Source organism: Euleptes europaea, chromosome 9, assembly GCF_029931775.1.
Source record: "Euleptes europaea isolate rEulEur1 chromosome 9, rEulEur1.hap1, whole genome shotgun sequence".
Classification (NCBI taxonomy): Eukaryota; Metazoa; Chordata; class Lepidosauria; order Squamata; family Sphaerodactylidae; genus Euleptes; species Euleptes europaea.
Window position 1 is genome coordinate 13,349,224 of NC_079320.1, and position 71,860 is coordinate 13,421,083.

Consider the following 71,860-nt stretch of genomic DNA (forward strand, 5'->3'; position numbering starts at 1 on the left):
CTTGCAATCTCTAACTATCAAATACTTTAAAAAAAAGAGTTCAAAAGGATTGCGAGAGGGCTGTATTTGTATACAGAAGGCCCGAAGTTTAGTCCCCAGTACCTGAAGTTTAAAAAAGATCAAGTAACAGGTGATTGGAAAGATTTCTGCTTGAAATCTTGAAGTTGCTTCCAGTCAGAGTAGGCAATACTGGCCTGGATAGACCTATGGTCTGACTCAGTGTAAGGTAGCTTCATGGGTTCATTATCAAGAGGAACTGTGGCTGTGGTAGAACATCTGCTTGGGATGTACAATGTCCCAGATTCAATCCCTGGAATCTCCAGTGAAAAGGATCTGATAGTAAGTAATATGCAAGTCTGAGACCACATGAACACATGAAGCTGCCTTCTACTGAATCAGACCCTTGGTCCATCAAAGTCAGTATTGTCCACTCAGACCCGCAGCGGCTCTCCAGGGTCTCAGGCAGAGGTCTTTCACATCACCTGATCCCTTTAACTGGAGATGCCGGGGATTGAACCTGGGATCTTCTGCATGCCAAGCAGATGTTCTACCACTGAGCCACAGCCAGTCAGATAAAACTGACCTCAATAGACCAGACAGATCACGATGGGTAACCATGTTAGTCTGTCTGTAGAAGTAGAAAAAAGCAAGAGTCCAGTAGAACTTTAAAGACCAACAAAATAGCTGGTAGGGTATGAGCTTTCCTGAGTCACAGCTCTGAAGTAGTATGCTGTGACTCACGAAAGCTCACACCCTACCAGAAATGTTGTTAGTCTTTAAGGTGCTATTGGACTCTTGCTCTTTTCAATAGTCCAGGGTTTGACTCAGTATTAAGCAGTTATATACGGGTTCATGAGGGTACGAGTCCATTTGCCCACCACCATCGGGACTGCATGACCAAAGGGACTGATTAAAGGCCACAATCCTACGCATGCACATAAGCCTGGTTTTTAAGGCTTGCTTCGGAGGAAGCAGAGATCTCAAGGGGTGCACTTGCTGTGAGGACATCATGGTGGGTTGCCAGCATTGGGTTGGGAAGTTCCTGGAGATTTGGGGATGGAGCCGGGGGAGGGCAGGGTTTGGGGAGGGACCTCAGTAGGATATAATGCCATAAAGTCTACCCTCCAAAGCACCTCTTTGCTCCAGGGTGATTGATATTTTAAATCTGGAGATAGGTTATAATTCCAGGAACTCTCCAGGCCCCACCCAGAGGTTGGCAACCATAACATAAGGTCGCATCCTCATGGCCATTTAGAAGCTCCCTGCCCGCCCCCTGTTCTAGAGTTACCCCATTTCAGGACTAATTTGTAGGATGATGCTTCACAAATAGGGTTGCCAACCTCCAGGTGGTGGCTGGAGATCTCCTGGGATTACACCTGATCTCCAGGTGACTGAGGTCAGTTCCCCTGGAGAAAATGGGTGCTTTGGAAGGTGGACTCTATGGCATTATACCTAGGGTTGCCGGGTCCCTCTTCGCCATTGGCAGGAGGTTTTTGGGGCAGAGCCTGAGGAGGGCGGGGTTTGGAGAGGGGCTTCAGTGCCATAGAATCAACATTGCCAAAGTGGCCTTTTTCTCCAGGTGAACTGATCTCTATCGGCTGGAAATCAGCTAGTACCTGGAGGCTGACAACCCAAATTATACCCCATGGATAGGGTTGCCAGGTCCCTCTTCGCCACCGGCAGGAGGTTTTGGGGTGGAGCCTGAGGACGGTGTGGTTTGGGGAGGGGGAGGGACTTCAATGCCATAGAGTCCAATGGCCAAAGCGGCCATTTTCTCCAGGTGAACTGATCTCTATCGGCGGGAAATCAGTTGTATTAGCAGGAGATCTCCAGCTAGTACCTGGAGGTTGGCAACCCAAATTATACCCCATGGATAGGGTTGCCAGGTCCCTCTTCGCCACCGGCAGGAGATTTTGGGGTGGAGCCTGAGGAGGGTGTGGTTTGGGGAGGGGGAGGGACTTCAATGCCATAGAGTCCAATGGCCAAAGCGGCCATTTTCTCCAGGTGAACTGATCTCTATCGGCGGGAAATCAGTTGTATTAGCAGGAGATCTCCAGCTAGTACCTGGAGGTTGGCAACCCAAATTATACCCCATGGATAGGGTTGCCAGGTCCCTCTTCGCCACCGGCAGGAGGTTTTGGGGTGGAGCCTGAGGAGAGTGGGGTTTGGGAAGGGGGAGGGACTTCAATGCCATAGAGTCCAATGGCCAAAGTGGCCATTTTCTCCAGGTGAACTGATCTCTATCGGCGGGAAATCAGTTGTATTAGCAGGAGATCTCCAGCTAGTACCTGGAGGTTAGTACTAGGCTCAAACCAATTAATTTAAATAATACACAAGCAAACTATGCAAACATATATTGTGAACAATGTGTAACATCTACAGACAAGTGAAAACAGCAGTGATAGTATGTACAAGCAAATCTAAGATGGGAAGTCTTTTTCAAGGTAAGCAAGAGTCTTATCTCTAGGTTGTTTTCTTCAAAAAGCAACACGAGGAAGGCTGAGAAATTGAAGAAGTCCACAGTAACACGGTCCGGATGCACACTAGCGTTTTCACTGCAAAATTGCAGCTTCATCAGTTGGAATCTTCATAGATATTAACTGATTTGTCTTTGTATATGCAATAATAGCAATCGAATACAGAAAGAATAATTCAGTCTTGTTGCACCAAAAAGGCTGCTCAAAATGGCTATGGCAGGAGCTCTATCAGCTGTAATAGCAGGTATCTGGAGATTGGCAACCCTAATTTTTTTTTTAAATATAATTTTTTTTAATTTATATAACAACCCTAATTGAACCCCGTGGAAGACCCCGCCCTTCAGTGTTCCTCCTCTGAAGCTGCCGGCCACAGCTGCGGGCGAAACGTCAGGAAAGCCAATACCAAGACCACGGCCACACAGCCCGGATAACCCCCGCGGAAGTCCCTCCCCGCCCTCCTCCGTCCCCAACCCCGAACCTCCAGGAATTTCCCGACCGGGAGGTGGCAACCCTCCCGTCGGGAGCCTGGGGGCCGCTCCGCTCCCGTCGCCTCCTGAGCTCACAATGCAGCCGTGACCGCACAGCGGGAGGAGCGCGCGCCGCCGGGCGTGGCGGCCCCGCGCGCTCGGGTAGGGCCGGAGGCGGCCGGGGAAAGCCGCTGCTGCCCAGGCGAGGCTGCCGTGGCCACCCGCAGGAGAGGAGGCGGGCCGGGGGTGGAGCCGGGGAGGGCGAGGGGGAGAAGCCAGGCAGGCAGGCAGGAGGCCGAAGGGGACCGTGCACTCCCCCAGCCAGCCAGCCAGCCAGCCAAGTAGCCCCCTCCGCCCCTGGCCAGCCGGGCAAGGCGTCGCTGGCCGCGGCAGCAGCAGCAGCAGCAGCATGGAGGGCCTCCTGTCCGTGGCGGCGGCGGTGCTGAGCCTCTGGTTCGCGCTGGCCTTCCTGACCATCGTGCTGCCCTCCGTGTGCGGCCTGTCCTTGGGCATCTCGGAGCTCTACATCAACCTCTTGGTGAAGACCTTGGAGGTGAGGCCCGGCCGGGCCCCTGGGGGGCTTCCGGAGGGGGGCGGGGGAGGGTCTCCAGGTCCCTCTCCGCCGCCGGAGGAGAGCGGGGTTTGGGGAGGGGGGGGGCTTCAAGGCCGTAGAGTCCAATTGGCCAAAGCGGCCTTTTTCTCCAGGCGAACTGCTCTCCATCGCCTGGAGGGCAGTGGCGATAGCGGGAGGTCTCCGGCCAATACGTGAAGGTTGGCAACCCCTTTTGCAGGCCTCTGCAGCTAAATTTGGGCGCCATTACATAATAGGCCATCATGTTCCCAATTACCGTGCATGGGTGCGAAAGCTGGACAAGGAATGCGGTTGCCAAGTCCCTCTTTGCCATCGGCAGGAGGTTTTGGGGGTGGAACCTGCGGAAGGCGGGGTTCGGGGAGGGACTTGAATGCCACAGGGTCCAGTGGCCAAAGCGGCCATTTTCTCCAGGCGAACGGCTCTCCATCGGCTGGAGACCAGCTGTAGCAGCGGGGGATCTCCCGCCAGGACCGGGAGGTTGGCAACCCTAAGTCAAAGGGGAGGAGGCGCGCTGCGGCTTCCTTTGCCGCCGTCCCCAAAACCACCGGCGACCTTCCTTGCATGATTCAGCGGTCGTGACCCCCGCCTCTCTCCCCTTGGGGCCTTCGCCCTTCCTTCGGTGGGGCGTATGGGCGAGGAGGCCGGGGAAGGGTTGGGGGCGAACCATGGCCGCTTGCTCGGGAGCTCCTTGGGGCCTCCTCCCTTGGGGGGCCCTGAAATCCCAAGGCCCTCCCTGCTTCGGAGCGCGGCGGCGCAATCCCCGCGTCCATTCGTTGAAGCGCCTGTCACTCAAACCCCCCCCTCAATATTAACCTTCCCTTGAACACATGAAGCTGCCTCACGCTGAAGCCGACCCTTGGTCCATCAGAGTCAGGGTTGTCCGCTCAGACTGGAAGCCGCTCTTTCACATCACCTACTTGCCTAGTCCCTTTAACTCGCTGTTTCCCAACCAGGGGTCCATGGACCCCCAGGGGTCCGCGAGAACTACATTAAGGTCCGCGAAACAAAGTTATAAACCCATAATAAATTAATATTTTCAATTAAAAGTTCTCTATTATAAAATGTATATATTCAAATATAATTCTGAGTTTAATGTTTAACTAACAGTTATGATTAAAGTTTATTTTCAAATTCCCGGAATTTTTATTTTGAACCTTGGGGTCCCTGCACCGAACAAAAAAGTCCTAGTGGTCCCTGGTCAAAAAAAGGTTGGGAACCACTGCTTTAACTGGAGACGCCAGGGGTTGAATCTGGGACCTTCTGCATGCCAAGCAGCCAGTGTGGTGTAGTGGTTAAGAGCAGTGGTTTGGAGCGGCGGAATCTGATCTGGAGAACCGGGTTTGATTCCCCACTCCGCCACAGGAAGCCAGCTGGGTGACCATGGGCAAGTCACCTTCTCTCAGCTTCACCTATCTCACAGGGTGTCTGTTGTGGGTGGGGGGAGGGAAGGTGATTGTAAGCCAGTTTGAGTCTCCCTTAAATGGTAGAGAAAGTTAGCATATAAAAACCAACTCGTCTTCTTCGTCGTCGTCTTCTTCTGACCCTAGCTCCATCCAAGTCAGTCAGTGTAATGCAGCAGCAAAAAGGGCTGATACAGTCTTTGAGGAACATCAGCAGAGGCTAATCTGGTGAACTGGACTTGTTTCCCCACTCCTACACAGGAAGCCAGCTGGGTGACCATGGGCAAGTCATGTTCTCTCAGCTTCACCTACCTCACAGGGTGTCTGTTGTGGGGAAGGGAAGGTGATTGTAAGCCACTTTGAGTCTCCCTTAAATGGTAGAGAAAGTCAGCATATAAAAACCAACTCGTCGTCGTCTTCTTCTGACCCTAGCTCCATCCAAGTCAGTCAGTGTAATGCAGCAGCAAAAAGGGCTAATACAGTCTTTGAGGTACATCAACAGAGACATAACATCCAAATTGCAAGATGTCGCTGTCCCGCTGTACACCGCATTGGTCAGTCTGCACCTGGAGTAATGGGTGCAGTTCTGAAGGCCTCACTTCAGAAAAAAATGTGGACAGAATGAAGTGGGTGCAGAAGAGAGCAACAAGGATGATCAGGGGCTGGGAGACCAGGCTCTATGAGGAAAGGTTGAGGGACTTGGGAATTTTTTGTCTGGAGAAGAGAAGGTTGGGGAGACGGGACATGATTGCTCTCTTTTAACTATTTGAAAGGCTGTCACTTAGAGGAGGGCAGGGAGCAGTTCCTGTTGGCAGCAGAGGATAGGACTCGCAATAATGGGTTTAAATTATTGGGTGGAAAGGTACTGACTGAACATTAGGATTTATTAGTATGAGTAGTTCAGCAGTGGAGTTTGCTGCCTAGGGAGGTGGAGAACTCACCCTGACTGGCAGTCTTCAAGCAGCGGCTGGACAAGCACTTGTCAGGGATGCTCTAGGCTGATCTGCATTGAGCAGGGGGTTGGACTAGATGGCCTGTATAGCCCCTTCCAGGTCTGTGATTCTATAATTCTACTAAGACAAATTAATGAGGACCTGGAGTAGTGGATCGCGTTGGGAGTGGTGAAGCCCCCAACTCAGTTGTCAAAATTTATATTCAAAATATATTCAAAATTTTATTTATTTTTATTTATTTACTTAAAACATTTATTGGCCTCCTTTCTTCCTGATGAAGCTCGAGGCAGCTAACAATGCAGAAAAAATATATAAAATAGAATATATTTTTAAAAGCCCCAGGATTTAAAACCACAATTTAGGACTGCTAGTAAATTAATCAGATGTGGTCCTAAATAAAACTGTCTTCAACAGCAATGAGTTGAACACATGAAGCTGTCTTATACTGAATCAGATCCTTGGTCCATCAAAGTCAGTATTGTCTGCCCAGAATGGCAGCGGCTCTCCAGGGTCTCAGGCTGAGGTCTTTCCCATCACCTACTTGCCTAGTCCCTTTAACTGGAGATGCTGGGGATTGAACCTGGGAACTTCCGCATGCCAAGCAGAGTCTCTACCACTGAGTCCTGGCCCCTCCCCGCTCTCAATTTATTTCCCCGCTGTCAGATTGGCATATATGCAACCACAGAATGGTATTTCTGTTTGCAGAAAAGGATATGGCTACTTCCCACGATTCTCTCCCACGTTGAACCCTGTGTTTGGGTTTCCCTGACCCCCAGGAACAAAATTTCAGGGTTCAGAGAGGGCAGTGGGAAGGACCCATTCTGTGAAATCTGTAGATGGTTGGATATGTGGCAGTATTTCTTTCCTTATGCCCCCCCCCACTCCCATCTTTCTTCAGCTAAATAGATTATTTTTCACTTTCACTGCAGGCAAAATGTGTACGAAAACTGTTTCACCCTTACGAGGTGCTACATGTTACTATCACCATATAACTTATCATATCAGGTTTGGCAAGAATGTTTAGTATCTTAAAAGAAACATCAACGCCGTAAGTCTAAGAAAGAGTTACACGTTTTTACATCTTTAGGCAAGGAGAGGCAAAGATACTTTTCTACATCTCACTGGGGTGGTGGTGGGATGGAACCGACTTGTAAAGATCTCTTTACCAATCTCTTTAATTTCTAAAACAAAAACAAAATATCTCAGTGAAACTCCCTTGAGCTACACAGGCAGCCAATCCTACCAAAACAGAAACAGTTGTTTCTAGATTTAAATATCATTAAGGATGCAGATTTTGGAGCTGAGGGAAGGCAACTACCGACCCATGCTTTTCTCAGCCCCTCTTGCAGCTGCTGCATGGGTCCACCTTTACAGAGTTACCTATTGGATCCCTCTGATAAGTTACTTGAAACCCCTTGAAACACTATATAAATCTAATGAAAAAGAAGAAGAGTTGGTTTTTTTTATATGCCGACTTTCTCTACCATTTAAGGAAGAATCAAATTGGCTTGCAATCACCTTCCCCTCCCCACAGCAGATACCCTGTGAGGTAGGTGGGGCTGAGAGAGCTCTAAGAGAGCTGTGACTAGCCCAAGGTCACCCAGCAGGTTTCTTGTGGAGGAGTGGGGAAACCAACCCGGTTCACCAGATTTAGAGTCCGTTGCACATGTGGAGGAGTGGGGAATCAAACCCGGTTCACCAGATTAGAGTCCGCTGCTCATGTGGAGGAGTGGGGAATCAAACCCGGTTCTCCAGATTAGAGTCCACTGCTCCTAACCACTACACCACACTGGCTCATGAGCCTGGAGAGCAATGCTAATAAAGGAGAGCACGTTTATAAGAAGGCCCGTATTTATGAAGCAGGTAATTAAAAGCCTCGTCATCAAAGAATACGATTTAAAAAGAAATCTAGATTGTTTCACTGAAGGGATTGCAGAGGTATAGGCTGGTTAGTCTATTGCTTTTTTTTTTTTTTTTTAAAGCAGATGTCTTGTGACATGTCAAAGGCTAGCAAATCTTTGCTCTGGCTTAAGCTTTCTTTTATTATCTTGGGGTGTTTTTTTTTGTGCCATCAAGTCACAGCTGACTTAAGGAAACCTGGTAGGGTTTTCAAGGCAAGAGACGTTCAGAGGTGGTTTGCCATTGCCTGCCTCTGCGTCATGACCCTGGCATTCCTTGGAGGTTGCCCATCTAAATACTAACCAGGGCCAACCCTGCTTAATTTCTGAGATCTGACAAGATTGGGGGCGGGAATAGGGTGAAAGGGCTAAACACAGGAAATCCAGGGTGAAATGCTGTTACCTGACATTCAGATCTAGTTGAGAAAAATGCAGACACCGTGCACTAGTTATGGTAAGCTAGTTAACACCAGCGCAGAGTTGGATGTCACAAGTTTTGCTAAAATAGTTGGCACCAGCCTATCTGGATATCAAATTAAACTTTATAAAATTGAAAATGCTTGACTTTTAAAAATGAATTTGTTAAAAAACCTTACTGCATTAGGGGTATATTTCTATCTCAAGTCAAATTCCTCATGTATCTTGGGATGAAAGATGTCCCACATATTTTTGTTTCTGGTGCTGGAAGTTTCATTGTTTTACAGTACTAAAACACCCAGAGCTTGAAGACATGCTGATCCAGCATGGCCTTTCTTATGCTCTACTGCAGATCAACACAGCTACCCTCTGAAACCAGTAGGAGGATGCTACTGTATGGCTGGAGGTGATTTTAAAAACAATTGCCTTTTGGTCTCCAGTGACTTCCTTAAGGCTACATGGAACAGCTTAATGCTGCAGTATCTCTTCTTCTCTGAAGTACATTATGATTTCACAGTGATAGGAATGAGAATGGCTGTTATTTAGTGGCAGTTAGTAGAAAGCCAGTGTTAAGTTGCCCTAGGCTCAGAATGCCTTTTGCCTCTGGCAGAGGCAGAGTCTTAACTGACCTCACAAGGACTTAACCATTATTTTGCTGGGGAAGGTACTTTAGAACTATATGTGCGGATGGATGCATAAGATCAACCGTGCAAGTTGGGTTGTCTCACTGGAATATCGAAGAACCAATTTTATTACAGTTGATGGTAAGAACATAAGAAAGGCCATGCTGGATCAGACCAAGGGCCATCAAGTCTGTTCACAAAGTGGCCAACCAGATGCCTCTAGGAATCCCACAAATAAGATGACTGCAGCAGCATTACCCTGCCTGTATTCCACAGCACCTAATATAACAGGCATACTCATCTGATCCTGGAGAGAATAGGTATGCATCATGACCTGTATCCATTTTTACTAGTAGCCATGAACAGCTCTCTCCTCCATGAACATGTCCATTCCCCTCTTAAAGCCTTACAAGTTGGCAGCCATCACCACATCCTGGGGCAGGGAGTTCCACTATTTAACTAAGCGTTGTGTGAAGAAATACTTCCTTTTATCTGTTTTGAACCTCTCACCCTCCAGCTTCAGCAGATGAGCCCACGTTCTAGTATTATGAGAGATAATACTCTCTCCATACCATGCATAATTTTATAGACCTCTATCATGTCTCCCCTCAGCCGCCTTCTTTCCAAGCTAAACAGCCCTAAGCGTTTTAACCGCTCCTCATAGGCCAGTTGCCCTAGTCCCCTAATCATTTTGGTTGCTCTTTTCTGCACCTTCTCAAGCTCTGCAATATCCTTTTTTAGGTGTGGTGACCAGAACTGTACACAGTATTTCAGCTGTGGTCTCACCATAGATTTGTTCAGAAACATATTGTATTGGAACCCAGGAGCAGAGTCAAAGGTGCTCCCATGTGACTTTGATCTACATCAGCTGTAGAATGTCTGAACAGTCTTCAAGGGGCAGGCTTGCAGAGTCCGCACTAAAGTAATATAGTCCTGTTCCCATGTTAACTGTGAACACATTACATCCTGCACATATGTGCATATATCTGTGTGTATGAAAAAGCCAATGAACTCTACAAATGAAACCATGGACTAGTACAAGGACTGAAAGCCAGTGTGGTGTAATGGTTAGAGTGTTGGTGTAGGATCTGGGAGACCCAGGTTCAAATCCCCACTCTGCCATGGAAGACTGCTGGGTGACCTTGGGCCAGACACACTCCCAGCCAAACCTACCTCACCGGTTTGTTGTGAGGATAAAATGCAGGTGAGGACAATTGTGTAAGCCACCTTGGGTCTCCATTGGTGAGAAAGGGGGGTATAAATGAAGTAAATAAATAAACAGGGCAAAAGTGGGCTTTAAATCACGCATTCAGCTGTACATTTGTTGAATGTAACATGAGAATTACTCATCACACAAATAAAGAAAAATTAAGTACGCGGATTATAAGTGCATTCACTATAATTTATGAACAAGGCTAGTATACAGTGCAGGCCCTAGATTAAGTCTGAATTCTCGACCAATGGAGGCTATTGTACTTTGCTCACATCATGAGAAGATGAGGCTCACTGGAAAAGACAATAATGCTAGGAAAAGTGGAAGGCAGCAGGAAAAGAGGAAAATCCAGGATGAGATGGATTGACTCAATCAAGGAAGCCACGGCCCTCATTTCGCAAGACCTGAGCAAGGCTGTTTACGACAGGACGTTTTGGAGGCCATTAATTCATAGGGTTGCCATAAGTCAGAAGTGACTTGACGGTGCATAACGCGCACAGAACCTAAAGGCTGTGCCATGAGATAGGAATGTTGCAAAGTACTCTCTGCTGTTGCTGCAGCTTGCTTCCCCTCCCCCAGATTTAGAGGTGGGTCCAGGAGGACCTGAATGTTGTGTCCCAAAGGCTGGAAACCCAAACATCCTTAAAGGGAAGTAACCTGGAAGGGCTTTCTTTTATGAAAACAAGTTTAAGATCAGGCTGTAACTAGTTAAGTGTATTCAGATTTTGTGGATGGTAGGGTCTGCTGAGAGCTCCGCAGCGCAGAGTGTTAAACTGCAGTACTGCAGTCAAAAGCTCTGCTCATGACCTGAGTTCAATCCCAACAGAAGTCCGTTTCAGGGAGCTGGCTCGAGGTTGACTCAGCCTTCCATCCTTCCGAGGTCGGTAAAATGAGCACCCAGCTTGCTGGGGGTAAAGTGTAGACGACTGGGGAAGGCAATGACAAACCACCCTGTAAATATAGTCTGCCTAGATCTCAGAAACTAAGCAGGGTCAGCCCTGGTTAGTATTTGGATGGGAGACCACCAAGGAATACCAGGGTTGCTGTGCAGAGGAAGGCACTGGCAAACCACCTCTGTTAGTCTCTTGCCATGAAAACCCCAAAAAGGGGTCGCCATAAGTCAGCTGCGACTTGAAGGCACTTTACACACACACAGTAAACATCAGGATGTGACATCATCCCATGGGTCAGGAATGACCTGATGCTTGCACAGGGGACCTTTACCTTTTAGGGTCCACTGAGACTCATGGATCTCTCTGCCTAACCTTCCTCACAAAGTTGTTGGCAAGGGTAAGACTATGTAGCCTGGTGTAAGCTTCCCTGAACTCCTTAACGGAATCCAGAGGCAGCTTGTGGGGTGGCTTATAGGGAAGTCCTAAGCAGAGTTGCATCTTTCTCAGCCCCACTGAAGTTGATGGACTTAGAAGGGTGTGACTGTGCTGAGGAGTCTTCCGCTACCAGTACAATTGCTGCTGAGCTCAGCTGAAAGAGGAGAAGGAGCCAGTTCCCTTCCCAGAGGGGATCAGCTCCTGAGCAGACAGCGGTGTCTAGCATGGATGCAAATGCACTCTGGTGCCATTGCTGTCTGATGCCCTCTGGGTGACGTTCCTCAGTTTCCCTTTCCATACATCGGTACTCAGTGGCAGAAGTTCTCCAGTCAACCATCTGCTGCATAAACCACTGCTGGTAGAAGGAGTCAGCAGATAATGGTTGCATTACATCCCCAGCTTGGTTGCAGTGAATCAACAGGGAAACTCTGGCTGTTACCGCACTAGGTATTCCCAGTGATGTATTAAGAGTTTGAAAATGTTATAAAAAATACTGTTCGCACTTTGGCCCCTTTAGCTGTGAAGACGTCTTCCAACCATTTTTTAGCCGTGGCATCCAAAAACCCTTTTAAAGCGATGTTTTTTATAACATTTTCAAACTCTTGATACATTGCTGGGAATACCTAGTGCGGTAACAGCCTCCGTATATGTGTGTGAGAGTGAGCGAGTGAGAGCATGTGTGTGTTAGAGAGAGAATTATTACATAAAAAGAGAGCAAAAGAGGAGGTCCATGACGGATGGAGTCCCCTTCTAGGTTGCCAAGGAAAGCTAGATGTCACTAGCCCCTGAAATGATGCACATGCAAGTAAGGTTTCTGATAGTTGGTCTCTGTTACTCTCATAGCTGCCTGGAAGTACACAAGGGTAATTTATGCATGGTCACTTTAACCTCCTTTATTCCCCGTTTCAGTCAGGATTAAAGTAACCTGGGTTGGGGGAAACTGTGTGCATTGGCTGGAATGATCAGGGACGAAACTGTGTGCTAATGGAGGCATGAATACAGAAAAGCAGTCTCCCAAGTTCAAATCAAGTCCCACCCCTTTAAATGCTGCTCTGTAATTGGCTTACCTTGCAAGAGAAGATTTCCTTCCCTTCAAACCCAACTGCCGCATAAAAAAGCATTTTAAGAACAAAAAATGAAGCAATCTGAAAGGGGGGGGGGGAGAAATCCAAGCCTTGTTTTAAAAAAGCCTTTCTTTTGTTCAGAAAGAGCTCCGAGGTAGCAGGAAGCACTTGAATCCCTGCCTCTTTACACACTGCTTTGTGGTTGACTGTGAGAGAAGCCAATCTTCTGTGCTTCCCCTGTTTGGCTATCTGTATGCTGGCTTGAAGAGGGGTTTGGAATAGGGTGGGGCAAAGCTCAACCCGAGAAAGTTGTATGTTTGTTCAGTGATTCCAGAATGAGCCAGGATGAACGGATTAATTCAGGCCAGAAGAGGAATGGGAAAAGCCAAGTTAATTTTGCATTGAAACAGGTTTGAGCTGACAAGGAATGAGGTAGCATGCATACAGAAAAAATTGATCCTGGCTGAAACCGGGAATAAAGGAGGTTAAAGCGACCATGCATAAATGACAAAAGAAGCAAGAGTGATTAGGAGCCTGTAATGGGAAGGACATCACAATTGTTTTATTCTTGGTCATTGCATCTCCCAGCTTCTCCCCTCTGAAGTGAGTGTGAAGTGCCGTCAAGGCGACCCAGTAGGGTTTTCAAGGCAAGAGATGTTCAGAGGAGGTTTGCCATTGCCTGCCTCCTTGTGGGCTGAGAAATTCTGAGAGAACTGTGACTGGCCCAAGGTCACCCAGCAGGCTTCATGTGGAGGAGTGGGGAATCGAACCCAGTTCTCCAGATTAGAGTCCGCCGCTCTTAACCAATGCACCATGCCGGCTCTTCCTCTCTCTTAGGTAAAGGTAGTCCACTGTGCAAGCACCGGGTCATTACTGACTCACAGGGTGATGTCACATTATGACTTTACTAGGAAGACTTTGTTTACTGGGTGGTTTGCCATTGCCTTCCCCAATGCCTTCCCCTTTCGTCTACACTTTACCCCCAGCAAGCTTGCTACTCATTTTACCAACCTTGGAAGGATGAAAGGCTGAGTCAACCTTGAGCCGGCTACCTGATACCGACTTCCATTGAGATCGAACCCATGCTGGCCCCAAATATGAAACCAGTGAATCCCTTTGTCATTATATTGTTTATGCTAAGAACTAACTTTTTTTGTGTGTTTGTGATGGGGAATGCATATTCCTGTTATTTTGGAGCTAGGACAATTTGAAGCCCTCCTTTATTGCTGTGTCCTTTTCACTCTTCATTTGCCTGGCCCTAGAAGTCAGCCTTTGATTTGAGGCTCTGTACACAACAGCTAAGAGCTGGCAGTTTTCTCCTTTCCTCTGTGAGCTAGGGAAGGAAAAATTCTTGGAGGTGGAGAAGATTGCAACTCCTACCTATTGAGGGGGGGGGCGTGGCTCAGTGGCAGAGCATCTTCTTGGCATGCAGAAGGCCCTGGGTTCAATCCCCAGCATCTCCAGTTAAAAGGATCAGATGGTAGATGATGTGAAAGACCTGAGATCCTGGAGAGCCGCTCCCAGTCTTGAGTAGACAAAGCTGTTGCTGATTGACCAATGGTCTGATTCAGTAGAATGCAGCTTTTATGTGTTGACATGAGCTGCGGTATGCAGACTGCATGATGCCAATCTTGATTTCTACCATGTAGCTCCTGTTGGTCTCCTCCTTAATTCTGGGTGGCCAATTCTGTATCCTTGGGCTGCTACAGAGACCTGGTAATGCATTTGGGTGCTACTGTGGGCAGTCTAGCTGGTTGTGTAACTGTGTTGACATTGCCTAGTACAGGTGTGGTGTATGGGCTTCCTGGAATGGGGCTCTTTTGCTTTGATCACCTAGTGGAGGGACCAAGGGATGAACCTGCTTCCTGGAAGATCTTTTCCAAAGGTGAAGTGGTAGCGGTCCTTTGTCTTTTTGAGATGTGCATGAAATCTTTTGTGTCCTTATTGAGATATGCTCATGAGCTAACTCTTTAGCCAGTGTGGTGTAGTGGTTTAGAGCGGTGGACTATAATCTGGAGAACCGGGTTTGATTTCCTGCTGCTCCACATGAGCACATAAACACGTGAACACATGAAGCTGCCTTATACTGAATCAGACCTTTGGTCCATTAGAGTCAGTATTGTCTTCTCAGACTGGCAATGGCTCTCCAGGATCTCAGGCAGAGGTGTTTCACATCACCTACCTGCCTAGTCCCTTTAACTGGAGATGCCGGGGATTGAACCTGGGACCTACTACATGCCAAGCAGATGTTCTACCACTGAGCCACGGCCCCTCCCATGGATGCTAATCTGGTGAACCGGGTTGGTTTTCCCACTCCTACACATGAAGCCAGCTGGGTGACCTTGGGCTAGTCACAGCTATCTTAGAGCTCTCTTTGCCCCACCTGCCTCACAGGGTGTCTGTTGTGGGGAGGGGAAGGGAAGATTATTGTAAGCCGGTTTGATTCTTCCTTAAGTAGTAGAGAAAGTCGGCCTATAAAAACCAATTCTTCTTCACACCAGGCTGTGAGCCATCTTGCTGTCTAAAAGATAACTCAGAAAGGACAATAGAACAATTCATGATCAAATCCATTAAGAACACTAACAGCAGTTAAAGTCACCAATAAAACAGCAGTTGAAAGAGCTGTACAGTAAAACAGTAGGAAGGGGAAGAAAGCCCAGACTTGCCTCTCACTAGGACAGGGTTGTGGCTCTGTGATAGAGCATCTGCTTGGCATGCAGAAGGTCCCAGGTTCAGTCCCCAGCATCTCCAGTTAAAAGGATCAGGTAGTAAGTGCTGTGAAAGGCCTGTACCTGGGACCCTGGAAAGTCAGTGCCAGTGTAGACAATACTGACATTGATGGGCCAAGGGTCCTGTTCAGTATAAGGCAGCTTCGTGTGTTCCAATAAATGGGGGGAAATATCTTCATTTGGGGTCTAAAACACAAAAGTGAGAGCTTCAGGCAAGTTGGTGCAGGAAGGCAGTTTCCCAGATGGGGGTGCCGCAACCACAAAGGCATATTTCTTGCAAAACCTCTGTTGGAGATCTTGGGCCAGTTTATATGGGAGCAGGTATTCCTTCAAATACACAGGGGGACTCGCTTTCAGGTGAAACTGACCGAGCCTTATTATGCCTTGGTTTAACATTTGTTACACATGTAGCAGCCTGAATGTGTGTGTGAAGTGCAGTCAATTTGCTTCTGACTCATGGCGACCCCGTGAATGAAAGTCTTCCAAAATGTCCTATCTTTGACAGCCTTGCTCAGGTCTTGCAAATTGAGGGCTGTGGCTTCCTTTATTGAGTCAATCCATCTTTTGTTGGGTCTTCCTCTTTTCCTGCTGCCCTCAACTTTTCCTAGCATGACTGTCTTTTCCAGTGACTCTTGTCTTCTCATAATGTGACCAAAGTACGACAGCCTCAGTTTAGTCATTTTAACTTCTAGGGTCAGTTCAGGCTTGATTTGATCTAGAACCCACTGATTTTTTGTTGTTTTTTGGCAGTCCACAGTATCCATAACACTTCTCCAACACCACATTTCAAAGGAATCTACTTTCTTCCTATCTGCTTTCTTCAATGTCCAGCTTTCACACCCATACATAGTAATAGGGAATACGATGGCATAAATTAACTTAATCTTGGTGGCCAGTGACACATCCTTACACTTCAGCAGCCTGAATAGCCCAGACTAACTCAAGTTCAGCAGAGCTTGAAAGCTAAGCAGGGTCAGTACTTGGATGGGAGACCACCAAAGAAGACTGGGGTTGCTATGCAGAGGCAAGCAATGGCACCCCATGTCTGCTCATCTCTTGCCCTGAAAACTCCATAAATCAGGTGTAATTTGATGAAACTTAAATACACAAGAACACAATCAACTGCCTTGTACTGAATCAGACCATTGGTTCATCAAGGTCAGTACTGTAGACTCAGCCTGGCAGCAGCTCTCTCAACTCTCAGACAGAAGTGTCTCGCATCCCCTATCACCTGATTGATACCTGGAAATGCCAGGGATTGAACCTGGGACTTTCTGCATGCCAAGCAGATGCTCTGCCACAGAGCCGCAACCCTGTCGTAGAGAGAGGCGATCAAAGTTTGGTCACATTCTGAGAAGACGAGTCGCTGGAGAAGACAATAACACTAGGAAAAGTGGAAGGCAGCAGGAAAAGATGGATCAACTCTATAAAGCAAGCCATGGCCCTTAGCTGGCAAGACCTGAGCAAGGCTGTTAATGATAGGATGTTTTGGAGGTCGTTAATTCATAGGTGCCATAAGTCGGAAGCGACTTGACGACACTTAACACACACACAGGTGAAATTTAGACAGAGTTGCACATGAACGCATGAAGCTGCCTTATACTGAGTCAGACCCTTGGTCCATCAAAGTCAGTATTGTCTACTCAGACTGGCAGCGGCTCTCCAAGGTCTCAGGCAGGGGTCTTTCACATGACCTACTTGCCTAGTCCCTTTAACTGGAGAGGCTGGGGATTGAACCTGGGACCTTCTGAATGCCAAGCGGATTCTCTAACGTTGAGCTACAGCCCCTTCCCAGTTGCAGTTGGGGTGATAGTTGTATGACTTTCTCTCCCCCCCCCCGCCCCCGAACAATCTAAGGAATGCACCATGCATTGAAAGCAGGTATTTTGGAAAGCGTTCTGCTTAACCTTCTTCCTCCCTGAAGGGTGCCAGGATTATTTAATCATGCCATCCCTACCTGCTCTGCAGCCTCAAGGGGTATTACCATGGACCATGTGATTTCTGCTAATCCAAACTTTTGGGGTTGGCGCACACAGACGTCTCTGCTCTGCTTTGGTAACATTCCTACATTAATATATGCTGAGCTGTGCTACTGTTTCTGCTTTGCTAGAGGCAGTTCCTAGGGGAAGGTTCGTGGTTTCTCTTTCCAAGGCGTCGTTCTTTGTTGGGCGTGGGAGGATTGGCTTTGTCGGGCTGCTGCTCTTTTTCTTTGGCTTGCTAAGCATCGGCTGCTTCGGTGGCTCCCTGCCTTGGCAACGTCTAATTCCCCAGCTGGCGGCCAACACAATACCGGGAGGTGGAATGCCTTGGATTGTTTTTAAAAACAAAAACCAGGTTGCTCTGTAGGAAGCGTCAAAGCTACGCTTGGAGTGCATGCGTTCCAAGCCTGACAGCACTTGGTAGGATGTCAATTTTACATCAAATCCAAACCGGGTTTACCCACAAGCAAAGTAAGCTACAGTTTAGGGCCTGTTGCACTTTACTGTGCTGTTATGAAGAAGAAGCATCGGAAATAATAAATAATAAATATAAATAAAAGAAGAAATCCAATGGATTAACAGAAACAATTCTAGCATAACCTTTTGCGTGTCAGAGTTCCCTTCATCAGGTGCATGGAGTATATATCCATTAAGATGATTTGCTTATATATACACAAGAAAAAGATGCCAGCTCTGTTTACTCAGAGTGGGGTGAGGGCACTCCTAAATGATGTTAGGTAGGCAAAATAAGATTAACAAGGAATCCAGTGCAGTAGGAAACGAAATAAGCCAATACAAGGCAGTTGTATGCAGAGGTATAGCTGAACTACTTAACATCCATAAGGGTTGAGTTGTGCAAGATATGTGTTAATATTGGGGGGATAATCTTGAACTTATTAATGAATTCTAACAACAATTTCACATTGGATTCTCCCTTTGAAGTTTTTTAAAGTATATGAACAATGCTTTTAAGATCAGAAACTTTCTCCTGTGATCATCTAGATCACTGTGATTTGGGGAGGATATGCAATGTTATGCACATATCTTCTTAAAAGAGGACCTCATCTGCTCCCCCCCCCAATTTTTTCTGAACAGTGGGCCACACGGAGAATTCAGAGAGAAATAAGAGAGCAGCGGACAGAAGCAATGAAAACTCCTAATTCAAATGGTAAGTTGGTTTCTTAAAACTGGGAATTTGTCCCCAACACTGACTTAAAATCTTAAACTATTGTCGGGCAGTGGGAAGAGGAGTTTGAGGGCCAAAAGGAGATCCATGGTTAACCCAAGAGCCATACCCTTTATTCACAGATGCCCCAGACATTGATTTGATAGGTGAGAGAAAGCATTCAACTCTTTCGTCCTCCTTTTGGAAAATTCCTCCAAAGCTGCATTTAGCAGTGGAGGTTGTGGGGAGGAGAGGTTTACTGCTTTAGGCATTTGTACCTGTCTCCTCTCTCACGCAGATCAGCTTTTACAAATCTGCAGAAAATCCTAAGTGCAGATGTTTCACATCATGCCTGCTTTGGCCCTGGGAGCAGAAGACAGTGAGGGTTTGTTCAGGAATGAAAAATAAGTTCCATAAAAGGAGGCCTGGTTGTGGTTCTGGAATTTAACAAGGCAGTTGAACGTTGCTGCAGTTTTTCGGCCTTGTAACTTTGCAAAACTACAAATTGTTTAGAACAATTGTTCATAGTTTTTCTGCATGCACAAATGTTCCACTTTTTTTTTGGGGGGGGGGGGGGAAGCATATGGCTCAAAAGAATCCAATTTGGATTCTCTGCCTGGTCACCTTTCCTGGAGGTGATTCTTGCTGTCCATAGGTAACTGGCAGAATTAGTATTGACATATTTGTGTGAACTCATTTTGGGTTACCATGAAGTGCCAAAACTAAAGACGTGTGTTGTACAGACGTGGCTGCATTCTTGATAAAGCTGGATCCAAGCAATTTTTCTGATGAGAAAAGGAGGTGCCCCCCCTTTGGTCACCAAAAAGTCTATCCCAGAGATAATGGGACATACATGGACAAAAAGCCATGTGGGTGGGAACTGTAATAAGGAGGTGAGTTGGATAAGGTTGAGTGAAGAAGCTGGATCCAAACAGGGTTGCCAACTTGGCATTGGGAATTACCTGGAGATTTTGAGGGTGGAGCCTGCAGAAGGAGGGGTGGGATTTCAGTGGGGTATATTGCCATAGAGTCTACTCTCTGAAGCAGCCATTTTCTCCTGGGGAACTGATTTCTGTAGCCGGGAGATCAGTTCTAATTTTGGGAGATCTCCAGGCCCCACCTGGACATTGGCAACAATAGATCCAACCAGTGGCATTCCAGGAATGGTGAGTGTCACCCAGAATCTCCCTTCTAGTGACTAGCTTGTGTGTCTGCTCCTTCTGATTGGATTCCCAATAGGGCTGCAAGCTTTAATCGGCTTAATGAGTAGATGGATCAACAAAAGGTTTAGTTAATTAATTGTGGAAGGCAAACTTTAATGGGTGTTAGTTCAGATTTTTTCTCTTTTATGTGTGTTTATATTCTACACATTTGTTTACTTTGGTTGAAATGCAATCCTGTGACAGGGATTTGTGGGGGCCCGAAGGAGAATATTAATTACACGGGCTTTTGGCTAGGCACAAACTTATTTAATCAGCCCATTGGCTGAAAAGTAGATTACTCAATTAATTCTTGATATTTTGTTGGTGTCCTTAGTTGCAACACCGTTTTCTCCCTGGTTCCTTGGGGACTTTGTCATCTCCTCTTGTGAGGAAGGACAAATGCTTAATGCAATTTCCTTTTACCCCAGTTGTGAAATGATGATTTCACCTTTGCTGTGGTTGGAATATTTGCAATATGACGGGGCTGCTGGATGTGGTTGACTGGGGCCAGGGTGGGAGGAGAGAGAAGAAGGATGTAGTTCTCACTTTGGTTGTTTATGCATGGGTACTTTCACTCATGTTTGCCCCTGGTCTGTCTCGGTTGTTCCTTGGAGTTATGCATGAATTTTCCCTCCATTAGAGATGACCTCGCTGCCAGCCCTCACAAATCCCGGGACTTCCTGTTCCTCTATTAACCCAATTTTCCCTCTCCCCTGAGCAAACTCGGGTGGAATCCTCGTGCATAAAGCAAAGTGCAGGACACCCAAGCTTGGTTTCTCTCACAGCTAATTACAAAGCAGCATGTAATGGGGAGGGGATTCAAATGCTTCCTGTGTCCTTGGAGCTCTTTCTGAGCAGAATAAAAGCTTTTTAAAACCGAGGCTTGGATTTCTCCTCCCCCTTTTCAGATTCCTCCATCTTTTGTTTTTTGTTCTTAAAATGCTTTTTTATGCAGCAATTGGGTTTGGGGTGGGATTTTCTCTCATAGTAAGCTCTACAAAGTACGCCAATTACAAAGCAGCATTTAAAGGGGCGCGGACTTGATTTGAGCTTGGAGGCTGCTGGTGCATAGATTCCCAACAGGAATCTGTTGTTTCTTGTTTGTGTGAAAAGGCATTGTGTTTTAGGATCTTCTCCTGTCGAGGGCTTAACAAAGAAAGGGAGGCAATTGTCCCAGAGTCTCTTCATCCCCTGTGGCCTAGGATTTTCACTTCCCCTGCGCCGTGCTCTGGCTTTCACTGTGAATGTGACCCGAGCGACTTAATGCCACAGCCGTGTCTCCAGTAAGCACTGTGTCGCATTAAATGCCAGCCTGCGCCTGCATAATTCATCCGGGCCGGGTTCTGTGACACTGCTTTCTTCCTCTACCAGCTGTTGGCTTGAAGGATTGTATTGTTCTTTGAAACCGTTGGACTGGCATTACTGGGGAGATGGGGCTTGTATTACATCAGGGAACCTAGAGCTTTCTCTAGGATTGCCTCCTCTCCCTTCAAGCAGGGCTCAAGTGTCTTAGCAGTTAAAGGGCAGACCAAAATCCAATTTGCACAGTGCTTCCTGGCAGGGACAGGAAAGGCCTGTGTAATAGTGAGCAGTATACGATCGAGTAACTAGAACAAGGAACAGAACAGTGGAATTTCCAGTGTGGCAGGTGAAGGTATAGACAGGTCGGTGCCGCTCAAGCTGGCTGCTTGCCCTGGGGTCAGTGACATGGCTGCCTTAATCTAGAAATGGCATGCTTATCCGAGGGCTTTGCTTTGCTATCTCAGCGGCCCCGTTGCCTCCAGGGTGTAAAAGAATAACATTGGGCAATGTGGCTTGGTAATGAACAATTTCACACTTTCATCTGGGCTTCCCCAGCGTGGACAAAGCCCAGATGTTGACTGCTCTGTTTTTAAGATCTCTGTGGAAATCAAGATCCGGCCTGTTGGCTCGAGGCACTAGATCGCTAGGTGAATGCTTGGTCTAGTAGGGCTCAGCTTTTCCCAAAGAGGACCCCCCAACAATGGGTCTGAGAAGGGAGGCGCTGTGGTAGCAGAGGCAGGGAAGAGTCAGAGGCTGCGGGGGAAGAGGCAGTGTGTCTTCTCCTAGGGCAGGGATGAATGTGAGAGGGTTTCCTCAAGGACCCAGAATCAGTGGCAGATCTACTATGGAACTGATGAAGGTTAAGCTTCAGGGCCCCTAATCTGGGAGGGGCCCTGAAGCAACTTTTTTTTTTAAATGAGTGAATTTTTCAACAAAATCAATGGAGTATTTTTAAAGTATTTGGTGTTAAATTAAGGCTATTTTAGTGATAGAATCATAAGCCAGTGGGTTGAAGTACTTAATATTGACCTTAGAATATGCTCTAATACCCATTTCATATGGTCTCCAAACGTCAAAAAAAGGTCAAATTTCAAATTTTTCTTGGGGGCTTGCAGGGCCTGAACCCCCAGATGTATGTGCTGGCTGAGCTCACCAGAATCTATTCATAGCCTACATGTTGGCAGCTGGATCCTTGAATCCTTTGTTGGTGCACTGCTTAGAAGTTCTATAGCTCAGCCCTTAGGCTGGAGCCAATCAGAACCATAAAAAGACACCTGAATTCTCAATTTAGGCTGCACTCGTCTCACATGTGCATTTTAACACCAAAAATCAGATTTTCACCTCTTCATCCATACAAGCCCCCTCTGATGATCTTCTACCTCTATTAGAGAATGAACCAACCAATACATCTGCCATAGAACAACCCCACTGAAGGAGATAACAGCGATTACCCAGACCTCATTGCTGGTTGTGAAAGGGCCCCCATAACAGGTCAAGCATCAGGGTCCCAAAAATGTAGGTCCACCACCACTCAGAGTTGGAGGGCAGACTGCATGGCCTTCTTCAGGAACAATTCTTGCTAACCTCTCGAGGCCTAGTTCTGACTGAAGTGGTAAATCAGACCGTGGGGTGTCCCACATTCACACTGCAGATCGATTGAATGCTCTTTCCCATGTGCTCTCCTCCCCTCTCACCACAGATATGTAGAAAACTAGATATTGGGAAGGCCAGTTGGAACCCTTCTACCTGACACGTAGTCTTCTGTATAGGGAATTTTGTTTTGTACACTGAAGCATTTGGCGGTTTAGCCTCTCCTGAAAACTTGAAGGTCAGGTACAAGTTTGCCACTTGTGTGAGAACTAAATCAGAGTATTGGATCAGGGAGACCTGGATTAAAATCCCTGCTTCTCTGGACGATCTTGGTCCTATTGTTTCCTCTACTTGCCTTGCAGGATAGTTGTGAAAATGAAATTGGGAATTTCCCCCCTAGTATCCATGAAGGAGAAGGCAAATGATAGTGGAATGGGTTGCATTGTGTTCTGAACAAACTGATGTGATTCAGTGCATTTATAGAAATTAGCTGACCAGGATGAGAATGTCCTTTTTGGGGACAGTTTGTTTCCTTCCCTGGAGAAGGATGTTGTCTGAAACAGGAACATTCCTGTATGAAACAGGAAAATCCAGTTGCAAACGATTGCTAATGTGCATTGAAAGAGCATTAATGAATGCATGTGAAAGCAGTCAGTATTTACATACCACTTTTCTGATGAGTATGCAAAGCTGCTTCCAATGATACAATAAAACACAAACATGAAAACGTACAACACAACAGCAAAAAGGTTTAAGGCAAGCGATACAAGAGCAAGTCAGGTTCCAAATGCCCTTTGGAACAATTTCCTCTGATATTTTCTCCCACAAAACTCACTGGTGATCCACTCTCTTCTCTAGGCAGCACATTGTAAAGGGCTGAGGCTGCCACAGAAAAAGCCCAAGTATGGGGCTGAGTCTTCCTCATTGGGACTGCAAGTGAACCCTGTTGAGATAAGCACAACTCCTGGGGAAAGGAACCCTTATGTGCCAAAAAATGCAATATCCCATTTAGCAGCCTTGTAGTACAGTGCAGTGCTCTGCAGCCCATCTCCTGGCCATGTGAACGACACCTTTACAACCACTTTTTTTTTTACTTGCTGCCTTTTGGAAGGATTTGTTGCCTGTGTGCATGCAAAGAGAACAAGGGTGCCCTGCCTTCTCTGCCTCTGCATGCCCAGTGATCAACATCAGGGAAAGGGCACTCAATGGTAGAAGATTCCCTGGTGGCTCTGACCTTTGTTCTGTTCCTCACTAGGGTGCCTCTCCTTGGCTGTTTATGCTTGGTAATTAGCAGCGCGTTCCAGGCTGAAGCGCCCTGCATATTCTTCATGCTGAACCTTCATTCCAGCCTTCACTGCGAAGCCAGCGCATAACTGCTTGGCATTTCTTAAGAGCCCCTTTAATGCGACCTTTTGTATTTGCTCTGCCCCCACACTGAAGCATTTACTGAAGTAACCATGAAAAATCATAGCCGCTGCTTAGCTATGGAAACAACCATTGCTAACGGCTATGTAAACGAAGGAGCAGGCGAATGGGGGGTTGAGTATGTTTGACTTTCTCCCCTTGCATCGGGACCATGAATAGTAATTTTAAAGGGCAGATTTAAAAAAGCAGCTTTGAGCGAGCATCAAAATTGACCCTGCATAAATGGCCCTTGTATTTGGACTTGGTGTTTCCAGGGTCCAACCCTCTTGCTGTCCATGGTCCTGACCTTGATGGTAGAGAGGGCTTCAGAATGGTGGCATCCGAATGGAACCATTTGCCTTTGAAAGTTACAAGGGCCACTCATGTGGCTTGGGGAGGGGCCGCGGCTCAGTGGTAGAGCATCTGCTTGGAATGCAGAAGGTCCCAGGTTCAATCCCTGGCATCTCTTGTTGGAAAGACCAGGTAGGAGGTAATGTGAAAGACCTCAGCCTGAGACCCTGGAGAGCTGTTGCCATTCTGCGTAGGCAGTACTCTGTGATAGACTAGTGGTCTGATTCAGTATAAGGCAGCTTCATGGGTCCATGTGTGTCAACTCTGGCTCCCTTCTATGTCATGTGACTTCCTGACACATGCATGTTGCTTCGTGGGTTTGGAAAGGATGAAGACCACTGGGTGAGTAGATATGCTGCAATGCCTGGTGAGCAGTACATGATGCGATCACCCCACAAGCAAGGCACCCACCCTTCTCTACCAAAGCTGGCAATTGGTTAATTAACAGCAAGTGCATGGTACACAATGTCCTTACAGGGCAAATATGTCCCATTGATTCATGATGATGAGTCGATCTATGTGTAGAATATAATGCCCCCCCCCGAAAAAAATTATTAATCTGAATCAAGTGCTTGGTCCATCAAGGTCAGTATTGTGTACTCAGACTGGCAGTGGCTCTCTGGGGTCTCAGGTATTTCACTTCATTCTGATGCCATTCCTCCAAGGAGAGTATATGTTGCTAACTGTCTTTCTTTAATACTGAGCATAAATTAAACATGAAAATAGTACTAGGCATTCCTTCGAAGCTGCACATGGGACTGCTGCTTTACTTCTGCCTGGCTTAAATATCTCCTTGTGGCTTTCTATAAATATATAATGTCTTGCTCTGCAGTTATCATACAGAGAGATCACACCACAATGGAGGAGGCGATCGTGGGCCTGCGCCGAGGGGACTTCGAACTCTCCGACGCTTTTTATTACTGCAAAAAGGGCGTCGAGGTGATTGTGGAAGACGAGGTCACCCAGCGGTTCACATCGGAGGAGCTGGTGTCCTGGAACCTCCTCACTAGGACCAACGTCCACTTCCACTACATCAGTTTACGGCTGACCGTGGTGTGGGTTATTGGGGTCTTTGTGAGGTATTGCCTCCTGCTCCCTCTTCGGTGAGTCTCACTCAAAATTGCATGGATGTGTATAGTGTAGAAGCTAGTTGTTGGGGTGGTTCAGTTATTGGAAGCCTAGAAATGGCTGATGGCACATGATTGGAAGGCCTCTATGTGTGACTCGCTCGGTTCCAGTGACCCCTTCCACACCCCCAAAATGACCAATGAGATATTGAAATTGGATCATGTGCATGTGTGCAAACAGCATGGTATAGTGGTTAAGAGCGGTGGTTTGGAGCGGCGGACTCTGATCGGAAGAACTGGGTTTGATTCCCCACTCCTCCACATGAGCGGCGGAGGCTAATCTGGTGAACTGGATTTGTTTGCCCACTCCTACATCTGAAGCCAACTGAGTGACCTTGGGCTAGTCACAGCTCTTTTGGAGCTCTCTCAGTTCTAAGAGATCCAAGCCAGAACATGTACTTTCTAGGGGTGAATGTAAAGTTGAAAACATGTCTGCAGTGTTATGATTTCTAAAGCATTGCTCACTACTTGTGAGTCATTGATTTGAGGATGCGCTCATTTCTAATTAGCAGTTCACTGCCTGATAAGATTAAGGCATCAGATAGGGGAAAGTAGGGTGCAATCCGTATTGAAGGCAGTAGCAGAACCGCCATTGATTAGAAAGGAGCAGGGCCAAGTATAGGCGTAAGATACTGTACATGACTCCTTTTTAACTGGCGAAGGGCAAAAAGGTTGTGTCCTGCAAACTGATTGAGCTTCTTTGTTCCATCTGAGCAGAGCATGGCAAAGCTTAGCTAAATACAAGGGCAAATTTGGCATCTTTCATTCAACAGAGCTCAGTATAAGCCTACTTGAGTCTAAGGTGGACAGTGAAGACCAGAACTGTTATCCCCAGAAAGCCCATTTCTTCTGAGCAAAAACTTGCAGGACAGCTTCTCAAACTGCAGCCTACTTGAAGATGCTCCCGTTGGGATCTCCTGGTCACCCATCAATAATTCATCTTGGTTTTTCTCTTTCATTTTTTCCCCTCAGTGTCACCTTGGCAAGCATTGGGATCCTTTCCATGATTGGGGCTACCACCCTTGTGGGGAAGCTGCCAAATAGTGAGTAAGTAGATCTCCTTCGCACTATTCGGCTCCTTCTGGGAAAAGAAAGTTTACCAAATAGGAGAATGAAGATTTGACTCTGCCTTACACAAACCTCATGCATCAGCGATGGTATCTCAGAGATGTGACGTACTCCAGGAAGGTGTATCCACTTGGCCAAGCGAGCTCTTTTTCTAGAATGCTGTCATGTGCAGTGGAATGCACAACATCATGGTGGGTGGGGGCATTTGTAAGTGAGTTGGAGAGTCAGCGTGGTGCAGTGGTTAGAGCGTTGGACTAGGATCTGAGAAACCCAGGTTTGAATCCCCACCCTGCCATGGAAGCTTGTCAGGTGGTCTTGAACCAGTTGCGCACTCTCAGCCTAACTAATCTCACAGGGTGGTTGTGAAGATAAAATGAAAGACAGCAATGGAATCTCCTTTAGCTCCCAGCATGGTGTAGTGGTTAAGAGCGGTGGTTTGGAGCAGCGGACTCTAATCTGGAGAACTGGGTTTGATTTTCCACCCCTACACATGAAGCCAGCTCGGTGACCTTGGGCTCTCTCAGCCCCACGCACCTCACAGGGTGTCTGTTGTGGGGAGGGGGAAGGAAGGTGATTGTTAGCCGGTTTGATTCTCCCTTAAGTGGTAGAGAAAGTTGGCATATAAAAACCAACTCTTCGTCTTCTTCATTGTGGAGAAAAGAAGGATATAAATAAATAGGAAATGATGGAAAGTAGGAAGAGACAAGAGAGGGGACTTGCAGGGGAGAGGATGTCGATTTCCCTCTGGCTCTACATCCATCCCTTTTTTGTCAGCTCTACTTTTCTTCCCCACGGGCTCCTGTTCCACAACCTCCCATTTCTTCTCATGTTGACTGCCGTTGCAATGTCAGGTGCCATTTTGAATTGTGGGAGGTCATACATGCAAACAGACGTAGGTATTTGATGCTGTAAATAAAACGTGTTTCTCTTTTTAAAGAAGATTTTGTCTGGGTGGGGCTGCTTCCACACGTAATTGAATAGTGTGGTATTATCCCATTCCCTTCTAGTAGTCATAAGAACATAAGAAAGGCCCTGCTGGATCAGACCAAGCCCCATCAAGCCCAGCAGCCTGGTCACACAGTGGCCAACCAGGGGCCTCTAGGAAGCCCACAAAAAAAGACTACTGCAGCAGCATTATCCTGCCTGTTTTCCAAAGCAGCTAATACAATAGTCATGTTCCTCTGATCCTGGAGAGAATAGGTATGCATCGTGACTAGTAGCCATTTTGACTAGTAGCCATGAATAGCCCTCGCCTCCATGCACATGCCCACTCCCCTCTTAAAGCCTTCCAAGTTGGCAGCCATCACCACATCCTGGGGCAGGGAGTTCCACAGTTTAATGCGTCCACAACTGGATTTTTTCAGTGTGGATAGGGCATTCCGGGAAGTGAATCCCAGCGCCAACAACGTGTGGATGCGTCCGAGGCAGTGGAGTAAAGCACAGCTATTTTCTTACAGACTTGTAAGATCTTACAGGCTGTTACAAAGTCACCCCGAGTTAGTTTTTCAGGTTACACAGTGGCTCACTGCATGCGTCATAATAGCAGCTGCCTTTTGGTCCACAGGTCACACACGGACACTGTACAACAGCAGCTGTTTACCTTGTTTAGCCCTGTTGATATGTGCAGACTCCGTGGCTTGCATTCCACATTCGACATTCTTTGGTTCTTTCCCAACAGCCAACTGTTACCAAAGTGAAGTCAGCTTGTAGGTTCAGTCGAGCAAAGGTCATGGTGGCCACGAGTCTGCTTTCTGTTGTAACATGACATGCTGATTTTACCACAGATCCCTAATTGGCTGTGAGGAGATGTTCATTTTGACAGCCTACTAAATCAAGTTGAGGGAAAGCTAATGGCCAACGGGAATACGCATAGCTGCAGGGACTGTGTGTGCGGATGTGTGAGAGAGGATTGTGTTGATAGTCTTTCTACACGGAGCTGGGGGAAGGGAGATTGGAAGCCCTCAAGGTGTTCTAGTGTTATGGGGCAGCCTGCTGAGGCTTCCTCAGATGAAGAGGACCTTGAAGCAGCAGGCAGTAGCAGACAGGAACAGCAGCAAGCTGAGCAAGCACAGACAGATGAATGTCTCCTGTGCTTGCCACCACCCAGGGACTCACCTGTGTCCAGCAGCAGCCCTCCACAGCCACTGGAACAGCTGTGCCAAAGGTGCAGAACACTCCTACGTGAGCACAGAAGGGGTGCCAGATTACAAGCACTACAAAGAAAATTGCTGGCTGACAGCAATGAGAGTAATGAGCTCCCTCCAGCAGAGAGCGCTGAGTGAGAACCAGCTGTTGCTGGTTCCTCGTAGGCTTATTTAAACAGAGGGGGTTACCACACTTTGTATTCCCAACGATGTATTAAGAGTTTGAAAATGTTATAAAAAACATCGCTTTGAAAGGGTTTTTGGATACCACGGCTTATAAATGGTTGGAAGACGTCTTCACAGCTAAAGGAGCCAAACAAAGTGCGAACAGTATTTTTTATAACGTTTTCAAACTCTTAATACATCGGTGGGAATACATAGAAAGTGCGAACAGTATTTTTTATAACGTTTTCAAACTCTTAATACATTGGTGGGAATACATAGAAAGTGCGAACAGTATTTTTTATAACATTTTCAAACTCTTAATACATCGCTGGGAATACAAGTGCGGTAACCCCCAGACACTGGCATCCAGGCTGACATGGGAACAACCTGGTATTACTACCCTGTGTCTCTTGGTCCTCTGATTATTTCTGAAACTTAGCAAGGAATTACCCAACATTCCAAGGTGCAGCGATCATTGAGCAGTTTTAGCATATTGACAAATGACCAGCTGGGTGTGAACGATGAGTTTAAGTGTCCTTTTGATGGCTCGTCCTGGGTGGATGGGATGTTAGGGTGCTTTTATTGATGGCTGGATTGGATTAACAATACTTCAGGGTTGCCCAACTGTCTGTATCTGGAAATTGGTTTACATTGCCTTGATAAAGTACCCCTTGGAGCAAGGGATATGATTGTTTTAGGCATGCCTTGGAGCTGGGGGGGGGAATGACACCCATCGATAAAAGTATCTCAACTGAGTGTCTCAACTGAGGAGAGGACAGGGGCCTTACAGGGTATGCGCTTCAAAAAAAATTGTACTAGTTTTTTATCCAGATTACATTACCATTATGTTCTGTGGGAAGACCTGGCCCCTGGAGTTAAGCAGGTCTGCACAGAAGTAAGTCTTATTTTATTCAATGGGGCGTACTCCCACGAAAGTCTTTTTAGGATTGCAGCTGTGGGTGGCTGCATTACATAATAACCAGTGGTTGCAACTGGGTATGTGTGTCACCAGCATGATGCAGGGGTCAAGAGCGGTGGTTTGGAGTGGTAGATTCTGATCTGGAGAACCGGGTTGGTTTCCCCACTCCTCCACATGAAGCCAGCTGGGTGACCTTGGGCTAGTCACAGCTCTCTTAGAGCTCTCTCAGCCCCACCTACCTCACAGGATGTCTGTTATAGGGAAGGGAAGGTGATTGTAAGCCAGTTTGATTCTTAAGTGGTAGAGAAAGTCAGCATATAAAAAACCAACTCTTCTTCTTCATCATCTTGTACCATTCTAACAAACTTCCCAAACCCTTCTGCTGTCTTGCAGAACCAAGAGCTGGCTGAGTGACCTGGTCCACCTCACGTGTTCCCGGATCCTTGTGAGAGCGCTGTCTGGCACCATTTATTACCATAACAAGTAAGTGAGAGCATGGATTCCTTCCTAATTCTCTTGTTGGGAAACCTCTTTTGTTCAGGCCCAGTGGTGTGCTGATAGCCACAAAGTTCTCTGCCATCCTCCAGGAGTTAGGAGAGCCAGAGAAAGTGACTCAGAATAAGGAAAGATATGCGGTTTTGCTTAGTCAAGTGGTCTTCAGTTTGTGGTTTTAAGACCCTCAAGCGGATCTCAGAATCTCACCTGCTGAGTAAACAGCCCCCTATATAGCCACCATTTTAAAATTCTATAACTGCACATATCTCTGTAAAATATAATAATCTCATTCTACAAAAGAGAAACCATCACACCATAGAATCTCTCTAGGTAATCACATATATATACAATGCAAAACTTCATCTCTTACATTCTCCTCTGGATTCCTTCTCTCCCAGTACTATAGAGAAGGTTACAGATTTTTAATAAGTTTTATGCTGGGCTGGTGTTTCAGGAATCTCACTGTTGTAACTGCTTTAGCGGTGTTCTTATGGTTTTTATGGCATCTAGGCTCTTTCTTGCATGCCCAGGGTAGTGCAAATCGCCCCTTTAGGGGTCAGGAAGCTATTTCCCCCCAGGCCAGATTGGCCAGAGATCCTGGTTTGTTTGTTTTTGCCATCTTTTGGGTGTGGAGTAGGGGTCATAGGGTGTGTGTGTGTGGGGGGGAGGTAGTTGTGAATTTCCTGCATTGGGCAGGGGGTTGGACTAGATGATCCTGGTGGTCCCTTCCAACTCTATGATATAACAATTTATAAACATTTCCAGCAATAGAAGAAAAAAAGGGGGGGGGAAGGAAGAGAGGGGAGGGCAGCCGAATAGAACCCTCTGCTGCCCTCAACCATATGCTCGGGGGAACAACTCAGTCTTACAGGCCCTGCAGAATTGATTCAAGTCCCACAGGACCTGGATCTCACTTGGTAGAGAGTTCCACCATGCATGCATTTGTTTTGTGTGCAGAATTTGGGTTTTCTTGGTGGACCATTTTCCGAAAGCCTGTTCTTGCGTGTGTGTGTGTGTGTGTGTAAAGTGCTGTCAAGTGGCAACCAACTTATATTGACCCCCATGGGGTTTTCAAGGCAAGGAATGAACAGAAGTGGTTTCTCGTTGGCTGTCTGTGCATAGCAACCCTGGACTTCCTTGGTGGTCTCCCAAGACCCTGCTTAGCTTCTGAGATTTGATGAGATAGGGCAAGCCTGGAACATCTAGGTTAGGACACTGTTATACAAGAAAAATAGAGTTGAAAATAGATGCTTAGCTCAACCCAGCCTCATGTTTCTGGGTGCCGAAGCAACTTGGCGCTCTGGATTTCCCAGCCCTGGAATACTAGGCCTAACTCAGCTGTGTCTGTTACGCAAACAAACTGATTCCCCTCCAGTTCAACACAGATATAGTCTCTTTGAGAGCCAGCGTGGTGTCATGGTTAAGAGCGGTGGTTTGGAGTGGTGGACTTTGATCTGGAGAACCGGGTTTGATTCCCCCACTCCTCCACATGAGTGGTGGACTCTAATCTGGTGAATCAGGTTGGCTTCCCCACTCCTCCAGATGAAGCCAGCTGGGTGACCTTGGGCTACTCACAGCCCTCTTAGAGTTTTCTCGGCCCTGGCTACCCCACAGGGTGTCTGTTGTGGGGAGGGGAAGGGAAGGTGATTGTAAATTGGTTTGATTCTTCCTTAAGTGGTAGAGAAAGTCGGCATATAAAAGCCAATTCTCCTTTTCTTCTCCTCCTCCTCCATCATGATGCCTGTGTGTGTAGGGTGATCAATTTATATGATTATTTGTACTCCTCAAAGCATGGGGATTTCATGTCAATTGCATGCTCTTATGATAAGCCCTTGACATGGGGTATAGGAAAGGATTTGCCTGCTCGTCCGTCACATGAAGTGCCACAAACAGTAATGTGTGAAACGGGACTTTGGCTTAGTGTATAGTTTGCAGGATGTTGTGTGTGTACCTCTACCATCATATAAGAACATAAGAAAGGCCATGCTGGATCAGACCAAGGTCCATCCAGTCCAGCAGTCTGTTCACACAGTGGCCAATCAGGTGCCGATTAGGGAGCCCACAAACAAGACAACTGCAGCAGCATTATCCTGCCTATATAAGACGTTAGCTTTGAAAATGACCTAGGTAGAAAAACTTGCTGCGACAGTTGCTCTGCAGAATGTGGAGAGCTGACCACGTGATGCTGCCTTCTACTGAATCAGACCGTTGGTCTATAAAGGCCAGCTTCATCTGCTGGTACTGGCAACATCTCCCCAAGCTCTGTGCTAGCACCTGCTGCGTAAGATTTATTATCCCTGGATGGAAGGAGGAATTGAGCCTGGGATTATTTTTTGCAATGCAAAGCACATTCTCGACCACTAACCTTTACTCTCCCTTTTAGGCTGTCTCCTACATTTGGTGATTTTGTGTGGGAGTGGTTATTTCACAAGGCATTTCTGGCTGGCTGTTGTAATTATTTTTCATTGTTAAGCAATAGCAAAGCAGAGATACCTTCCTTTTTTTGCTGGTAGACTATAGCCTTTGCCTTGATTTCTTTAATAGATTAGCTTTTATATGCTTTCCCCCCCTTTGTATGTTGCTTGAGAGCAGTAAAGAATTACATTTTAGACATGGTGGGGGAATATAATGCACAGCCTCAGAATGATTATAGTGTTACGGTTTTACAGGAGTAATTATTAGTAAAATTGTGTTGGCAGCTGCAGAAATCATAGGACTGCTGTATAGTTGTGACCAACCTTTGTGTCCTGGATTTGCAGGGAGAACAAACCCCAGAAAGGAGGCATTTGTGTTGCCAACCACACGTCTCCGATAGATGTGATCATTCTGACGAACGACGGGTGTTATACAATGGTATGTCGCAGCAGCTTCGTGGGTTTTGTTCCTTGTGGTTACGAGACAAACGGGCCACTTTTGCAGAAGTTTTGCAAAATCCCCTTTAATAAGAAATCCAAACCCACACCCAATTTACTGCAAATATGGAGAAGTCACTGGGGTTTGCATTGGGTCTCTGGAGGCAGCAGGGAAGTGAAGCCCCCCAAAAAGCAGACTTCTCGAGCACGTTGTATTGAAGCTGCAACTCTGTTTATTGTGATACAAAATTTCTACGGTAACGCTTTTTTTTAAAAAAAACTGCCCTGTCCTGGATAGCCCAGGCTAGCCTGATCTCGTTAGATCTCAGAAGCTAAGCAGGGGCGACCCTGGCTAGTATTTGGATGGGAGACCACCAAGGAATAACAGGGTTGTGACACAGAGACAGGCAATGGCAAACCACCTCTGAACGTCTTTCCTTGAAAACCCCACGAGGGGTTGTCATAAGTCAGATGTGACTTGACGGCAAAAAACCAAACCAAAGTGGGACTGTTCCAGTAAGTACCTTTTAATGCATAGTGACATAGGATAAGTAGTATTTTATCAGTGCTGAAACTGGGTTTTAGTAGCGCCAGGGAAAATACTATGTGGGTCCTGATAAGTATTCAGAGGTCTTTTTTGTACAGGGTTGCTGGGAAAATTCATTAATGCCTTCCCTCCTGCCTGAGGTTGCCAGACTCCAGGTGGGGCCTGGAGATCTCTTGGAAGTACTGCTGATCTCCAGATGATGAAGATCAGTTCCCCTGGAGAAAGTAGTTTTTTGGGAGGGTGAACTATATGGCATTATACTCGGCTGTATGGCATCCTCTTTCTTCTCTGTTACAGTTCCCTCAGCTAACTCCTGTTCAGCTCAGTTATTTAAGATTACTTAGAATGTGTTGAGTCCCAAATAAATGTAATTTAGCTATTATTGGTGATGATTTTGTGTGTTTCTTTGCTGGTGAAATGTCTCTCATTTGATCTGATTTGCACTTCCAGACTAGAGTAAAATTGGAGTCCATAAATTGGCTGGGCTATGTGGTCAAACATATGTAGATAGATAGTTTCCCTGACTGATGTTGACAGCATCCTAGGGATTGTGAGGTCAACCATCTGTAGCCTCGATCTCTCTCCCACTTGGTTAGTTAAATCTTGTGGATACGAGATTAGGATCCTTTGGGCCAATGTTGTGAACTCTTCCTTTCAAGAGAGGGGTTTTTTCAAAGCCTCTGAAAGTAGCTGCTGTTTTATTAGAAAACACTCGTGACAGAGAAATTCTGGCAAATTACAGGCTTGTGTCAGATTTGCTATTTCTGCAGTGATTGAATGAGTGCTGGAGGTCAGACCGACTTCCGGGTTACCAAATGACACACCTGCCCTTGACCCCTTTTGAATTTTCCTTGAGGCTTGGTTTGGCAACAGACAGTGCATTGCTAGCCCTGGTGGGTGATCCCTACTTCCCATGAGAAAAAGGAAATGTATTTTTGTTGATTTCTTTAATTTGTCTATAAAGCCACCTTGTTTAAAGGAGTCTTTCCAGGGCAATTGATTTTTTTTTTTTTGGAAGTGAGTTTTTGTGTCAAAGGTTAGTGGTCAAGAATGTGCTTTGCATGGCAGAAAATAATCCCAGGCTCAATTCCACCTTCCATCCAGGGATGATAAATCTTACGCAGCAGGTGCTAGCACGGAACTTGGGGAGATGTTGCCAGTACCAGCAGATGAAGCTCTCTTTTTCATATTTAATTTTTTAATATATTTGTGTGGGGTAGTTTGCTAGGAAAGGTTGAGGGCAGCAGAAAAAGAGGAAGACCCAACAAGAGATGGATTGACTCAATAAAGGAAGCCACGGCCCTCAGTTTGCAAGACCTGAGCAAGGCTGTCAAAGACAGGACATTTTGGAGGACATTGATTCATAGGGTCACCATGAGTCGGAAGCGACTTGACGGCACTTAACACACAGGTTGCACCAGTATTTGTTAGCAGCCTTGAGTGCTATGAAACCTTGATGCTCTCAAATAGGTGATAAAATAGTGCTTGAATTTCCTGAAAGTAAGGAGAGATCCTTTTAGGGCCCAGCTAAATGTTATCTTGTTGACTGAGAAGATGAGGAATGCGAGGATATGCGTTTTATTTTATTTTTATTTCATTGGGGTGGGGGAAGGAATCAGTAGGTGGGAGAGTGCTTGATTCCTCCTGTGTCCACCAGTTTCTTCCTGCAAGGATGCTTTCCTGAATTGCTTCTAGTTTTTTTTTTGCTGGCTAGGGAAGGAAATTACTCCTCGTGCAGGAAGAGCATTTATAGGGGGAAATTTGTGGGCAGAGAATAGTTAAGTATCCCTTGCCTATCCACTGCCCGGCCGGGCTGAAGCTCCCCCCTCGGCCGCGCACTTGGGAGGGGGGAAAGGGGGACTAGATGCCTCGGCTCTGCGGGCCAGATAAAAGCCCTCTGGGGGCCGGATCCAGCCTGCAGGTTGCATGTTTGACACCCCTGGCCTAGAGCATCCCTGGCCTAGAGCATCCCTGACAAGCGTTTGTCCAGCCTCTGCTTAAAGACTACCAGTGTGGGGGAGCTCACCACCTCCCTAGGTAGCTGATTCCACTGTTGAACAACTCTTACTGTAAAATTATTTTTCCTAATATCCAGCTGGTACCTTTCCACCCTCAATTTAAACCCATTATTGCGAGTCCTATCTTCTGCAGCCAACAGGAACAGCTCCCTGCCCTCCTCTAAGTGACTGCCATTAAAATAATTCAAGAGAGCAGTCATGTCCCCCCTCAACCTCCTCTTCTCCAGACTGCCCATTCCCAACTCCCTTAGCCTTTCCTCATAGGGCTGGGTCTTAAGGCTCCTGATCATCCTTGTCACTCTCCTCTGCACCCGCTCGATTCTGTCCCCACCTTGATAGAGTTTGAAAGGGAGCCGTTTTAATGGACTGCTTCTTTTTGTCTCTCTTGGGCAACTGACAGGTTGGCCAAGCTCATGGCGGACTCATGGGAGTCATTCAAAGGGCCACGGTCAAGGCCTGCCCGCATGTCTGGTTCGAACGCTCCGAAATGAAGGATCGCCACCTAGTGACCAAAAGGTAAAGAGCAACTTGTTACATGAAATGTATTCCCTGGCGTTGGAGACAAATGACTCTTTGCTTTCTCAATGTAATGCTACAATATTGATTGGACAGAAGTCCTTAGTTTATGTTTGTGTTGGCCAGTTAGTTAGGCTGACAGATGGTGACTGGGCCACTGATGTCTGGGGAGGTTCATGACTGAACACAGAATTTATTCTATTTCCCATTTAACTGCATTCTTCAGACTATTATAACTAGGGTTGGCAGGCCTCACGCCAAGTGCCACAGTCGCCTGCTACTGATCCAAGTGGCGGCAGAATTTTTTTTTTTAATTGAAAACCCGCCACCAGCTGGGGTTTACCATAGAGTTTCCAGCGATTCCTAGAGCTACCCATTGCCACTTCCTGTTTGTACCCAGAAGTGACGTGGTGATATTTTGGTGATGTCACCATTGTCACCTCCCATGTCCTCGCCCCTAAATCCTCCTGCTGGCTTGTCCTGGCAACCCATGTGTAACACCTAATACTGACTGTGTTTCTATCCCCTGGAGAGCTTTCGGAGCATCAGAAAGCACAATTGGGTGCTTCTGGTTTATAGTCTGTGTATGTGGTGATGGGGCAGGAAGAGAAAATAAATCATGGGCAGAGAAAGGGCATACCTGTATTATATGTACTTAGGAAATGTTTTCCAATTGTGTGTCGATACAGCATTCGTCAGAAGTTTATATGCATATCAGAAACACCTGAGAATGCAATAAATCAGAATATTCGATCAAAGTCCAGTATTGTTTGAGATGAGAACCATTCATAAACAGGAAATTTATAAGCCGGAGACAGGATATCCGGATTGATATTCAGCCGTTTCATCCAAGCAGATTTCCTCAGTCCTATGTAACTGTTGCTGTAGAAAAGAATAGCTTAATACTAACAAATATACCACATACAAATCCTAATATTAATATACAATATACAGAATATTACCTACTATTAGCACTCAGTAAACACAAACATGGTTGTGCATTGCATAAAATTCAGAAATTCAGTTGTTTTACGAGAGGAACAGATATGGTAATATAAGTCCATCCCAATTATAGGGATATATTTAGGCTGTCTTAGGGGCAAATACCACCAGGCATGCTGTTATACAGAAAGGATACACAAATAAAGCTGGTATAACAAAATATCTCTAATCTTATCTTAAAGAAACTACAGGAAACATGAAAGGTCCAGATCTGTATTCAGCCCATTAGGCATCATGGTTTTAAAATGTCTTGGAGCAGGCTTTGAACTGTCCTGAAAAAAATCTTGTGTGCCCCTCGACTGAAACCTTTGGCCCTTTCCCTATCAAAGTCTGTTGGCACCACACTTTTCAGTATAGCGGCCATGAGAACCCACAGAAGGCCCTGGGACTTTCTGGGCAACTGTCGAAATTGCAACCCGTGCGTCTTGTGTGTTGAAGAACCCTCCTGTTGTCTCGAATGACATAATCTGGGAATGGTCTGGATTTTGGAAGACTGACTTGACTCCAAAAGCAATAGCTTGAAATAATTCTTTCTTTCCTTCAGACTGAGGGAACATATAGCAAATAAGAACAATCTGCCAATTCTCATTTTCCCAGAAGGTAAGAGAAAGCTCACCGCTTGCTTTTTACAAGTTAAAAAATGATATTCTTATTCCAATCACTTTTTGGGAAAGAGGTTGGTATCGCCTCTTGACATCAAAATCATAACACCTTGGGGAAGAGCCTTGCTGGGTCAGACTAGTCCCTTGCAGTGGTCCATCTAGTCCAGCATCCTGCTTCACACACGTCTGTAGGGTCAAGAACTAGTCTGTAGGGTCAAGAACAGGATGTAGAGGCCAAGGCCTTCCCCTGATGTTGCCTCCTGGCACTGGTATTCAGAGCCTGACTGCCCCTGAATGTGGAGGTTCCCTTGCTGGAAACTATTACTTTTTTTAAAAAAAGAACAAAACTAAATTCTGATCTGTCTAGCAAGCTTCTGGCACAGAAATTCTACATATGATCAGAGATGTTTTTGACAGTACTCAATATTATGTGTTAACGGAATCTTAAAGAATTAGATTTGTTCAATGTTTTATAATATTTATTCTTTAAAAGTATTAGTAAGGGAAAGCCTCATGAGATACACATTCTCACATTTTTTTCATGAACATCTTCAGGGAGGCTAGATTACATATTTGCATATGTGTGTTTTACACATTTATCAGATTTTTTAAAAATATTTTTTATCCTAGTTCAGAGGGGGAAAGAGTACAGGGGTGGGGGGGCAAAATCATATTTGTCTTGCAAACCAGCACAATCTTACTGAAGATCCAACATCTACTGCTGACTGCTTAGTTCTTACTTGGTATCTAAGTAGAATACTATGTCAGGAAAAAAGGTAGGCTTAGAACTTCTTCTTGAAGTTTAGTTTTCTATTTGAAAGTAAGGAACATATGTATTTATGGGGAAGCATTCAGTCATGTGAGCCTTTGCTTGCGTTCTGAAGTGGTGCAACCGACACTTGAAATTTGGGATCCCCCAACTCTGCCAAGCATGCGAGCACTTTTGGAAATTTGAGAAAGGATAGTAGGTAGGGTTGCCAACCTCCAGGTACTAGCTGGGGATCTTCTTCTGTTACAACTGATCTCCAGCCAATAGAGATCAGTTCACCTGGAGAAAATGGCCACTTTGGCAATTGGACACTATGGCCCTGAAGTCCCTCCCCTCTCCAAACCCCGCCCTCTTCAGGCTCCACCCCTCAAAATCTCCAGGTATTTCCCAATCCAGAGCTGGCAACTCTAATAGTAGGTGCTGCCACAAAATGGCTGCCATGGAGACAATTACAAAGCAAGGTAATAGAGAGGGCTGTACCACTTCAGACTGTAGGTTGGACAATTTTTATGTCCCCATGTCATATCTTCCTGAAAATAAATTAGCACAGGAGGATGAGAAGCTCTTTTCATGGTCTTCTACTCCTCTTATGGGGAATAATTAATAGAGGAGAACACTGAAAAGGTGTAATCCCCCCACCACAGTCTGAGGTGGTACAGTCCATTCTGCTGTCTCATTACTGCTGCTGCATATTTAGATCAGGCTTATGGGGGGCAACGGGGTGGGAAGTCTCTCAACATAAGACTTGGGTGGTGCTAGCTTAATTCTCGCACCAACAGCAGCTGCTTGAGGGTCATCTGGCACGTTAGCCTTGTATCAGGGTTGTATCTTTTGGACCAACAGCTTGATCTTTCTTACTAGGCACGTGTATAAACAACACTTCTGTAATGATGTTTAAAAAAGGAAGTTTTGAAATTGGTGGAACCATCTACCCAGTGGCCATCAAGGTAAGATGCATAGAATCGCATCCATAGATTCTGGGATTGCCAGCCAAATGTGTTGGGAGCCGGCATGGTGTAGTGGTTAAGAGTGGTGTTTAGGAGCGGTGGACTCTGATCTGGAGATCTCCTCCTCCTCCTCTTCTTGCCTCTTCTCTGCATGGGCTGCTCCAGAAGCCCTTATTTTGCTTATCACTGTGCAGTTTTGGAATTGCTGCCTTCTTACAGCATCTTAATGAGGCATATTTGAAATGGCCTCTTTGCTGTAGGTGCTGAGTGAAAATGACTGTTTGACTCTGTCCTATCGTTTGCAGTACGACCCCCAGTTTGGTGACGCCTTCTGGAACAGCAGCAAATATGGAATAGTGAGCTACCTCTTGCGAATCATGACTAGCTGGGCCATCGTTTGCAATGTGTGGTATCTGCCACCCATGACAAGAGAGGTAGGTGGTCTTGGTACCTCCATTAGAGCTTGAAGATGAGCAGCTTGAGCTTTTGTTAGGGCAAGGCGGATCCTCCCCTTTGCCTCTCCTGGTGGTGCCACTAGTCTGTTGAGGGTAGCTAGCCCAAAATGCTTTTCTGCTCCCTAAACCCATTTTATTCCTTGGCTCCACCATCAACCGGACTGCAGCCAAGAAATCAGAAGGAGACTGAGACTGGGAAGGGCTGCCATGGAGGAGCTAGAAAAGATTCTGAAGTGTAAGGATGTTTCACTGGCCACCAAGATTAAGTTAATTCATGCCATCGTATTCCTTATTACTATGTAAGGGTGTGAAAGCTGGACTGTGAAGAAAGCAGATAGGAAGGAAGTAGATTCCTTTGAAATGTGGTGTTGGAGGAGAGTGTTACAAATAAAAAAACAAATCAGTGGGTTCTAGATCAAATCAAGCCTGAACTGACCCTAGAAGCTAAAATGACTAAACTGAGGCTGTCGTACTTTGGTCACATTATGAGAAGACAAGAGTCACTGGAAAAGACAATCATGCTAGGAAAAGTTGAGGGTAGCAGGAAAAGAGGCAGACCCACCAAGAGATGGATTGACTCTATAAAAAAAGCCACAGCCCTCAATTTGCAAGATCTGAGCAAGGCTGCTAAGGATAAGATGTTTTGGAGGACATTGATTCGTAGGGTCACCATGACTCGGAAACGACTTGATGGCACTTAACACACACACACAAACTCATTTTGCTTAAAAACCAAACCCAATTGTGACTTCCCTCTTGTATCCATGAGGGTGGTGGTAACTGAATTTTGATTGCTTTTCAGGACGGAGAAGACGCTGTTCACTTTGCTAACAGGGTGAAGTCCGCCATAGCTCTCCAAGGAGGACTCACCGAATTATCCTGGTGAGAAAAATGTGATGTGGTCTTTATTGAGAAATCACAGTAACTGGTAGTGGGGATCGAGATATCTCATCTTGGGCTAGTGCTGCTAAGGTGCTCAAAAAAACCTTTGACAAACTGTATCCTGGGGTATAATCATATCCCAAGCCATATTATAAATACCTGTTGACCACTTTACCAAATTGATACTAGCATGCACACTCTGTATGAGAGACCAGTACAGCCCAGTGTAGAACAACAAACAGGTATTCTACCTAGAGGAATTTCTAATTTGAAATTTATTATACACCCTATACACATGCCTGGGCTTGTATAAAGTTATCTCTCTATTTATGGTCATACATTTGTATATTGCTTGTGTGTGCATTTTATGGGTTTTTATTTGACCACTGAGGAAGGCCTGTAGGCCAAAACGCGTATGGTGTGTGGTTTAAGTTTATCAACCTTATCAGTTGCCATTGTGCCTTGTTTTATCATTTTTAATGTTTTTAAACACTGATATAAGTGCCTTAAAATAAAAATATTTTTCTGCTATGCAATTTTACCTTCTCCATCCAACCTTGGGTATCCAGCTTTCGGTTAAGGTTGGGTTTCTTTTTCTTTCTTACCCCTTCTTTTGTTCACTGATGGGGTACCGAACCATCATTTGAATTCGCTTTCAAGGCAGTCAAAAAGGGGGCTACAGTTTGGCTCTGCGCTTTTTGCTTAGAGACAGCAGCTGATGTGTTGTTGTCATCACTTTGTAACTAGGAGCCCCGTCTGCATAATATTTCATGCATTTCCATCTTCTCCTGTTCTTGAAGGGACGGAGGCTTGAAAAGAGCCAAGGTGAAGGAGACCTTTAAGCAGGAAGAGCAGAAGAACTACAGCAAGATGATCATCGGGAATGGGTTGTCTACACGTGGATCAGTAGTGGCGGACTGATTTTTTCTCTCTCCCAGTTGAGATATCTCATGCCTCAATATAGAAAGTGTGGATTCCCCGACCCCCCCAGTAGAAACAGAATAAAACGCCGTGTGCAGGCAATGAAGGACATTGCTTGGTTTGCTTGAAACTGTGATTCGTTTGGAAGGTGCGCTTCTGTTCACTGGTGAATTCCAGCTCTTGACATCCAGATGGGAAAATTGGACTGAAGCTCGCAGGAGGACAGGAAACTCCCAGTGTTTAAAAAGGGGCTACAACTTTTTGAACATTTGCCCAAAAGGATGTACATAATAAAAAAAAATCAAGTTGTTGTGTTGTATTAAATGATGGTCGCGTCATTCTGGAATGTTTGAATGGATCTGCCTCCCCCGGTCCTACGGATGGGCGGCCTGTTTGTTAATAGTTAGTGTGTTTGAATAGATGGTCTTAACATTTCTGAGGTTGTTTTGAGGGATGTATCTTTTTGGGGTTGTGTGTTACGAAATGACACTTTTTTGGGGGAGGGGAGTAAATACACTGGCATTCACAGGCCAAATGGGTAGAGCATGACAACTAGATGGTCAATATCCTTGAAAATCGGCACTAGGAAATTGAAGGATTTACAGCTTTGTGTGTGTGTGTGTGTTTTGTAGAAACTTAACCCTGTCTGTTAAAAGAAGTGTCCGTAACAATTTTTTGCAACTGCATTGGGAATGGGTGTTTGTTTGTTTTTTGCACAAGGGCAAAGAAGAGATTTAAACACTCCAGACTTTTAGATCCATCTGCCTTCTTAATAATACAAATCCCTAAATGTCAAAAGAAATTTTTTTGGAAACAAACGCTTATTAAAATGCACTTCTCTCATGAAATGTGTTGGCAACAGCTTATCTGTATATCTGTCATTTGTTGTATGAGAAATATGTTGCCTTATTGTAAATTGAAATAAATTATATATTTCTAACAAGCCGCTTCTTTCTCTCCTGTCCTGGGGAAACCAAGAACATGGCAGATTATGCAACAAGGGAAGCTGACATTGGCATCTGTTCCAATTAAATGCTTTTTCACAAGTCTTTTATTTTCAAGATTTGTGGCCCTTCCCTACAACTAGCAGAAGTAAAAGAAACAATATACGGCCGAGACAGCGCTCACTTGCTGTCAAGAATATCTTCATGAGCATAAGTACTAGAAACTTGATTTCAAAAAGTGAAAAACAATACTTGAGAAGCTGAATTTTGTGGCTGGCATAGAATTCTGTCTTCTTTGCTTCCCCCCACCCATCCCCATTTTATTTGATTTATTTATTTCACTGCTATATCTTGCCCTTTCTGCTAGGGTTGCCAGCTCCGGATTGGGAAATACCTGGGGATTTTGGGGGTGGAGTCTGAGGAGGGCAGGGTTTGGAGAGGAGAGGGACTTCAGTGCCATGGAGTCCAATTGCTGAAGCAGCCATTTTTCTCCAGGGGAACGGATTTCTATCGCCTGAAGATCAGTTGTAATAGCGGGAGATCTCCAGCCACCACCTGGAGGTTGGCAACCTAAAAGGGGTGGAACTCCAGTTGCTTAGTGTATGAAATCAACAAAAAACAAAGCAACTCAGGCAATTACAACAGTAACTATCATAAAGAGAAATTCATTAAGCTCTTGCAATGTTTTCACAAACATAAATACACCAACAAAAGTCACATGTGACGTTCAAATCCAAATATCTCCATATGCAAACTCTTAGGGCATGTTCACCCAGAAAAGAAACTGTCCCATGCGGTAAAAGGTAAGTATCCAATATCCAGTTATTTAACACATTATAAGTACATGCCCATGTCTAATATATTCTTCATGCTCCTTAACAGGTCTCTGGTAGAAATTATCCTGTTTCAAGAATTCGTCTTCATCATTCAAGAATTCGTCTTCATCATATGCACCACGATTAGGAAGTGTGGTTTTCCATGGCAGGTGCCACGAAGGAGCAGTGCTCAGTCAAACAAGTTTCGTTTGGTACAACGTTCATGGGAATCTTCTGATGAAGATGAATTCTTGAAACGGGATAGTTTCTACCAGATACCTGTTAAGGAGCATGAAGAATATATTAGACATGGAATTGTACCTATAATGTGTTGAATAACCACCTGGAGGTTGGCAACCCTACTCCCTGCCCTCCTGTAGGATTTCTGCAGGCACGAATAGCTGCAACCCCTTGCGTGCAGGATTCTGCTTTCTGTCGTTGCCTTGCAAGCAGCCTTTCCTATACGATGTGAGTATTGGTCTAGATCAGTGGTTCCCAAAGTGGGCAGTGCCACCCCCTAGGGGGGTGGGATTACCTAGGGGGACACTTAAGAGGCAAGCAGCAGGGGGTGCTAGAGGTGGGCCCCTTCAACTGTGTTGTTGGATTGGGTAGGGGGCGTTGGGGTTGAGTTTGTAGAACCAAGGGGGCAGTGGCCTGAAAAGTTTGAGAACCACTGGCTGGATCCAGCCCCAGTGCAAACTCATACATTCTACTTCTATGGAGCTTATCTGCGGCATCAAGCTCTTGGCTGCTTCTCTTCCAAGGGACGGTATAGGCAATGGAGGTGGTGGGTCCCTCAAAGGTGGGAATCCATGAGTACTGAGAGGGATTCCCAGCTGCATCTTGTCAGAGCTAGTGTGGTGTAGGGGTTAGTACACAATGGGTCCTCTTTGGAGAAAAGTATGCACACACAGACACAAGAGAGCCAGCGTGGTGTAGTGGTTAAGAGTGGTGGACTAATCTGGAGAACCGGTTTGATTCTCCACTCCTCCACATGAAGCCTGCTGGGTGACTAGGGTCACCAGGTCCCTCTCTGCCACCGGTGGGAGGTTTCTGGGGCAGAGCTTGTGGAGGGCGGGGTTTGGGAGGGAAGGGACTTCAATGCCATAGAGTCCAATTGCCAAAGTGGCCATTTTCTCCAGGTGAACTGACCTCTATCTGCTGGAGATCAGATGTAATAGCGGGAGATCGCCAGCTAGTACCTGGAGGTTGGCAACCCTATGGGGAGGGGCTGTGGCTCAGTTTGTAGAGCATCTGCTTGGCATGCAGAAGGTCCCAGGTTCAATCCTCAGCATCTCCAGCTAAAGGGACCAGGCAAGTAGGTGATGTGAAAGACCTCAGCCTGAGACCCTGGAGAGCCGCTGCCAGTCTGAGTAGACAATACTGATGTTGATAGACCAAGGGTCTGATTCAGTATAAGGCAGCTTCATGTGTTCATGTGACCTTGGGCCAGTCGCAGTTCTCTCAGAACTCTCTCAGACCATGCAGAGGCAGGCAATAGCAAACCACCTCTGAAAGTCTTTTGCCTTGAAAACCCTACAGGGTCGCCGGCTGCGACTTGATGCCATTTTCCACCTGCACATACATCAGACCCTACTTCTTGTGTTCTTTCAACCCCTTCCCACAGTGGGGTTTAAATGTTAGGAAGGGCCTCTCTTTCTGCCCTGACCTCTGACTGAAGAGAAGCAGCTACTTTTTGGCCGTCAGAAGAGGAGACAGGCTGATTTGTGGGTCCACTTCTTCAGAAGAGTAACGTGAATTGTTTAAACTCTAGTTCAATTCACAGGAGCTGGAAGGGGCTCTTGGAGTCTCTCCTCCAAGAGACCTGTCTATTATCAATTGGGCCTGCTTTGCCTTGCCAAATTAAGTAATCAGAAAAAAGTACAGGATGCCAAGTATGATATTAGTACACTTCAATTATATTGAATCAAAAAATACAAGCCAAATCTTATATACCATTCATATATGATCTAAGGATGGGAACTCCTCAAAGCAAGACTAGGATAGATTTCTTCCAATTACACAGTCCATATTTAGTCATAGAATCATAGAACCATAGAGTTTGAAGGGGCCACCAGGGTCATCTAGTCTACCCCCTGCACAATGCAGGAAATTCACAACTACCCCCCCACACCCCCAGTGCCCAGAAGATGGCCAAGATGCCCTCCCTCTCATGAACTGCCTAAGGTCATAGAATCAGCATTGCTGACAGATGGCCATCTAGCCTCTGCTTAAAAACCTCCAGGGAAACCTCCCAAGGAAGCCTATTCCACTGAGGAACCGCTCTAACTAGAGTGCCCTTGAGTCATGATAGCCATTAATGTACAATTCAGTTGACCTCCAGTATTAGTATGGCGCTGCTTTCCAATTTACTGCTTTTTAACCTGTGCAAATTCAGTCTTCATTGGAATGGATAGTCCATAAATGAAGATCCTCAAAGCAAAGTGTATCTTGAATGTTCCAAACAACAATGGTTAATTCTAGTTCCAGATGACTTCCATATGAATGGGTAAGTATTTACACACTACAAATTCTCTGCACAGTTGGTGATCTAGAAACATATGCCGTTTGGTGGAGACTTCCTCAGTGTGCTGTATAACACTTTGTAATAACAAAATACAATAATGAACAATCTATCCAAAATAAACCATTACACATAATTATTCCATATCCAATTATATCCAATACAAAGGCTTACCTTACATATATTGTTTTATCTAATATACTAATGGGTAGGGCAGATTTCCCATTCCCATCTCCAAGTCGTTTTCAAAGGTTGAGTAACATTCAACAATGGGCTCAACATATCTCACTTAAAAGCTGGCAACTCTAAATCAATTCAGCTGGAGTCATGCAGCACCTGACAAAACTCAACACTCAAATTAAGCAGGCTCTCTACAAGAGACAGAAAGATGGTCCTCTCAACACACTGAGCTTCCGGGTGGAGCATCCAAGTACCTTCGAGTCATGATAGCAATTAATGTACAATTCAATTGACCTCCAGTATTAGTATGGCGCTGCCTTCCAATTTCCTGCTTTTTAACCTGTGCAAATTCAGTCTTCATTGCGATTTAGAATATTGGACACCCTGTCCTTCTGGATTTTTTAGGTCATGGTTTTAGGGTTGCCACTCCGGGTTGGGAAATTCCTGGAGATCTTGGGGGTGGAGTCTGGGGAGAGCAGGGTTTGGGGAGGAGTGGGATTTCAGCGGGACATACTGCCGTACAGTCCACCTTCCAACGTGGCCATTTTCTCTAGGGCAACTAATCTCTGTTGCCTGGAGATCAGTTGTAATCCCAGGAGATCTCCAGCTACCCCCTGAAGGTTGGCAACCCTACTTAAGACCCTACCTTTGGTGTTAGATGCTGACAGGCATATAGAATCTAGTTGAACTGCTGTAGGTGTTATATTATAACACTTGTATTCTGGGAAGAAGAGGCATCTCATGTGTGTGTGTGTATGGGGGAGTCCAGCCAGATCAAAAATATCACTCAGAAACACAGTTTAGAATAAACTTATTTTGTGCCACTAGGTGGTGCTATTGCAAGTGGTTTTCTCCCAAAATCTACCAGAAAGCAAGCCGGTGGTTCTGATTAAAAGCACTAAATAACAAAATGATAGGATTATATGGAATAATCCATTTTATTTCCTGTCATTTACATTTCAAATGTTAACAACCATGTTAGACATATAAAAATACAATACAGCTACCATTATGTTTTACTGTTTTAGCGAAATCAGCTCGATTTCAAAGTGCTTACCTATCACTGGATGACACCCTTGGATCTGAACTTGAATGTTTCCTGCATCCAAAATCTATATTTCAGCTGATGCAAAATAATTCTTCCGCCTATTATCAAAATGCCATATTCTGTAGAGAGTTCATTCTCCCCTCATATTTATTTAGAATATTTATTATCTGCTCTTCAGCGTTCCACATTCTCCAGGCAGGGGGAATCATATAATTTTAAACAATAAAATATAATGAAAATCTTTCAAGCAAACTAAACCCCTAGAAGTGAAATGTCACGCTACAATTAAAAACTTGTCCTGAAATTAAAGTCTTGATCACCCAGTTTAATAGGCTGTGCTCCTAACCTGATTAATCTCCATTGTCAGTGGATTCTGAAGACATGGAGCCACTACCAAAAGGGCCCTGCAGGTTATATGTAGCCTATTTAATATCTAAGACAGGCACCTGTAATAAAAATTGGACTGCATAAGAGAAAGTGCTCTCTGAAATACCTTGAACCCATGGAGAACAGAGCCTCCAAAATCAGAACAACTATGTTGGTTTTAGCCCAGAACCAAACTGATAACCAATGGACCACCTACAGCCGTTTGGTGTTAGCTGCTTCTTGTAGCTAGCTCTAGCAAGTAATTGGGATTCTGGAACTATATTTTCCAGAATGCCCTGGCTATGTTAGACTGATTGGAGGGGAACATAAAAACATAAGAAAGGCCATGTTGGATCAGACCAAGGTCCATCAAGTCCAGCAGTCTGTTCACACAATGGCCAACCAGGTGCCTCTAGGAAGCCCACAAACAAGGCGACTGCAGCAGCACCATCCTGCCTGTGTTCCACCACACCTAATATAATAGGCCTGCTCCTCTGACCCTGGAGAAAATAGGTATGCATCATGGCTAGAATCCATTTTGACTAGTAGCCATGAATAGCCCTCTCCTCCATGAACATGACAACTCCCCTCTTAAAGCCTTCTAAGTTGGCAGCCATCACCATATCCTGGGGCAGGGAGTTCCACAATGTAACTATTGTGGAAGAAGGAAGATAGAGGGAATTTCCCTCGTCTCATCAGGCCAGCTATTTGCTGCTTGGACTTGGCATTGATGTGATTTTTATCCTGGTCATTCTCCAAAGAGCTCAGTAGGGTTCTTTCCACCACTGTATCTTCACCTTGTACGGTAGGGACAGTGTTGCTCAATGTTAGAGTGTCTGCTTTGTAAGCAAAGGGTGCCGGGTTCAATCCCTGGCACCTCCAACTACAAAGGATCAGGTAGCAGGTGATGGGAAAGACCTCTGCTTGAGACCTGGGGAACAGCTGTCAGTCACAACAGATAACACTGACCTTGACAGACCAAGGGCCCGTCTCAATAGAAGGCAGCTTTGTGCATATAAGCTTAACTGTGGTCATTTATGCATGGGAGTTTTACCTGAGGTTTGTAGCTCGCTGGACCCACACCTTCCTGTTGGGAATCTCTGCACCAGCAGTCTCCAAGCTCAAATCAAGCCCCCGCCCGTTTAAATGCCGCTTTGTAAGTGGCTTACTTTGTAGTGCTTTCTGTGAGAGAAAATCCTCCCTCCAAAACCTAAATTAAAAAGCATTTTAAGAAGAAGAAAAAAACAAAAGACAGAGCAATCTGAAGAGGGGAGGGGAGAAATCCAACCTCATTTTTAAAAAGACTTTCTTCTGCTCAAAAAGAGCTACAAGGAGGTAGGAAGCATTTGAATCTCCATCTCTTTACACACTGCTTTGTAATTGGCTGCATGCTTTCTGTGATAGAAACCAAGCTTGGGTGTCCTGTGCTTTGTGTTATTCTTGGGGATTTCACCCCAGCTGAGCTCTAGAGAGGGAAGAATCGGGTTAACATAGGAACTGGAAGACCCGGGATTTGCAAAGGCTGGGGGTGAGGTCTTCTCGCTCCAAGGCGAAGGGCATCTTGGAGACAGATGGGTGATTCCTTTCCAATGCTAAGGTAGGCAGGAATTAATAATATCACTCATGTGAGTGATAGTACCCATGCATAAACGACCTGTGCTATCCTTCTATACCAACATATCCCCTTTTCCCATCTGTAAAATATTGGGGTCTTTTGTAACTCCCATTCATTTCCAGACAGCTTGCCTAGAAGAACTGCACACAGCATGGGGCCCATTATCTATTCAAAACGCTTCTTTGGGGAAAAAAAAGACCATAGGAATCAGAAAACAGACTCCATATTATTAGATTTCCTGTACTATTTTTTTTTTATTATTATTTGCTGGGTAAAATCTATACAAATGAAATCCAGATGAACTCAGTAAATAAGAATGAAAAGGTAAATTTATTTTGTGAAGAAGCCAGTTACATGGAAGACCTCATTTTGACTGACACTAACTTTGCAAGCTAATCCAGACATTCAGTCTCTTTCCCTCTATCCTCCCTCCCCTGCAGACGCACAGAGAAATAATATGTTGCCTTTGTATTCTGCCATTGTGCATGTGACCTCTTTTAAAATGCCTATTAAGGAAAATTGGTTTAAAAAGGAGAGAGAGAGAGAGAGAGCGAGAGAGAGAGAGAGAGAGAGAGAGAGAGAGAGAGAGAGAGAGAGAGCGCGCACCATGCCATATGTACCTGCTCAAAGATCCACAAAAAAATTTCATTTTACATTCTGTTCAAATAAGGGTTATTTCCTAACGTGCCCTTCTCATTTTCCCCAATGGAACAGTGGCATTGTCTGCATCAGAGACCGTGAAACAAAATGATCAGTATTTTGAACCCCAGAGTCCTAAAAATGGGCTAAACCAAATGCAGGCACTTAGAGTGTTTCCATACATTCACTAGCATTGCTGTTTTGTAGTTTGAACTGTATCCCTTTACCATTCAGCAGATGCAGCTCCAAAGGGCTCTCCCACCTTTTAAGACCTGTGCATCAGAGGGCATTGGGGACTCTAGTGGAAGGGGGAGCTGTAAAGTCCTGCAGTCTGCTTACAACCATACAAGCTGCCCTGCTGGATGAGGGCAACCATTTGTCTAGTCCAGGGGTCCTCAATGTGGTGCCTGCTGGCGCCACGGTACCCGCCAACACCAAATCACGAGATGTCCTAGTTCCGCTGTACACTGCATTGATCAGGCCGCACCTGGAGTATTGTGTGCAGTTCTGGAGGCGTCCCTTCAAAAAGGATGCGGACAGAATGGAGCTGATGCAGAGAACAGCGACGAGGATGATCAGGGGCCTGGAGACCAAGCCCTACGAGGAAAGGCTGAGGGAGTTGGGAATGTTCAGTCTGGAGAAGAGGAGGTTGAGGGGGGACATGTTTGCTCTCTTGAAGTATTTGAAGGGCTGTCACTTAGAGGAGGGCAGGGAGCTGTTCCTGTTGGCAGCCGAGGATAGGACTCACAACCTGGTGGAATAGTCTTCCAGGTAACATCAGGGCCCTGCGAAATCTTGAATTCTGCAGGGCCTGTAAAATGGAGCTATTCTGCCAGGCCTATAACTGAGGACAGCCGCAAGAAGATCCATTTTTACTGGCCTCCCCATTAGGGTTGCCATCTGCCAGGTAGTAGCAGGAGATGTCCTGCTAATTCAACTGATCTCCACCTGATAGAGATCAGATCACCTGGAGAAATCGGCAATTGAACTCTACGGCATTGAAGTCCCACCCCTCCCCAAACCACACCCTCCTCAGGCTCCGCCCCAAAATCTCCCACCGGTGGTGAAGAGGGACCTGGTAACCCTACTCCCCATCCCGCCCCCACTCTTGAAATCGGTGGGGGGCTGATCTGCTGACACTTATCTGCTGTGGTTCCTAGGTATAGTTATGGCCATCTGATTAGGATTGTAATGGTTTTAATGTTTATGGTTTTAAGGAAGTATAGTGGATATTTATGTTTTTAATTGTTGTTACCCGCCCTGAGCCCGGTTCGCTGGGGATGAGGGCGGCTTATAAATTTGAATAAATAAATGAATGCATGAACAAACAAACAAACAAACAAAACAATGGCTTTCAATTGTGGGTGGAAAGGTACCGGTTCAATATTAGGAAAACATTTTTTTCTAGAGCATCCCTGACAATTGCTTGTCCAGCCTCTGCTTAAAGACTGCCAGTGAAGGGAAGCTCAACACCACCCTAGGCAGCTGATTGCATTGTCGCATAACTCTTATGGTAAATTTCCCCCCTAATATCCAGCCAGTACCTTTCTTCCCACAATTTAAACCCATTATTGTGAGTCCTATCCTCTGCTGCCAACAGGAACAGCCCCCTGCCCTCCTCTAAGTGACAGCCCTTCAAATACTTAAAGAGAGCAATCCTGTCCCCCCTCAACCTCCTCTTTTACAGACTAAACATTCCCAGCTCCCTCAGCCTTCCCTCGTAGGGCTTCCAGGCCCCTGATCATCCTCGTCACTCTCCTCTGCACCTGCTCGATTCTGTCCACATCCTTTTTGAAATGACGTCACCATAAGTTGGTTGTGACTTGGCAGCACTTATGTACATATTAATATGCTTGCATGCCAAGCTCTTCTTCTTTCTCTTTAAAACATGTACATGAGTTGACTTGACTGGTGCACACCTGGGTTTTAAGAAGGCGCAGGGATAATAATAAGTCCAGATGTGGTTCACATCTGATGAGCCCCTTCTGTCTGGATGAGACGAAAGCTCTGTCTAGTCTAATGTTCTGTTTCCAACACATAGGAAGGCAGTAAGCAAGATGTCTCATCATAGGGGTTTCAAGCCTGAACTGACCCTAGAAGCTAAAATGACTAAACTGAAGCTGACATACTTTGACCACATTATGAGAAGACAAGACTCACTGGAAAAAACAATCATGCTAGGAAAAGTTGAAGAAGCAGGAAAAGAGGAAGACCCAACAAGAGATGAATTGACTCTGTAAAGGAAGCCACAGCCCTCAATTTCCAAGATCTGAGCAAGGCTGTTAAGGATAGGACATTTTGGAGGACATTGATTCATAGGGTCGCCATGAGTCGGAAGCGACTTGATGTCACTTAACACACAATATAAAACAGAATAAATAAGTGTTGTATACAAAGATGCAAAAATCAAACAAAACAACACTAGGCTATGCAAACTAACATTCTGTATTGACAAAAATAATCATAATCACAATAAGGGTCAAATGTATCAATAGTAAATAACACAGATTAAACGCACATGCGCCAATCCAACCCCACCAAAGAGGTAAAATTAAACCAAGTCCAATAGGTACGTAATGGAGTCCATGGTAAAGTATCTTCTGCAGAAAGTGATCGCCAAAATGGTCAGGTAAGTGTTTTCTTCAGCAAACAACCGGCAATAACAAAGGTAGATCAAGGGAGACGGACGTTCTGGATAGAAGATTGAGCTCTGTTTACGCCAATGGCTTCATCAGTCGCTTGATCCTTGTAAAGCCATAATGTGTCATAGTCTCTTCATTCACATTTCTTTCACGTGTCTTCCAAACTCTCACTGAGTCAGCTTCCATTACGTCACTCTCAGCGTAGGGAACTTCTTAAGGAAGGAACACAAGCAAGATGTGACGAAGGCCATGGTTGTCCTTTGAGATGGGGGAAAATGCCTCCATGAACCAGCCCTCAGTGACTTTATCAAGGTGAGACATCCTGATGCACCAAGCAGGTGAAGCTGTACACTTTTCAATAATCATATTAGGAATCCATTATGTACAACCAAGCCCCTCCCGCCTCTCCTCTCCAAGTCTTCCCAAGGTGCTTCTTCTTGTGCTCTCATTTTATTGCCGTGATATTAATGGCTCCGCTTTGACAAGTTCACCATGACCCAGGAAATGGAAGGAGAAGAAAACTGGAGTAAGAGAAGGTAGTGGAAACCTAAAAGGAATTTTATGTTCCTTTGGTGATAATTAAACGCACTATGAATTTTTTTTTTAATGTAAAAATCATGCTGAGTACGGAAAGCTCAGACTCCTACCAGATTTATATATGCTTACATCAAATTTCAAAGCTAACATTCCAAATTAGAAAATTATATGCAAAACATAGTTTCCCTTCCTTATCTCACCCAACTTCTCTCTCCCTCTCATGCTCTTTTGATCAATAGCAAGCAAATAGGACAGGGACGTGGTTTTTCTGCTTGTGCTGACATGGGGCGAAAACGCACGGCCGCTTTAGCCTCCTTTATTCCCTGTTTCAGCCAGGATTCAGCCAGGATCGAACACATGTTCGATCCTGGCTGAATCCTGACTGAAACAGGGAATAAAGGAGGCTAAAGCGGCCATGCGTTTTCGCCCATGCTGTGATTCCAGTAAAGAACAAATGTGGACAGCTGATGCACTTGTGGTTCTTACAAAACTGGACTTTGAGGTTTGATGAGATTCTTTTTACGTTAAGAAAACAAGGGGAGGGGTTAGCAGTTGAAAGTCTTGGGACCAAACGTGTCTGCACATCATCCCTGTCTTGCCAACCAAGAAGCCAAAGAGGGTTAGAGAAACGATAGCCTGCTAAGACCTTTAATGTCATTACTGCTGAAAGAACAGTTTAGTCCACTTGTACCCTAGGGGGAGCTGTGGTTTGAAGAGTAGAAGAATAAAAATGTAGGTATGATAGAGAAAAGTTTGATTTTTTAGTTGTAAGAATAATTTAAAAATAATTTTGTGTATGTAGCTAGAGAAAAGGTTGTAATTTCTTAATTAGATTTGTATTTGATACAAACAAAAATGGAAGTAACTTTTTGTCTCTGTGTTGGTTCATTTTTTCATTTTTCCCTTTTTCTTTATTTTGTTTATTGTAATTTTGTTAACAATAAATTTCATAAAATGCTCTCTAAAAACAGAAGAAGAAGAAGAAGGGGGGCATGAGCCAGCCTGTTAATTCCAAAATAGGCCTGTCTTAATTTTTTAAATCTTAATAAAAATGTGCATTGGAATGCTAAAAATAGACAAAGGAACAAGTGGGGGACACAAATAGTATGCAGCAGCCTAAACTATTTTTGCATGAGACTGACATAGATACTTTATGTACACTCCTACCTGAAATATCTTTTGCTGCTGTTTCCCACTACAAAACAATAGAGAGAAGATAGAAGAGTTAGTTTTTTATATGCCGACTTTCCCACTTAAGGAAGAATCAAACCGTCTTACAATCACCTTCCCTTCCCCTCCCCACAACAGACACCCTGTGAGGTAGGTGGGGCTGAGAGAGCTCTAAGAGAGCTGTGACTAGCCCAAGGTCACCCAGCTGGCTTCATGTGGAGGAGCAGGGAAACCAACCCGGTTCATCAGATTAGCGTCCGCCGTTCATGTGGAGAGTGGGGAATCAAACCCGGCTCTCCAGATTAGAGTCCACCGATCCTAACCACCGCTCTTAACCTCTACACCATAGTTGCTCTTCCCGAAGAACTTGGGTCATTGGCTCAGATCTCTGTCTTTCTCACTACATCATCTCGCATCAGAAGTCCATCTACATCAGAAGTCCATGAATCTGCAACTCCTTTCATCTGCTTCAGAAAGCTGCTCTCATTATTTTCATTAACCCTTAGCTCAGGCCCACACCATTGCCTGCTTCTATGTAGCAATCCTGGATTTCCTTGGTGGTCTCCCATCCAAGTCCTAACCAGGGCCAATCCTACTTAGCTTCTACAATCTGACAAGATCAAGCTAGCCTGGGCCATCATATATCTCAGTGTTCACAGTAGTGATGAAATCAAACTGGAAAATCATTGTTGTGTGGATGTACTGATGATGCCATATCATCTGGAGGCAGCATGCAGAGTAAACCACATCAGAGAAGGACTGGGGCTTCCCAAGGAAAACCTTCCTAGAATCATAGAGTTGGAAGGGACCACCAGGGTCATCTAGTCCAACCTCCGGCACAATGCAGGAAATTCACAACTACCTCCCCCACACACCCCCAGTGACCCCTACTCCATGCCCAGAAGATGGCCAAGATGCCCTCCCTCTCTTTATATGCCTAAGGTCATAGAATCAGCACTGCTGACAGATGGGCCATCTAGCCCCTGCTTAAAAACCTCCAGGGAAGGAGAGCTCACCACCTCCCAAGGAAGCCTGTTCCACTGAGGAATCGCTCTAGTGGTTAGCAAATTCTTCCTAATGTCTAGACTGAAACTCTTTTGATTTAATTTCAACCCATTGGTTCTGGTCCGACCTTCTGGGGCAACAGAAAACAACTCGGCACCATCCTGCTTCTTTTGAATCCACCATCAACAAATCCCAAAGCAAGCCTGCCGGATGCAACAGCTAGAGGCCAGTATTAGCCCACACTTTTTGTTCTTGCTTTTCGAAAGTTGCTTCAGCACTCTTCTCCCTGCTATGGCTGCAGGAATTGGTGGTGGTGGGGACTTCAGAGTTATATGGCACGTTATTTGCATACTCTAATGAGATGGGCTATAATTGGCCTTCATTGATTTTGTTTTCATTGAGCTAAAATAGAGTCAGCGCGTCTTAGGCTAGGAGAGCTGATTGATTTGTGGCAGAATTCAGGACTATTCAGTTGAAGAAATAATTAATTATGCTCTTATTTAGCAATCGGCGGCAGCCGGCCTGATTTCTTTGCAAACCCTCGATGCTTTGCTGCATTGTGAGGTTTCTCTTTCTCAAAGAGGTGTCGCTACTTATTACTGAAATGACACATAAGGGGGAAAATGTGATGCTCTGGTTTCAACCGCTGGCATCTTTTCGGGCTATTTGTGATCAGATATGGATCGAGGCCACAGCTCTGAGGAAGGTGGTAATAAAACTTGGATTGCCATTTACCCTACTGGAATGGCCTTCTCCTGGAAGCTTTAAGCCTTGGGAGAGAACAAAGACAGGCACAAAACTTTGATCCCCCCCGCCCTTGCTGGGGCTAAAAGCACCGTAGGGGAGGGAGCTTTTTCATCAGAGAAATGGTATGAGCCCTTTCCTCAGTGTTACAGCCTTGGTTCGTATCACTACCACCCCCTGGGCTGCTTTTGGCAGCTAAATTGCATGCCCGGCTGAGGTAGGGTTGCCAACTCCTGAATGGGAAAATCCTGGAAATTTGGGGTGGAGCCTGGAGAGGGCAGGGTTTGAGGAGGGGAAGGAGTTTGAGGAGTCGAATCTGTAAAACCAAATGTATGGTCATAATCGTAAACATTTTAATTTTTTTGCTTTCCTTTTTTTCTCTTTCTCCATTGTTTTGTATTTGCCCTTTTGGGTTTTGTTAATGTATGATTATGCGTAATAAAAAAATTCAAAAATTCGCAGCATGACATGAGTTGAATTGTAATAGATATTTCAGAAGGGGAGAGGAAGAGAAAGAATGAGAATAAGAACGCTGGGTTGCCATTTTCAGCAGCAGCCCTGTGCTCTTATAATTTTTAGCTCTGCCCTGGATAGATTGACATCTGTGCTCTGCATTCCAGGCATTTTGCTGCTCTGAGTCCGCGCTGCTTATTTGAATACTTGGACCCCAGAATACTTTATAATGTCATGGCAGGACATTGAGGCTGAACTATCAGGCCGCTTCTGACATCCTATCGATTGCAACAAGTGTTTTGTTGGAAAGGGAACACCAGCCTATCTTTTTCAGCAGCAGCCCTCTGTTCCTTGTAACTTTTAGCCCTGCCCTCAACTGACATCCAGACTGTCAACTGCAGGCATTTCACTTAGGGTTGCCAGGTCCCACCTCTCCTTGGGCGGGAGGTTTTTGGGGCAGAGCCTTGGCAGAAATTGTGCATGTGCGGCCACGCCGATGCTATTACCGTATGTCACTTCCGGTTTACACCCGAAAGCGCCGCATCGTGACAGACTGCTATACTGCTCAACCCCAAAAAAACACTCGTTTTTGGGGTTTGAGTGGGAAAGCAGCCCATCGTAATGTGGCGCTTCCGAGTGTAAACTTCAGAGTGATGTAAGCGTGTCACATGCAGCCACATGCGTGTGTAATCCCTGCTCTTGAGCTGGCTGATGGATTGGCGGGCAATCCAAGCGACTTGGCAACTCTTAATTTCACTGCTTCCTTATTTGGAAAGCTATATCCTAGGATCTCTTGCAGTGTCGTGAGAGGATGCTGAGGCAGAACTCTCAAGCTGCTTCTGACACCCTATCGATTGCAACAGACTTTGTTCAAAATGGAACACCAGCCTACAATTTTTCAGCAGCAGCCCTGAGTTTCTCCTAATGTTTAGCCCTGCCCTGACTCATCTGACATCCAAGCTGTCAACCCCAGGCATTTTGCGGCTTGCTTATCTGGAGTGCCATGGCTCAGGCGCTCTCGCAATGTCACCAGAGGATGTTGGGGCAGAACTGTCAGACTGCTTAGGATAGCTCATAAACGAGAAGGGACATTTGGCTCATATATATCCCCTTCCTGATAATGCAGGAGCTTAATAATCAGGATTGCATTTGATGGGCACCTGGGGGGTAGTAAGGATGATTGGCCTGGCTACTCCTGCACTTTGTACTTTTGCACTGCAAAGATAATGGATGATTAATACAGCCCATACTTTACACTTAAAGGTTTATTGATAGCGGCGCTTTTGGACATTCTCTAATGGCAAGGAATGGCTTTAAGGGCATTAGAGGACCCCCCCTCCCTGCCGTGACAGAGACACACAAGGAGAAACGTAGGACGAAACGTAGGACGAGCGGAGGTACAGAGTGTCACTGGTGAGATTACAGAGTCGAAGCTTGTCAGGGGCATTACAAAAGCCATCCAGAAAGCAGAACCAGGAGAGACACAAGGACAGGAGCCTACAGAGCCGGGATAATGGGAAGAATGAGAACAATCATTGCCGAAGTGTTTGGGAGACGGTGACTGATCACGAAACTCTAGAAGGGGCCATTTTTCTCTTCCATGCCTCGCGAGCTGCATTGCCACCGACTTTGCAAAGAGAATGGCTGTCACATAGAGGAGGGTGCCGAGTTGTTTTCTGTTGCCCCAGAAGGTCGGATCAGAACCAGTGGGTTGAAATTAAATCAAGAGTTTCCATCTAGACATTAGGAAGAATTTTCTAACGGTTAGAGCGGTTCCTCAGTGGAACAGGCTTCCTCGGGAGGTGGTGAGCGCTCCTTCCCTGGAGGTTTTTAAGCAGAGTCTGGATGACCATCTATCAGCAATGCTGATTCTATGACCTCGAGCAGATGATGAGAGGTAGGGCATCTTGGCCATCTTCTGGGCATGGAGTAGGGGTCACTGGGGGTGCAAAGGGGAGGTAGTTGTGAATTTCCTGCATTGTGCAGGGAGTTGGGAGTAGATGACCCTGGTGGTCCCTTCCAACTCTATCATTCTATGATTCTAATTAAGGCACAGACAGAGCATCTGTGGTGAAGCAGGGGTCCAGAGCCAGAAATGGGGGAGGGGGGGAATGAAAAGGGCCAAGAGAGTTTATGAATGTTCAAATGGCGCTGACCTTCTTGCAGCAAATGGTTTGTATCCCAGCGGCGCCAGGAACGGATGCCATCTGCTCCCTGAAGTTGTGGCTTAATCTAACAAAGCATAAGAAGTGCCCTTCCGGAACAAACCAGTGGTCCACCTCGTTTGGTTTGGTTATCCTGGCAGCAGACAACCAGAGGTGGAGGTCCGATTCACATGAGAACAAGGAAGGAGTCTCACAAGACTTCCTGTTGGCAGGGCAGCAGAGGATAGGACTCACAGTGATGGGTTTAAATTACGGGTGGAAAGGTACCAGCTGGATATTGGGGGAGGGATTTAGAAGAAGAAGAAGAGTTGGTTTTTATAGACTTTCTCTCCCACTTAAGGAAGAATCAAACCAGCTTACAATCACCTTCCCTTCCCCTCCCCACAACAGACACCCTGTGAGGTAGGTGGGGTTGAGAGAGCTGCCTCGAAGAGAACTGTGACGAGCCCAAGGTCACCCAGCTGGCTTCATATGCAGGAGTGGGGAAACCAACCTGGTTAATCAGATTAGCGTCCACCGTTCATGTGGAGGAGTGGGGAATCAAACCCGGCTCTCTAGATTAGAGTCCACTGCTCCTAACCACCGTCCTTAACCACTACATCATGCTAGCTCTCTTTTACAATAAGAGTAGTTCAGCAGTGGAACTGGCTGCCTAGGGAGGTGGCGAGTAACCTCTCACTGGCAATCTTCAAGCAGAGGCCGGACAAGCACTTGCCAGGGATGCTCTAGGCTGATCCTGCATTGAGCAGGGGGTTGGACTAGATGGCCTGTATAGCCCCTTCCAATTCCATGACTCTATGACTTCAGGATCTGGTACAAACAGCTTGCCTTTCTGCTTTTAAAAAAGCCCGGGAGAGTGAGGGGGTAAGATTATCTTCTCCAGCTCCTGGGTAGGGGCACTTCTGTGCTCTTGTACTGCATATGCTCCCCATATCTGCCTCCTGAGCCAACTGCCCCAAGTCACCTCATTATAAAGCCAGCCCTGCATGAGAAGCAAGCTCCTCATCTGTCTCCCAAACTCAGCACTTCTGTGCTCTTATAGTGTGCAGCAGGAGGACAATTTCCCAATGTTTTTTCCTTTTCCCGTGTCTCTTTAAACCCCCTCGCTTGCATGTTCCGAACCCATTCTTCTTTCCTCTTTGGAATCCAAGAACTGTGCCATTATGTAATTTGGACAGAGGATCGAACCTCTATGCATGCCGTTATTCCAACAAGCTGCTAGCTCCATTGCTGATGATGAGTAACAATTATGTTCAAACTGTCATGCATTGTGTACAAAAATCCAGTAAGTATGCAATTATAGAATGCATCTCTTATTCATAGGGTTGCCAGGTCCCTCTTCGCTACTGGCAGGAGACTTTTTGGATGGAGCCTGAGGAGCGTGGGGTTTGGGGAGGGGAGGGACTTTAATGCCATAGAGTTCAATGCTATTTTCTCCAGGTGAACTGATGTCTTTCGGCTAGAGATCAGTTATAATAGCAGGTGATCTCCAGCTAGTCCCTGGAGGTTGGCAACCATACTTATTCAGCTTGGTTCATTGGGAGAGGTTGACTGTCTTGGCTGAGCAGCTTTTTGTTTTTGCCTTGCAGTCTCGCTTGCTGTAACAGCCAACAGCTGCCCTCACACAAAGCTTCTCGGCTTGGCAGGCTGGATGATGTGAGCATCAAAGAGGTGCCCCAGTAAGAAAACGCCTTTGTTTCCAATTGCCTGGAATTTCCCTGGAAGTTTCAGGTTAAGCAAATGTGCACAAAAAATTGAATCTTCTTTTAGGCCGTGTTAACCTACTATTCACAACATATCAATCTCTGCACGTTAATTGCTGCCTCAACTTTTTATTTTTTAAAAAAATGACACATATATAGGGTTGCCAGCTCCAGGTTGGGAAATACCTGGAGATTTTTGGGTGGAGCCTGAGGAGGGCGGGGTTTGGGGAGGAGAGAGATTTCAATGTCATAGAGGCCAATTGCCAAAGCGGCCATTTTCTCCAGGTGAACTGATCTCTATCAGCTGGAGATCAGTTGTAATAGCAGGAGATCTCCAGCGAGTACCTGGAGGTTGGCAACCCTACACATTACTGTGTTCTTATATGGTGCTTACAGTGGTCTCTTCTCCTAGATATCAATTGCCAAAGCCTGCTTAGCTTCTGTAATGCTGCAATGCTTTCACTAGACACGCAGTTAGGATAACTTACCTCCAGGTAAGGCCTGGATATCTCCCAGGATTACAGCTGATCTCCAGCTACTTTAGAGGGTGAATTCTGTAGCATTATATCCCATTGAAGTCCCTCCTCTTCCCAAGCTCCATCTTCCCCAGGCCCCAGCTCTAAATCTCCAGTTTTCCAACCCAGAGTTAATAATCCTAGACATTATATCAGCTTGACTTTGAAAAGCCACAGACTCACAATGTCCATATATATTTTTATGGGTGCCATTTCAGGGATTTCGGAGGGGAGGATAAGAGATTTCTGTGCACAAGAGCAGGGCAAAATTAACATCAGGGTTCAATAGGGTTGCCAACCTCCAGGTACTAGCTGGAGATCTCCTGCTATTGCAACTGATCTCCAGCAAATAGACATCAGTTCACCTGGAGAAAATGGCTGCTTTGGCAATTGGACTCTATGGCATTGAAGTCCCTCCCAAAACCTGGAACCGGCCCTGTTAAGGTTCCTTCCATGTGGCGGTTTGGCTCTCGTTTGGCTCCTGTGGGGTTTTGTTCTTTTTGGTGCATTCACACAACATCTTCCCCCCACCTCCACTGTCCACTTTCTGGGTTTTCCGCTGCTTTGACACAGTCCTTCCCGAACCTGATTGATACAATCTTTTTGGAAAGATTACGGTCAAAAGCACCTTTGCACAATGTGCGCAAACAGCCTTGTTTTCTCAATCTGGCAAGTTGTTTTCTGTAAAACACCTTGTTTGAGCAGCCTGCCAGGAGGTATAAAGGCTTCATTTTACAAAGAGGGAGGGAAAACCAACAAGCCATCCTCGAAGCAAGACATCCGAGACAATAACCTTTTCCAAGTTCTTCTTCGCTGTCCGCTGCGAAAGGATCTGAAGTTTTCATTACGGTTGGAATCGCACGTCCTTTGCAAAGCGCTTTAATTATCGCTCGGGAATCTTCGTTTGGCTCCACTTAATGGCCATCGCCCCTGTGTCCACAAGTCGTGCTTTTCTCTGTTTAAATGGATGGCACTTGAAAAAGAAATGCCCCCCTCCACCCATTTGTCCTTATCTGATGCTTCAATTAGACTTGGGAGTCATCTGAACTAAGCCTTCCCTCTACAACTGTAGCATTTTTTTGTGTTTCAGCATGACATTGTGCTCATTTTGAGCACAACAGATGAACCTCCCATTTTTTTGTCCTTTAAGCCAGAGCAAAAACCTTCTCTTTTGCTCTGGCGCAAAGGGAAAATGGTGAACATATGAACATATGAAGTTGCCCTATACTGAATCAGACCCTTGGTCCATCAAAGTCAGTATTGTCTACTCAGACCAGCAGCGGCTCTCCAGGGTCTCAGGCAGGGGTCTTTCACACATCACCCACTTGCCTAGTCCCTTTAACTGGAAATGCCAGGGATCGAACCTGGGACCTTCTGCATGCCAAGCAGATGCTCTACCACTGAGCCATGGCCCCTCCCCTAAAAACCATCTCTTGAACACATGAAGCTGCCTTCTACTGAATCAGGCCCTTGGTCCATAAAAGTCAGTATTGTCTACTCAGACTGGCAGCGGCTCTCCAGGGTGTCAGGCAGAGGTCTTTCACATCACCTACTTTCCTAGTCCCTTTAACTGGAGATGCCAGGGATTGAACCTGGGATCAGTTCTTGTAGGTTATCCAGGCTGTGTGACCGTGGTCTTGGTATTTTCTTTCCTGACATTTCGCCAGCAGCTATGGTAGGCATCTTCAGAGGAGTAACACTGAAGGACATGCCAAGCAGAGGCTCTACCACTGAGCCACAGCCCTTCCCCATCACTACAATGACGTTGAATATGGTAAGGGGGCACCTTTAAAGGGCTTGGGGTGGTGGTGAGCTGCCACAAGCCATTTTGAAAGGATGGCTTAGTTCCACCCTATCCCCATAGTGACAGGGGGAGCGTCCACATGGTCACTCCTCTGCAGCCACCCCATAGATTCCCCTATGATCTGAAGAAAAACATGTTATTTTTTTCTTCCCCCCTAAAAGTAAATGCCATCAGAACTGAAAGAATCATGCTCAAAAAGGAGCCAGTGTCATATAGATGTTCCCTGTTAACACATGGACCTTCTTGCCCCCTCCTCCCTCTCAGTTTAAACAACAGAGTGAAAAGTTGGCCAAACGTGTTGAGCATCGCTATAGAAGCTATACCTACAGCCAATCCAAGGAAGTGAGTGAAGATAAGCACTCACCATGTTTCTGGCTGGTGACAGGATGCACTTGCCATGAGTGGTCATCATTATAAATGTTTTTATTAATAACTTTCTATGGAGCTGTGGAGGATTTATTCCGAAAGTCATTGCAAGCTTTCTAAAAGAAGTTATAGAAGTCAGTGCATTGAAAGACATGGACACTGATGGCTAGATAATCCCCATTCTTTCGGACAGTTTGGAATCAAAACTCTGCTTCCTTGGGAGTATATTGCAAATGTTTTAATTGCCAAGGGCTAAAAAGATTTTTCAACTTCAAAAGAAGTTCTGAAGTGGAAAATGCAAGTAGTGTCTTCTAAATGAACTAATATATGTTATGTAGAAACAGCCAGCATGGTGCATTGATTATGAGCATTGGACTAGGATTTGGGAGACCCAGGTTCTAATCCCCACTTGTGGCCAGGAAGCTCCCTGGGTGACCTTGAGCCAGTCACTCTTAGCTTAACATAATTTACAGGGTTGTTGTGAGGATAAAATGGAGGACAGGAGAATGATGTAGTAGTAGTAATATTTATTATCATGGTTGATGACCAGCACAATTAAAAAAACACAAATAATTAATAATAATTCCAATACACAATCATTTCTGATCCCATGGTTTACAGATACTAAAATCCCAAATACAGTTGACATAATTTAGAACAATGAAATAAAACTACCTCGCCATTGAAGCATGAATGGATTTTTCGCTGCTGTGCAAAATTTTGCTACCTTCTCTGTGAGAGAACAATGTAAGCCACTTTGGTTCCTCATTGGGGGAAAAGGTGGGATATAAATAAAGTAAATAAAATAAATAAAAATAATTATTCCCGTGCTCCTGCAATACCTAGACTAAACCTTATGCAGCAGATTTTAGGCAAGGGCTTTCTTATTCTGAGACCCAATCCCAATCAAAGGCCTTTTATGTAGGGACGTTTCCCCAGGGTCACCCCCCCCCCCAAATGGCAATTCACAGTGACCATCAGACTGGTTGTGTAAATTCCTGAAATGAGGCAGCTTTTGTTGATTTTGAGTTCCTTTTTAAAAATACATTCAGCAGCCATCTATGATTAGGGTTGCCAGGTCCCTCTTTGCCACTGGCGGGAGGTTTTTGGGGCGGAGCCTGAGGAGGGCGGGATTTGGGGAGGGGAGGGACTTCAATGCTATAGAGTCCAGTTGCCATTTTCTCCAGGGGAACTGATCTCGATCTGCTGGAGATCTGTTGTAATAGCGGGAGATCTCCAGGTTCTACCTGGAGGTTGGCAACCCTATCTATGAATCACTGCTCTATATGGCAGAAGGGGAAAACAGCCTCCTATTTAATTGAAATTTGAGAAATTAAGAGGCAGGTATGATGAATAAAGTTTTAATAGCCTTTTCTCGTTACTAGGCTGAACTAAGACTTCCCTTGCCATTATCTTCAGCATTTGAGATAGCCTCACTAGACCAAACGTATGGCCTATTTCACAGTCATAACATGAAAAATCTGTTGAGTTGATATTCTAATTTGCTTCTGCTTCAATTGACCTGGTCCTTAAATGTAGATCTTGTCTCATAAAATGATGAACACTTTCCAATATAGCGAAACTGTTGCTTTTGATTCAAGGACAATATGCTCGAGCGATTCTTGGTACTGATCCAACGCTATCATTATCGGGCAAAACAAAAACAGGAAGAGGAGGGTGGGAAATACAAAGACGTTTGGGTGGAAACAAGATCGTTTGTCGATTCTATCTGGAGCTGATTTTTTTTTTATTAAAATTTGCTGCAAACTTTATAAAGCCTCATGTATGGCTCATTAAGGGAACATTACCTTACAATTATGATTAATTAGATTAAGCTTATGAAAGTGTGTTATTTGTTTAAATCAAACGGGGTGGGAAGGGGGAAATGATGGATGATGAAAGAGTGTGATAAATGAAGAAAGCCGCCGAACTAAATTGAATGTGTATTCATCCGTTTTCACTTCATAACTAATGATAAATTGAGCATGTCACATTTAACAATACATGTCTAGGCCTAAACACAATCTGAGGCTCTTCCACTCTAATGTCTTCTGTCAGCTAACTGATTCAGAAGATGCAATATTTTTGTTTGCCGAAACCTTATCAGAACTCATTATCCATTCCACCCCTGTAACGAAAAATCACAAAGAACTCTGTTTGTTCTATGAAGCAAAAAGGAAGTTGTTAATCGGGACAGACGGGATGGGGAAGTTATGAAGTCTGATATCATATAGGATTGCCAGCTCTGTGTTGGGAAATGCCTGGAGATTTTGGGGGTAGAGCCTGGGGAGGGCGGGGTTTGGGGAGGGACCTCAGCAGGGTACACGGCCATAGAGCCTGTTGGGTTTTGGATAGCGAGTTTCATTGTATTTCAGTCACTCAAGGGTTAAACTGTTTGTAACCAAGCTGACCAGATCAAAGGTGATGTAACCTACAGTATGTGTCAAGTACCTATTGGTTAAACAGGACAGTTGTAAAAGTATTTGCATACTAGGAGCTTCTTCTTTGTTTAGCAAGAAGAAGCCATCGCCATTATACTCAGCCATTTTCTCTAGGGGACTTGATCTCTGTCGCCTGGAGATCTATTGTAATATCGGGAGAGTTTCAGATGCTAGCTGGAGGTTGGCAACCCTCGATATCAAAGGTTCAGGTTATTACTCCCAAACCGTTACAAACCAAAAGCGTTTTGGTTCGAAGGCTAGCTTTGCGGCCAAAGTAATGTTGGAACTATTGTTGCCAGGCCCCTCTTTGCCACTGGTGGGAGGCTTTGGGGGTGGAGCCTGAGGGGGTGTGGTTTGGGACTTCAGTGCCATAGAATCCAATTGCCAAAGCGGCCATTTTCTCCGGGTGAACTGATCTCTATCGGCTGGAGATCAGTTGTAGGAGCAGGAGATCTCCAGCTAGTACCTGGAGGAGTTGGCAACCCTAGTTGGAACAGATATGATGTACCAGTGCAACATGATGAGATGATTGCAAAATGGATTCCTCCACATTAACCCATTTCGTGCAAAGTTCAGCCAGCACTGACGTATAGGCAGTAGGGCCCTTCCCTCCATTTATTTACTCCATTTATACTCACCTTTCTGTCCAATGGGGGGGACCTAAAGCACCTTCCATTGTTCTCTTGTCCTCCATTTTATCCTCCTAACAACCCAATAACGTAGGTTAGGCTGAGAGTGTGTGACTGGCTCAAGAGTGTGTGACTGGCTGCAAGCTTCCATAGCAGAGTGGGGATTACAACCTGGGTCTTCCAGATCCTAGTTCTGGCATGCAGAAGGTCCCAGGTTCAATCCCCGCCATCTCCAGTTAAAGGGATTAGGCAAGTAGGTGATGTGAAAGACCCCGGCCTGAGACCCTGGAGAGTCGCTGCCGGTCTGAGTAGACAATACTGACCTTGATGGACCGACGGTCTGATTCAGTATAAGGCAGCTTCATGTGTTCATGTGTTCAAATCTGATTCATCTGTTAACCCAAGCATGATCTGGCCCGTCAGTCGAAATAATGAGCTCAACCTCTCACCCCCCCTCCCACCAATTCCTTGAAAGGCTTATTAGTCAAAAAGGATGTGAATTAACTTAGAATGTTCAATTCATACAGTTGAATCCTCATTATCATTATTACAGGAAGCTCTGATCGTTACACGGCCGCTCGTATAAAACATTCTGCAAGTTTGCTTTTAACGATCATGACTCACTTACATTTCTCTTTAATAAGCCCAAACAGGGTGTCTCCCAGGTGCCTCTTTATTCTTCTCGAGGAAACATTTGCAGAGGAGGAAGGGGAAAAATGTGACATTCAAGAAGACTGTATGGTTTCAGAACTTCAGATTTTGGGCGTTCAGTATTTTTTTTTTTGTAATTTAATTTTTTATTATTATATCAAGGAAGGGTACAAAAATGAAAAAGGGACAGGGGAAAAAGTGTCCAACATACAGTTATAAAATAAACAGAATACAAAAATAAGTCCGGCAGACTACATTGCCCTGCAATTCTACACCCTTTTGTAATCCAATAATCACTCTTGTTATAAAATCTCGTAAAGCGAAAAAATATTTAAGCATATTATGTAATCTTTAAAAAAACATTCTATAAGCTATTAGACATATTGAGTATCTCTGTTTTAACTCTGCCCTCAGGATTATTCCTTTTTGGTTCTCTGCTGTTTTATCTTAATGATCAAGGTTATTCTCTAAGTATAGATTTAAATTAAATATCATTAGCATTTGTTAGAATCTACTTTGTTATTTTGTTATTGTTAGTTTTAGGCTTCAGCATATTTATAAAATAATTTATATTTTTCATTGAACTGCTCGTATTTTATATTATTACTTATATTGATCATAAAGGTCATTTTTGCCATAATAGCATACTCCATCAGTTTTTCCTTCCATTCTTCTATATCTGGAAGAAGTGGTTGTTGAATATTGAAAAGTGCTGCAAAGGAAAATGTGTATTTTGGAAATACGACAGGGTTTTTTTAAAGTGATGATCTGGGAAGTGTTGTGCTCAAGACACATTTTTTCCCCAGTCTGGAATCCTGGGCTATGATACAAATTTTCTGCTAGTTTGTACAAAGGCTATCACTGTGAGATCGTAGCTTCTTCTGTTCCGAGGTTAAAAATGGCATAGGAGGACAGGTTGAGTTTCAACTGGTGAAACCGTCCAGGGGTAAAAGAGTTACCGTATATTTCCTCTCTCCCCACATGGTTCTGATCAGAACCAGGGCCTTAAACGTTTGCTGTTTCTGATTCCAAACATTCTGGGACAATCTCATCACATTTTTTTGCATTGTCTCATCCAGACAGACCTTCACAGGTTTGACATTTGTATTGCTCCTTTAGGATTTTAAAAAAATTCTCAAGGAGAAATGAACTGCCTAGCTTTCACATGAGCATGTAACTGTGAGTATTCTGCTGCTGTTCAGTCTCTGTATTCTGTGACTCTGTGAAAAGGTGCTTTGGGGGATTACTTGGTGAATAGGTAGAGAAGAAGCCAAGTGTTATGCACACATGCTTTTTAGATAGTCCGGGTGTCTTTCCAAACTCTTATTCAGATCTACCTTCTGTCTGTATTTGAAGTAATACAATATTCACCCCGAAGCAAGACTAGGGGCTTTTCTGCTTCTCATTTTCCTTGCTTGTAAATTCCTGTTTCTTGGGACGGGGGGTCTGTTCCGCATGTGTTTTCCTTCCTCTAGTGGTCAATTCTATATTACATTGGTTTATGTACGGCATATCTTTCTGCAGATTTAAACTGCAAGTTTTTATGCCAGACATACACTGATATAATATGAATAGACCACTAGAAGGAGCAAAACATGTGCAAAACAGACCCCCCCCTTCTGAAGAAAAAGGAACATACAAGTGAGGAAAATGAGAATGTGGAAAAGCCGTAGGGTTCCCCCCCCCCCCAGGTATATCATAAAAAGTTGGGGAGGCATCTTACATTCAGGGATGCCTTCCTATTTAGTAAATATGGTACAAAGTTAGCAAGTGGCAGGAGGTTGTATAGGCACTAAGAGCTCCTGAAAAGTCCAGGTGTCACACTCTATGGCATCTCCCTCCCCAGACAGCAGGGCTGCTCACTGAAAAATGTCTTGTCCTCAGGTTTGCCCGGAGGTCCCCTGCTATACCTGGCACGCCCAACTACACAGATTCTCTCTTACATTGCTCCCATTTACAGTGTCTCCCCCCCATGGCCCTAATTGATTCGTGGCTTCCAAACAGTCTTGCTAATATTCCCCCCTCCCAGTATCCTAGCCAGGGATTTCTCCCTCTTAGGCACTATTAGTGCTCTCTCTCTGTTCTCCAGCAATATTGGTCAATCTGCGGTAGAAGTGCTTTTTAATGTAGGATATGTACTTCAGCCATAACACCGGGGTCACTTTCTGAGTAACATTTTATGGGATTGATTAAAGTTTAGCACCATAACTGTTGACTTTACAGGCCTTGGGAAGACTCGGGGAGTGCTAAGACCTGGGTAATTTGCGCTTTGCTTAAAAAAAAAAATCAAATAGAGCTAAGGGTCTAATGTGTTTGAAAATGCAGCCATCTATTTCTTTCCTTCTCTTGGCTGCATCTATTAAACCCCCCTCCTTCCTCACAGTGTTCAAATGAAAAATGAATCCTCACTAATGAAGAACAGTAAATAATCACATTAAATACATTTTTTTTTTTTTAGTGTGTTTTGATCACTGGGTTCCCTGTGCCAGTTGGTTTTCTGGAAATGGGCAGTCAGGGTTGCCAACTCTGGCTAGGGAAATTCCTGGAGATTTGGAGGCGGAGGCTGAGGAGAGTGGGGCTTGGGGAGGAAAGGGATTGGGTAGCCAAATCTGGGTTGGGCCATTTATGCAGGGTTGATTTTGATGCTCGCTCAAAGCTCCTTTTTTAAAATCCGACCTTTAAAATGCCTATTCACGGTCCCCATGGAAGAGGAGAAAGTCAAACAAATTCCACCCCCCACTCGCCTACTCTTTCATTACTTCATTTGCATAGCCATTAGCACTCGTCGTTTGCATAGCTAACCCACAGCTTTAATTCTTCATGCTTCCTTGAGCGAATGCTTTGAGGCGGGAACGGAGCAAATAAAAAAGGTCCTGTTAAAGCGGCTCTTAAGAAATGCAAAGCAGGTATGCGCCTGCTTCGCAGTGACTTCTGTAATGATGGTTCAGCATGAAGAACTAATATATATATATATATATATATATATATATATATATATATATATATATATATATATATATATACGGGGCACTTCAGCCTGGAACACACTGCTAATTACCAAGCATTAACAGCCTTGGGAATTCTTGGATATTTAGGAGATGGATCTTGGCTTGGGAAGGGGAGGGACATTAGTAGGGTATAATTCCATGGAGTCCACTTTCTAAAGCAGCCATTTTCTCAAGAGGAGCTGACCTCTATCACCTGGAGTAGTAATTCCAGGAGCTCTCCAACCACCACCTGGAGACTGGCAACCTCAGGGGAGGACCTCAGCAGGGTAAAATGCCATGGAGTTTACCCTTCTATGCAGCTATTTTCTCTTGGGGGAACGGATCTCTGTAGCCTGGAGATCAATTGTTCCAGGAGATCTCCATGCCCCACCTGGAGGATGGCAACCATAGCCAGTATAGGAGCTCTGTTATGAGGACCGGGTTGCATGTGTGAAGAAAGGGGGTTGTTGTAGAAACGAACTGTTAGCAGCCATGTCGGTCCCAAATTAAATTTTTTAAAAGGCCCCATAAAACCTATGTAAATAACTTTTGTTAGGTCCAACCACATGATACCTAACAGTAGGGTTGCCAGCTCTGGGTTGGGAAATACCTGGAGATTTTGAGGGCGGAGCCTGGGCAGGGTGGGGTTTGGGGAGGGGAGGGACCTCAGCAAGGAACAATGCCATAAAGTCCATGCTGCAAAGCAGCCATTTTCTCCAGGGAAACTGATATTTGGGGATCAGTTGTAACCCCAGAAGATCTCCAGCTACTACTTCGGGGTTGGCAACCCTACCTAACAGTGTACGAGCTTCTTATTCTCCTGAACTCTTCTTCAGGCTGGATGTAGCAAAAAAACACAATTGCTAACAAATGGCTCTCATGTCTCTCTGCCCCAGTTGGAATTAAAATCCCCTTTTTTTGGTGTGTGTGTGGGCGGAGAGAACACAAATATTGCAGAAATTTCTTGTCGTCCAAAGTAATGGCCACGGTTCAGAATTTGGTGTACGTATGGGGTTCCTATTTATGTCTATGGGATGAGGGTATGAGCAGGGAGAGAGAGAGAGAGAAAAATCCTATTTGGCTTGGTCCTTCCCTTGATTCCATCACAACTGCAGTGTTGACAGGAAGGAGGAATGGCAACTTTAATATGCATCTATTTATGGGCCGTAAGAGAGATGAGGTCATACTGCTGAGAAATGGGATTTCTGAGGGAAAAACACATGATTTGCCTTAGCCGAACTGGCTAAGAGCATAGGCCAGGACAGAGGAACTCTTAAGCTCTGTCTGCTGCTCTGTTATAGATACTACTTAGGACCCAGAGAATAGCAAGCACGTGATAGAAAATTACATGATGGGAAGAAGGGTACCAGAGTTATAACCTCACCACTACTGAAACAAAGATTAAGGGCAGTAGACCAAGAGAGCGGGGGGGGGGGGGAGGAGACACAATAGGGTTGCCAGCCTCCAGGTAGCAGCTGGAGATCTCCCACTATTACAACGGATCCTCTGCTGATGGAGATCGGTACACCTGGAGAAAACGGCTGCATTTGCCATCGGACTCTAGGGCATTGAAGCCCCTCCCCTCCCCAAACCCCACCCTCCTCAGGCTCTGCCCCAAAAACCTCCTGCCGGTGGCAAAGAGGGACCTGGCAACCCTAAGACACAAGGTGGACACCAGGAATTGTACTGCAGTGAAGAACAAGTGAAGGGCCAGAGCCCTGATGGTATCTCAGCATGCACACAGAGAAGCAGGAAATGTGGTGTCTAGGGTTGCCAGGTCCCTCTTCGCAATCGGTGGGAGGTTTTGGGGGCAGAGCCTGAGGAGGGCGAAGTTTGGGGAGGGGAGGGACTTCAATGCCATAGAGCCCAATTGCCAAGCGGCCATTTTCTCCAGGGGAACTGATCTCTATCGGCTGGAGATCAGTTGTAATAGCAGAAGATCTTCTGCTATTACCTAGAGGCTGGCAACCCTAGTGGTGTCCTTGATCTCTACTCATGTGTACTAGTAGCAGGTCTTCCTAAAAAGTAGTGAAATATGTAGTGGTTCTGTCAGGGCTGCCAAGTCCCCAGTTGGGATAAGGGATCCTCTGCCCCCCACTCCTGCTGCCCACCGCTACTGTCAGCGGAGGCAGATGCCAGCTGCACTTCTGGTAAAAAAGGAAGTGTCATAGGTAGCTCTAGGAATCATCAGAAACTCTGTGGTTTTATCATAGAGTTTCCAGTGAGTCCTAGAGCTACCCATGTCACTTCCATTGTTTTACTGGAAGTGACATGACACCACGGCCAGCATTGCCGCCCCCTCATATCCCCACAAACAGCACTCCCCTGCCAAAC

General features: G+C 45.4%; 1 protein-coding gene across 1 annotated transcript; it reads left to right on the forward strand.

Annotated features, from left to right (window-relative positions):
• The first annotated feature begins 3,353 nt into the window (after nucleotides 1-3,353).
• GPAT3 (glycerol-3-phosphate acyltransferase 3) lies at nucleotides 3,354-41,583 on the forward strand. The gene is made up of 12 exons (XM_056855257.1): nucleotides 3,354-3,497; nucleotides 18,236-18,308; nucleotides 24,987-25,257; nucleotides 26,254-26,328; nucleotides 29,971-30,060; nucleotides 32,832-32,925; nucleotides 35,890-36,005; nucleotides 37,552-37,607; nucleotides 39,240-39,325; nucleotides 39,631-39,759; nucleotides 40,583-40,662; nucleotides 41,463-41,583. The coding sequence occupies exons 1-12, from the start codon at nucleotides 3,354-3,356 to the stop codon at nucleotides 41,581-41,583; spliced, it is 1,335 nt and encodes a 444-aa protein (XP_056711235.1).
• Nucleotides 41,584-71,860: the final 30,277 nt, after the last annotated feature.

Bases quoted from the DNA above. Each gene is read 5' to 3' on its own strand.
- GPAT3 (XM_056855257.1), top strand. From the start codon at position 3,354: ATGGAGGGCCTCCTGTCCGTGGCGGCGGCGGTGCTGAGCCTCTGGTTC. The intron at 18,309-24,986 runs GTAAGTTGGTTT...CTTGCTCTGCAG, and splicing joins GAAAACTCCTAATTCAAATG to TTATCATACAGAGAGATCAC. The intron at 40,663-41,462 runs GTGAGAAAAATG...CTGTTCTTGAAG, and splicing joins GGACTCACCGAATTATCCTG to GGACGGAGGCTTGAAAAGAG.